We start from the raw sequence: 72,089 nt of genomic DNA, 5'->3' as shown, positions 1-72,089 counted from the left end.
TGAAGAGGGAATGCTGCCACCAGACTCCCTTCAGACTCCACCTACAATTCTTCCCTGGGCCTCCAGCCTGCTGGCTAACTGCAGATTTGGGACATGCCAGATTCAAAAATCACATGAGTCAATTCCTTAAAATAAATCACTTCCTCTATACATATATGTGTGCATACACAGTCAATTGGTTCTGTTTCTCTGGAGAACTCTGACTAATGTGCAATTAAATGGTGATCCTAAGGTCGCTTGTTGGCTTACAGTTTTGGGTAGGAAGAATACAATATTTGCATTACTTCCCCCAACTTCACCTTCATCTTCAACAGTAATCATACTCACTGCACACGAGGTTCTGTGCAACATCCTTTGCTTCCTTCCACCGCTTCATTCACATCTAATATACCATTCCCATTTTACAGACAAAAAGAGATTAAGTGACTTGCCCAAGGTAAAAATGCTGGTAAGTGGGAGATATAGGAATCCAATTCAGTTCTCCTTGATCCATCCCAAAGAGCTCAACCAGTAGGCAAGTGGCCTATTTCCTGGGAGGATGCTCTTTTCTTTCTCAAAGAGTTGGGGCAGCAGATGTGAAGTTGTAAGAAGAAGCGAGACCACATCCATACTCTACACCACGTGTCCCCTTCTCCCCAGCACTGCTTCTCTGTCAGAACTCATTTACCAATTTAAACATCTGTTTGTGGGTATTGCTCATCTAGAGTGAGTCACTGAATCAAAAGGCTATGGTCTCTGCTCCTGTAGAGTAGGATCTGAGCTCCAATTCCCAGTATGCTGACCTAGCTCACTGTCTTGAGTTGATAGACTCATACCCTCTCCAGCCTTTCTCGGTCAGGATTTTGCTTTCTGCTGGGACTCTGCTGCCACATGGATGGCAAGTTGCTGAGGACAGCTCCCTCTGAGGTTTAAGCAGAGACCCAAAGGACTTGACCTGGGTGAATGCCAGCACCGGTGTCTTTTCTCCTTAGGATAGCAAAAGCAATTGTTGCCAAATGTCTGTCATTGATATTCCGTCTCCATGGTATATGTCATATCTGCAGATCAGTCTTAATATTATTTATTGAGTGCAGTTATAATGGGCTCCTTGTTTTATTAAAATAAATCACTTGAAAAGAAAGTTTTATATAATAAATTATTATATATGAAAATCATTTTACTTGCCATAAAGAGAATAACTTGTAAAAATTACGTTTTAACAACTTATTCAATTTTTCTAGACACGCTTGTTTATCAAAGGCTTTGAGCCTCTGGTTAACTCTCATTTTATTTAGGAAGAGAAGGAGAGTATAATAATAAAGCACTGTTAGCGACCTAGTAACTCTGAATTATTAAGATCAGACTAAAGCATATGTCATTTGAAAAGGCTCCAGAATAAATGAAGCACTTTAGTTCAGCAAACTTTTACTGAACACCTACTTTATGCCAGCTCCTGTGCTGGGTACACTCGACAAATTGAGTTCCATCAGATATGGTTAAATAAGACGATTTGGCATTTAATTCAATTATGCTTCAGTGCAAAGGAAAACATATTTCTAGATGCCCCCCCCCTTTTTTTTTGAGTTGGAGTCTCGCTCTGTCACCCAGACTGGAGTGCGGTGGCCGCTCCTGGCCACCGCAGCCTCGACCTGCTGGGCTCCGGCGATCCTTCAGCCTCAGCCTTCCAAGTAGCTGGAACTACAGGCGCGCGCTACCACGCCCGGCTATTTTTTTGTTTTATTGTAGAGATGAGGTCTCACCAAGTTGCCCAGGCGGGTCTCGAACTCACGGGCTCAGGCAATCCACTCACCTCAGCCTCCCAAGGTGCGGGATTACAGGCTGAGCCACCGAGCCCGGCTGATGCCTCTATTTTTAAGTGCCAATATAAGTACAGAATTTTCTTTCCTAGTTTGTTTATGCCCATCTTAAAAATACACCTTCAATTAATAGAACTAAAACACACCATCTTAAATAGTATTATACCCAAATTCATTTAAAAGAAAAAAAAAAACTATTAGCACCAGCTCATACTTTCCCCCTCAGGTTTGTGGGAGAACTGGAAGTGTATTAACTTTTTGGTTTATACTTTATTTAATGCAGAGTTTGTATATCAATTAAAACCACTTCTTTACCACCTAAAAACATCTCAATGTCATGTCATTTCAAATCAAAATCAGTTGTAAATGACTGTGGCATGTGTTCCATATTCTGGAAACACAGATGAAAAAAAACAAAACAGACTTTGAAGTTCAGTGCTGAGTTTGATTCCTGCTTTGCCACTTACCAGCTGTGTGGCTTTAGGCAAATTACTTAACTTCTCTGAATCTTTAGTTCTGCATCTATAAAGTGAGTATAACAACATTAACCTTGTGGACCTGTTGGGGAATAGAAAAGGATAAGGTATGCCAAGGGCCTAACTTAGTGCTTGGTACACAGTAGGCACACAATGTATGTTACTACTCTTTCATGGGAAGGTATGCGAGTCATTGCTGACACTGGATATGCCACTGGGGATAACAACTTGAAAACCACAGGGACCAGGCAGCTCACAGGAAGGAAGGAAGCACATTGGGTTGTATTCTAATAAAATGATGATCCCGCAAAGGTTCCATCTTAAAGAGGCAACTGCTGGCTAAGCCTTAGCTGACATGAACAGCAAGCGACATTTTTTGCTCTCTCCCTCTAAGGGTCTAAGGGTTTTCCAAAAACGAACTCATTTAATTCTCATAACCCTAGTGGGAAGGTCCTATTATCATTCCCAGGTTATAAATGAGCAAATAGAGTCACAGCAAAATTAAGTAGTTTGTCTAACCCCACATAGCTAGGAGACCAGCTAAGCGGGGCAAAGCCAGAATTCAACCCCAGACATTCTTTTTCACAAGCCAGACTTCTCACTTTATTCACTAAGGGCAGGGAGTGGTTCTCAAGCTTTAGGGTGCATAAGAATCACCTGAAGGGTTGTTAAAATACAAATTGTCTTTTTGATAGAACAACTTCTGCTCCTTTGGGTGTATATCCAGCAGTAGGTTTGCTGGGTCAAATGGTAAATCTATTTTTAGTTCTTTGAGAAATCTCCAAACTGTTTTCCACAGGGTAACTGTGGAACTGTGAACTTGTTGAATACTATGCAGTCGTTAAAAAAAAAAAAAAACTGGAAGCTATTATTTAAGCAAATTAACACAGAAACAGAAAACCAAATATAGCATGTTCTCACTTGTAAGTGGGAATTAAATGCTGGGTATATACAGACATAAGAATGGGAACAACAGACACTGGGACACTTCTAAAGGAGGCAGGGACGGAGCAGGGGCAAGGACTGAAAAAAACCATCTAGTGGGAACCATGCTTACATTTGAGTGACAGACTCAATAGAAGCCCATCCACACCATCCTGCAATATACCCATGTAACAAACCTGCACATGTAACCCTTGAATCTAAATATATTTTTTTAGTAGGGGTCTTATTCTGTTGTCCAGACTGGAGGGCATGGCACAATCATTGCTCACTGCAGCTTTGACCTCCTAGGTGGAAGGCATCCACCCTCCTCAGCCTACTGAGTTGCTAGTACTACAGGTACCCGCCACAATATCCAGTTAATTTTTTATTTTTTAAAATTTGTTGTAGAGATGAGGTCTCGCTATGTTGCCCAGGCTGGTCTCAAACTCTTGGGCTCAAGTAATTCTCCTGTCTCAGCCTCCTATAGTGCTGGGATTACAGGTGTGAGCCACCATGCGTAACCTAAAATAAAATTTTAAAAATAAAGACGACAAATAAAATAAAATAATGAAACTTGTCAAAGTCAATTCAGTAGGTAAGGAGAGGAGGTAGGACCAAGAATTTGCATCTCTAAAACGTTCCATGTGACTCAAGAACTACCATTCTAGGCTATTTATTGTTCCTTTCCCAAGGCTGGTCCAGGGTTTCAGACCTTCTGTTTGAACTACAAGAGAAACCAGAATGTGGTCTTTTGTATGAGGGCTCGCTATATCTAAAGGCTGGCCACTAATTCAATATTTTAAAAAATAATATGCAAGCCACAAAGACAAACAGTAAAGAAGTTAGCAAGCCAAACTTGGCCCCTGGGCTGTTGGTTTGCAATTTCTGCTTTGTGTGTTGAAAGTATTTTTAACATATGCATGCAACAAATGTTTATTGAGCACGTGCTATGTGCCATGGGGCATACATTCTGGGAGCTGGTATACAGAATGAGAACAAGACAGATGAGAACATCTCCCTTCTTGGAGGTTACATTTGGGGTAAGGGAGTAGGTGAGCAGTGAGAAGACAAAAAAATCTCTAAACAAATCAAAAAGATCTTTCCAGCTACAGCAAGCTCTCCAAAGAACAAACAGGGTGATAGGTTGAGTAATTTCCTTGGTTATTTACAACTCTAGGAGGAGGGAGGAAAATGTAATGGGCCTCTACCACAAAGCAGATGAAAAATACAGCTAAATTATGTGCTGCATCTGAAGTCCCCCATTCACAGATGTTGGAGCCACACCACCGCCTAATTTACCCACTGATACCCACAGTCCATGACATCACCCCACCCTCCTATGGATTCTTTACTTCATCCCCAAATGTGGAAGGTCAACCCGCCAACATTTTGCAGTCTGCCTCTGCAGGTGAAATTTAGCTTTAATTGTCTAATTACTACTCTGGCAACGGCTGCCACAGTTTCATTTTAGAACTCGGCACAGGTGCGCTCTGTGGCTGATGTACTATTTTCAAGGACGAAAGGAAGGAATTAGAGAACCTGATGTCTTCTGCTTCAAGAGTTAAGATGAAGCTATTTTTTCCCCCCAATCAACTAATGTTATCTCATTTCAATTTTCCAGAGTGTCTTCTCATCATAAATTAAATTGGGTTGCCAAATCCCAGAGCAACAAAAATGGAAAGGTAGTTGGGAGGAGGAGAATAAAAAGTTTTGGAGCTTATTAAAGAAAAATGTTTCTGTGTCCTTGAAGTGCAGTCATTATATAAAGGAGCTGTGTGATGATAATAGTGAAAATGATAAGGATGATGATGATAATAACAATAAAAGTGATAATGATGATTCTGCTGCTGCTGACCATGTCTGTCACTTACCAAATTTTCCCTAATTAAAGTTACAGGATTCAAATCTAAGGTAGGTAAGAAACCCTAGGACTATTTTACATATTAAAAAACAGATTTTTTAATATGTCTATGCAAATTTCTTAAAATAGTTATGCATTCTTGATTCCAGCAGCTAATTCAATTTCAACAAAACACCTCCCTTTTTAAAAATACTTGGAAGACAGACATGCTGACTTTACGTGTGCTTTAATGATTTTCAAGTCAGCACCAAGGAGATGAGCTGTAGCCAGTGGTATGTGCTTTTACAAACTTGACGTGTAATGGAATGAAAACGCCAAGGTGGAGAGAGTTCAAAAGAGAATGCCAGTAAGTAAATTCCAGAGCCCTTGACTACATCATGGTCCATCTCAGAAATCAGCACAGGTCAAACCTTGCCCCTGGAAATGAAGCATGCAAAGGTACTCGGTATAACAGAAGCAATCCATCAACACTGCAAGGTGCACACCTGGCCATTCGCAATGTGGCTTTGTATGCTCAGATTGTTACAAAGGGAGCAAAATGCAGCTTGGGAATAATTTAGGGTTGAGTATTAGTTGCACTGGTCAAGAAACTAAGAGTCCTAGTTTCCTTATGTGTGAGATGGAGGTGATGATGAGAATTGTAGCTGTCCTATCTCTTCAGGCTACCAGGAGGGTAAAGTGTCATCCACAATGAAAACTGGAAAGTGGCAGTCAAACCAAAGAAAGGTGTTACTATCACTGTCTTCTCCCCAACTGGACTTGTGTAAAATGAAGACGTCATCTTATGTTTTTGTACTTCTCACCATTTTATTAACATATTATAATATCAAACAGAGTAGAGGCTTTATGGGAGTTGTCAGTCTGTAAAAATTTGTGTCCCTCTACAAAAGAGTTCACTTAAGGTTTTCTTCAGTCAACTAAGTCAATACATTTTAAATACGATCTGATTGCCCATGAAATAGAAAAAATGATTTTAATTCAAGACTAGAAATAGCACTAGTTTTGTTGAAATCTTTGCATTTATTTTGTAACCTAATCTTCACTATAGTCCTTTCAACGTACATATAAGTAGCCCCCTTTTTGGATAAGGAAACCGAGTCTCAGAAAATTTAAATAATTTATCCAATTTTGTACAATTAATAAGGAGCAGAGGCAAGATTTGACTCCAGGTTTGTCCAATTCCAAAGCTTCACCATTTCCTTGCAAGTTATGCAAACCTTAGTTGGTTGGTAGTGGTTGATCCACATGGCTGTGGACCTAAGTGTTCATTTAAGTACCTTAAAAAAGAAAACCAGGGTCTTGCTCTGTTGTTCACACTGGAGTACAGTGACGTGATTGTGGCTCACTGCCACCTTAAACTCCCAGGCTCAAGTGATCTTTCCAAGAAGCTGGGAATACCACACCCTGGCTTTTTTTCCTCTAGAGATGGGGGTATTACTATGTTGCTCAGGCTGATCTCGAACTCCTGGCCTCAAATGATCCTCCTGCCTTGGCCTCCCAAAGTGCTAGGATCATAGGCATTAGTCACCATGTCTGGCCTTAAGTAACTTTTCAATTTACTTATATATATTATGAAAAACTCAATATTTTCTATACATATACATATAAAAATATTCCTCTTGCCAGGTGTGGTGGCTCATATCTGTAATCCCAGCACTTCGGGAAGCCAAGGTGAGAAGATTGCTAGAGCCTGGGAATTAGAGACCAGGTTGGTTAACACACCAAAAGCTTGTCTCTTAAAATTTTTTTCTTAAAAAAATATTGCTCTTACCAAAAAGATGTGATAATTCTTTTGGGCCAGTACTCAAAATATAATTCTCAATCATATAAGAACACCAGAGACCCTTTCCATTTAGTCTTCAAATTCTAGAACTTGTAGAAAGGTAGAATAAGCCAGGACCATGATTCCCCAACTTTAGTTTGCCTTTATGAGCATATACCTAATGAACTTGTTAAAAATGAGATCCCAGACTTCCTACCACCCCATTATGATTCAACCTGCCAGGAATCTAAATCATAAACAACCACCTGGTTATTCAGATGAAGGGGGGGGCTCAGATCATATTCTGAATTAAACAGGACCAGGAGAACAGGTAGGGAATTAGGAACCAAGAGGCTAGCTATATGGCACATTTGTCATGAAACCTTAAGCAACTCTACCAAACTCTTCAAATTTTTGTGTATGGAAAGTAACTCCCTTGGGTATCCCTGGCCTTTGCTTTATGGGGAGTTGACTGTGCTTCATTTTGCTTCAGAACTTCTTGATGGGCAAGGTGACAATATTTTTTGGTGTATGGTCACTGTGCTAGCTATCATCCCCTGGGATAGCTGTGTGCTTTCATTTTTAAACTGTAGAACAAACATCAGATGAAAGACTGAGGCTAGCTGGGCTCGGTGGCTCAGCCTGTAATCCTGCGCTTTGGGAGGCTGAGGTGAGTGGATTGCCTGAGCCCGCGGGTTCAAGACCCGCCCGGGCAACTTGGCGAGACCTCATCTCTACTATAAATAAAAAAATCAGCCGGGCATGATAGCACATGCCTGTAATTCCGGCTACGCAGCAGAAGGCTGAGGCGGAAGGATCGCCGGAGCCCAGCAGGTCGAGAAAAAAAAAAGAAAGAAAGAAAGAAAGACTGAGGCTAAATACTGCAAGAAGGCCTAGGCCCATTTCAGCATTTACAGGGCTCTACTATGATTAGAGACATTCTCAGAGGGCAGAACTACCAGAAATGACTGCATATTTACCTAATGTTCTTCTATGGTGTTTAAATGACTAAAGAGCCACCCTCCTTGAAAAATATATGTAGATTATGTAGATACATTGGCAGTAGAGGAAAGATCTTGCTAGAAGATTCTTCCCCTTGAGGCTATAGTTTCCAACCTTATCTGTGGTTTTTGCTGTCGCCCAGGTTAGAGTACAGTGGAAAGGTCATGGCTACCACAGCCCCAACCTTCTAGGCTCAAGTTATCCTTCCACCTCAGCTTCCCAAGTAACTGGGACTATAGGTGCTTGCCACTACACTTGGCTCATTTTTTAAAATTTATTGTAGAGACAAGGTCTCGCTATGTTGCCCAGGCTGGTCTTGAACTTCTGGGCTCAGGCAATCCTCCAAAGTGCTGGGATTACAGATGTGAGCCATTGTGCCTGGCTATCTGTGTATTTAGAACTGACTATGGACTTTAAAAAATACATATGCATTTTGGGTCCCAAGCCTAATGATTTGTATTTAATGGGTCTGAAGTGGGACATCTAGAATCAGGATTTTTAAAAAATTCTCCAGGTAAATCTATTATGCAAGAAGAACTGTGAATATTGCCTTCAAGGACCTTCAAGTGCCAATCATCATGCTGGCATTAGGGTAGCACAGACCCCTTCCTCCTTCTGTCAAAGGATCTTTCTGTTAGCTGGAGCACAACTCAAGTATAACTAGGATGTATAGGCTAGTGGTCTCCAGAGTGGATTAAGTGACAATATTGGAGTTTATCTTTAAATTAGCTTTTACCCAAAATTTAAGGGATTAAACTTTTTCTATATATATTTTTTATTTCAAAGATGTAGAGTACGGTTCAGGGTTAGGTAAACAAGGGGACATCAGACAGGTAAAGTTTGAGCTTCCCTTTGGTCCCCATTCTGCCTGGTTTGGGATCAGGTACCTTAAGGTATTAAACTTTACAGATTTAATGTATGGCTTGGCACAGGGGTTCTCACTTGATTTTTCTGTCAGATGGTCATATGGAATGACTCAAGAGAAGGGTGTTACACAATATGAGACAGGTGACAATAAAGAGGAACATTGAGAATTAGAGTTTTGTGCACTATGACATATTGTTCAGTTTGCCAGGTTAAGCGGGTTTATACATTTGTGTATATATAGTATCATTTGAACTAATTTTTACAAATGATCTAAACAGAGTACTACAAAAAAATCTATAGACAGGGTCTAATTGTAATTTTGCATGCAAAAGAAAATGAAAGAATGGTTGAGTTGATTCATCCATTACTTCTGATATAAGCTCTTTGAATGCCACATTGTAAGGTAAAGTCAATACCAATAAATAGTCATCATAAATTGGTAAAAAAAAAAAATCAAAATCATCAAGATGGCTCTTAAAGTACGAATTTTACATACTATTATTAAGTCTGAATCTTGACTTTGTATATGTGATGCTTTGGAATAGAGAGAGTCTTCACTGTGCACAGTTCTTTTATGTACAAATTTTACTTAGTTTAGTGAAATAACACCAGTCCCCTATTATGATTCAAATTTCAGTTTCCATGGTATATTAACTGTAATTTGCATTAAGCACAAATATCACTGCTTCAGTACACAAATTGCTATGTAAATAACAGATGTGTACTATGATCAGTGACCAATCACATCACTTCTTTCACAGTCTGTAGGTGATTGGTCACTGAGCATCTATTACTGAATTCAGTTCATTCGCAGACAGCAAAGCGTGTAGCTGTGTTGTTTTCTTATTTCTCAGAGATACACCTTTGTGACATTTTATAAAAGCAAGTGAATGGCTACCAAAATAGAAAGTACAGGAAAAAAAAGTTATCATGCTGAGAGTGAAATTCAAATAAAATATAAATAGAATTATAGAGAAAATAGCTGACAGCAGAGTCAAGAAAATCCTGATATGCAGTCAGAAGAATGTAATAGGTAAATTTATTGACATAAATAGAAAAGTGATTGTGACACAAAGGATGAAGGTGTCCCAGAGGAAGTGACACCAGCAAATAAATTTACATTAAAAGAATTCTCGGAGAGATATTTCATTATATTGAAACTACAAAGTATAAAATGATGGAAACTGAATTCAACTTAGAAAGAAGTATGACAATTTGCCAAGTTATAGAAAACATGCCTGTTCTGTATTTTAGATATATGATGAAAAGAGGAAGACAAGCACTGTTCAAACTACTCTTAATATATTTTTTTTACAAAAATAACATAATTCTCAACATTTCTCATTTTAAATTCCAGTGTACTAAATAAATATTAGTTTTAATATTTTTCTTATTTCCCAATACATGTATAACCAACAGTAAAAGAGTTTTTAATGTTTTGAAACAAATTTTTAAAGGTCACACTACAATTATAATTTTTCCCACTGCTGATTAAGATTTTTTTTTTGCAAAATTTTGGCTTGCATGGTTATTTTTATGGTCCCACACTGCCGTGCAAAACAAGTACTACTTGTTTTAGCCAGTAATAGGAGTATATGTGTATCATTTATTGATAAGTAAATATGTATGAATTGGTAGTCTATGTTCAAACATTTTCTGCTAAGAGAGGGTATGATTAAAAGAATTTGGAGACCTCTGACTCAGGCAATGCTTATCAGAGAATGCAGGATGGCAAAAGAAAAATGATCTCAATCACAAAGAACTAGATAATCCAAGTCTCATGGTATCATTTTCTCATCTTCTGCTTGTTGCAAGCCTTTCCTTCTGGCCTCTAGCCTGCCCCTAGGTGTCAAAGAACATCTTGTACCCCTCTTACCTGGGCATGCCCCCAGGACCTCTACCACCTTACTGGGCAGAGGGTGGTCCTCAGAACAGCATCATGTAGGAGCTTGTTAGAGATGCAGGAACTCAGGCCCCACTTCATACCTACAGAATCAGAATCTGCTTTTTAGTAAGATCCCCCAAGTATTCTTGGAATTATAAAAATTTGAAAAGCACTACTCTAGAATTCTTACTGTCTGGGCCTAAGAGGAAGTTCAAGGGCCCGGCAGACACAGAGATTTCCTGGGTCATATAACCAAGGACTATCTACTGAAGTCCATATTTTGTATAAGAATTTATTACTTCTCTGGGTGACTGATATCGCTCTTGAAAACAATAGCAACAACAGCAGTGACAGCAAACAGCATTCAAGCATTCATGCTATCCAGACAGTGTGATAAACTTCTGATACCATCTCACTTATGACTCACATAATGTGTAAAATGGGAGTAATAATGCTATTGCCAACATACACAGAGTAGCAAAATTGTGCAGAAGCTAGGTGACAGTGAAGGTAGATGAAAATGTAGACTTGCCTGTATGCAGGAGCTCAGAGGTATCCGTGCATGTGGTTGTGTACATACGCAGGCTTTAATCTTAGCAAGAAAAGTTGGTAGCTTATCTTATACCTCCCATTTATCTTAGGCCTCTAGAACCTTAGAGTCCTTCCTTAGACCCTTCCTGGTTCCTCTGGACCACCTACCCGAGTTACCACCTATAGCCAACAAATTTGGAATCACTATAAATGTGAGGCATAGGTCAAAATACCAACTAATATTTTTGCAGAAACTGACAAACGTATATGGGTATTCAAGAGATGCAGAGCAGCCATAACAATCTTGAAATAGAATAGCAAAACTGGAGGACCTGTGTTTCTCTATTTCAAAACTTACCACAAAGCTACAATAATCCGGACAGTGTAGTACTGACATAAGGGTAGACATATAAATCAATGGAATAGAACTGAAAGCCTGAGACTATCTGTTGTCAATTGATTTTTGGAAAAGGTGCCAAGACAAATTGATGGGGGAAGTAATAGTGTTTTCAACAAATGATTTTGAGACAACTAAATATCCACATACAAAATAAACAGGATGAACGCCTTCCTCACACTATACACAAAAAATAATTCAAAATGGAGCTTAGACCTAAATGACAGCTAAAACTACACAATTCCTAGAAGTAAACAAAGAAGTAAATCTTTATAACCTTGGGATAGGCAATGGTTCCTTAGATATGACCATAGATCATAAGTGACAAAAGAGAAATATAGATAACTTAGGCCTCACGATAATTAAAAATTTCTGTGCTTCAAAGTATACCATCAAGAAAGTGAACAGACGATTCATAGAATGGGAGAAAATATTTGCAAAATATTTATCTGATAGGGGGCTTGTACCTAAAATATACAAAAAAAACCCATGAAATTTAACAATAAAAAGATAAATACTACAATTAAAGATTGGACCAAGAATCTAATAGACATTTCTCTAAATAAGAAGGGAAACAATAGCCAATAAGCACATGAAAAGATGCTCAACATCATTAGTCATCAGGGAAATGCAAATCAAAACCAAAATGAGATACCACATCACACCCATTAGGATGGTTATAATCAAAAGACAGAAAATAGCAAGTATTGTTGAAAATATGCAGACCTGGTAACCCTCACACACTGCACGAGGGAATGTAAAATGGTACCTTCACTTTGGGACAGTTTGACAATTTCTCAAAATGTTATAAATGGAGTTACTATATGACCCAGCACTTCCATTCCTAGGTATATATCCAAGAGAAAAGAAAACATATGTTCACACAAAAACCTATACATGAATGTTTATAGCAGCATTATTCATAACAGCTAAAAAGTGGAAACAACCCAGATGCCTACCAATATTTGGATAAACAAAACGTGATATACTTATCCAATGGAAGATTATTCAGCAATAAAAAAGAATGAAGCCTGGGTTCGGTGATTCAGTCTGTAATCCCAGCACTTTGGGAGGCCTTGGCGAGTGGATTGCCTGCGCCTGTGGGTTCAAGACCAGCCCGAGCAAATTGGTGAGACCTCCTCTCTACACAAATTTAAAAAAAGAAGTTAGCCGGGTGTGTGCCTGTAGTTCCAGCTACTTGGAAGGCTGAGGCGGCAGGATCACGGGAGCCCAGCAGGTTGACCCTGGGGTAGTTGTGAGTGTGCCGCTGCACTTCAGCCAGGGCAACTGAGTGAAAATCCAACTCAAAATAAAAAAAAAAATTAAGTACTTATACATGCTCCAACATAGATGAACATTGAAAACATGTTAAATGAAAGAAACTAATCACAAATGACCAAATATTTTATGGTTCCATTTATACAAAATGTCCAGAGTAGGCAATTCCATAGAGACAGAAAGTAGATTAGGGACTGCTTGGGGCTCAGGGAGGGAGAAATGGAGAGAAAATGAGAAGTGAATGCTAATGAGTGCAGGTTTTTGGTTTTTTTCTATGAGTGATGAAAATATTCTAGTGGTAATAGTCAAACAATTCTATGAATACAATAAAAAACATTGACTGGTATATGCTATACAGGTGAGTTATAAGGTATGTGGGTTATATCTTAATAAAGCTATTGTAAAAAATTGGGAGCCTGGGGCCATTCCCATTATTTACCCATCCTGAGGACAGTCCTCATGATGCAGGTTAGTGGCTAGAGCCTAGGGCTCCCCTTAAGCCTGGCCCAATCTTGCTTCAGTGTCTGTCTGCTGTTAAAAGAGAAACATTTTTATTCTTGAGGAATAATGAACATGATGATGATAGCCAGGCAGTGAGGTCCCTCCAGTCCCTGGGTTATAATTAACACAGCCACTAGTTCACAAGCAAGTCCTCCCTGGCATTTTCCAATATTCTCCATGGAAGGAAGAGTCAAGCTTCTAGTTTGGGCTCCCTCTCTTAGCGGGTAGGGAAGCCAGCAAGGGAGTTGAGTTTGTATCTTGGTCTCTAAATAAGAATAATCCAGTCAAGGGAAGACGGCTGGGGGAGGAGTGACTGTTAATGCGGTACAAGTGTGACACTGAATTTCTCTCTTTTTCTTCAACTAATTAGATTTTCATTTTAATTAGGCTGACTCCATCTGCCATCCCTTCTTAAATCCATATACTAACAGAACATGAGACTGCCTCCCAATCCAAACTTTCTGTCTGGATGGGTTTAAACAGCAAAGAATTTAGAGGAGTTAGACTGTAAAAAGGGCTTGCTTACCTAATTAATAATTTAATTAGCTGAGATATTATGGGCAATTTACATTTCAATTATGACATCCCCCCTGCATGAGCTAACCAAGGAGAAAAACACTTTAGCAAAATGCTAGAAATGACGTTTCCATATACCCCCGAGATTCCAAGGACATCAACTCACCAGGAAAAGCCAGACAGAAATCTACATGCATGACTCAAAGTACTCAATTCCCACTGGTAGTTACTCATGTGCTTCGGAGGAAAGAAGACTCTCAAATATCGAGTTTAGCATAAATACGTCTGTTCCCTCTGTACTTTCCAAACTTTAAATGCCACAAGTTCTTTCCAAACTTCTAGCTAAAAGGAAAAACAAGGTTAATTGTTCTGACCCCCGCAAAAGACCAGTGCAGACTAGCAAATATGTACACACACAACAAACGCACAAGCGTACCTTGCTCTAATTGTTTCGAGGGGTGCAGATTTCCCAAGAAGAATCTGGCAAGCTTGCCTGCTGTGTTCTGTAGCCATTTCCAACTGTAGACTTCCCTCTCATACTTTAGTTGGTACGTAATTTAGACCTGTGTAGATTTAAACTCCAGGGCCATCATTTGTTATCATGTGCTTTTTTTTTCTTTTTCTTCCTGTTTTTCAGGACAGTTCCAAACCTCCATGGCTCTTATGAATTAAATAAAGATGTAGTAAAGACCTTAAAATGAGGCCTAAAGAAAAAAAAATCCTTCCTCCTCCAACTCCAGTTGGAGTTCCGAATGACTTCCTAATCCTGCTGTTTCTGGGCCAACCACCCCCACCCTTCTCTATTCCCTTCCTTAGAACCAACTGCATCTCAGCCTGTTCACTCTTGGCTCAGCCATAAGGGAGCCCTCCTGCATGCTTGGGACCACCCACAGACTGCTGACTGTGTTTGGACAGGAGGACCCAACTGCAAAGAGGGAACATCTTGCTTATTTCCAAAAGGGGCGTGAGTCACCTTGGTTCAAGCAGTCAGTCGGTTCTCAGCAGCAACACCCTCGCCCTTCCCCCAACAGCCTTACATGGTCAGAGTTTGGGTGGCAAATAGAATAGGGGTGTCCAAGCAGCAGTTGATAGGCCAAAGTTTGGCTGGCCTGAACATAATTACCTGCAGAAGTTTATAAAATATCCAGATTTCCAGGGCCCTCCCCTAGAGGTTTTGATGCAGTAGGTCCTGGAGTAGTAACTGGGAATCTGCATTGTTTTAAGTCCTCGGTGGCATAGTTGAAAGCCACTGGTCTAAAACCAAGATACTAAAGGTAATGTTTTCAAAAAACTGAGATGAGGTGGAATTGTGGGGAAAGACGTGTTTCTTAACACCAACATCATAGGAGACTTTCTGGGTGCCTTTGAAAGAGGACCCACATCCTTAGGTACATGGAGTTGTCAGAAGAATAGGGATTTTTTTTTTAAAAAAGTAAAAACTTTGGAAGTGAATAGACTTGGCTTCCAGTTTCTCAGAAATTGACAAATCCAACTTCCAGTTCCTCCTCTGTTACCTAGGAGCTGGGAAATTTTGGAAAAGTCTGAGCCTCAGTTTCCTTAGATAATAGATGAGAATGGCAAGGCTGAGGACGGTGATGATAAGGGTGATCACTAATAATTATGTTGTATGCACTTTGCTCTGGCCACTGGTTTAACAGCATAGACATCTGTTGGCTAGGATATTGAGCATGAAATCAGATATTTCATAGAACATGCTCAGCATTCTCCCTTACACATTGTTAAAGAGAATCTATTGTTATGGTGTTATGCCCTTAGTTGGCCAGAAAGATAACTGCCTTTACTGTCTCTTTAAGCAGGACCAAAAGTTTCCACATGCCTCCAGCCAGCAGCTTCCTGGCCACCCTTGATGTCACGCTGTCCCTGTGGCATACAGGTGCTGCCATAAAAGGCCCTGGCTAAAATCAAGTTATTCTCATGGAACAAAATACTTTCCTGTTAGACTTCAGATATAATACTTCAGATATAACTTATTTTTCAGACCAATTACTGAGCAGGATCCTAAAGAGTTTGGGATAAAAAAAGCAGACGAGGGAAAGCAGGAGTCAAGAGTGTAAACTGGGGTAAAATTTGCATATCCTTTCAAGTTACGGATCTTTATCTTAGGATCACAGACACCTCAGAAACACTATTATAATCCGTGCGCTCTCTCCTCAGAAATCCTACTTGAGCATGCACACACATAAAATATTCTGCATGTAACTTCAGAGGATTCATTCCACTGAAGGAAGGCCATCAATGGATGTACTTGGAAAGTTGTGACCTGTGAAAGAAAAATCCATCCTTTAGATCAAGGGTTAGCAAGTTCTTTCTGTAAAGGGCCAGATAGTAAATATTTTCAGCTCTATAGGTCATATACGCTGTTACGAACACTCAGCCCTGCCATTGTAACACAAAAACTGCCACAGATAGTAACTAAACAGATCCCATGGCTGTGTTCCAATAAAGCTTTTTTTTTTTACAAAAGCAGGCAGTGAGCTGGATTTCTGCCCTTCGCTTTAGAGTTTTGGTATGCCCCAGTGAGTCAATACCCATTCAGGAAACATATAGAACCCCAGGCTTCCATAAATACAGTCTGACAGGTGAGAATGCCTTCTGCCCTGCAAGTCCCCCCAAATGTTGGCTGAGCACCTTCACCACTTAGTATTCTGAATTTCTGGGACCCTGGCCACTCCAAGGAGGTCTTGCTTCGCTCTTTCCAACACTGGTTCCCAGATCCTTAGAGCATCATGTTCAGACCCTTAGAGCATCATGCTCCCTAAGCTGTTCTCATTAAAACTCCCTTCTGTATAAATGAACTTCACTATCTAAGCAGTAACATTTTTATCCTGGAAAATGCAGCTGCATATACATTCACAGGATTCAAATGGAAGTGATTAACCTGGTGGTACTGGTTCATCCCAAGTAGGTCTTAAAGGGAATAAAGAGAGAGAATAACATGGCCTAAAAACCCAGAGCAGGCCTGGGTTGTCCCAAGTAATTACATAAATTACTTAAGTGGGGTTGCCATGGGTTAGAAAATTGCCTTATTACTTTTGACAAATTTCATCAGAAAAACGCCGCATCTTTACATGCGACATGATTAAAACATAACCCGCAGACGGCAGGAAGAGAACAGTCACTCCATTTTCCCCTGTGGTCATGTTTTTTTAAAGAATCTTTTAAATAATAGACACGGCTGTAATCAGATGCTACTCAAAGATAGGTATGACAGTATTAACGATAGAGAAAAGCCTGTTTCTCATCCCTCCTCTACTAGAAGTATGCCATCCAACATGCAGGATATACATCTGGACTGATAATTAAGCATGTTTAATGTTCACGGTAGCTTTTCTACAGAGCACGTTGCCACAGACTGCCTTTTGTGTCCTAAGCTAGGACTTACTCTTGGATGAGTGTGCGAGTGCGGTGTGGGTACAGTCACACCAGACAGAAAGACAAAAATCACTTGATTCAAAAACCGCTTGTAATTTTTCAGCCCAATTCCCAATTCTCTTTCTTCATTTCCCAAGGCATCTCTTCTTAATGTAAAATATCTTCCTGTTGACATGAGAGGGAGAGTGAGAGGGGAAACTGGTTTTTATCCAGAGAAAACTGCTAAAGAACAGTGTCTTGAAGTAAAAGAGTCTGGGCCCCAAAACCACACACAACAGGATGAGCACCTTTAGTGTCCCATTTGGTCTATGATTCAGACATCTGAGTTCCTCATACAGTCATCCTCTCAGCTACATCATAAAATTTTAAAACCCTGCCATGATCTAGCAATTGTAAATTGAATTCACTCCATTTAAAAACATTCCAAGGAGCTCCGGTGTGAACAGGGGCTATTTCCAAAGCACCCACAGCCATGCAGTATATCACACAATGCATCCCACATGAGATGATTTTAATTTAGGTCGCCAACTACCTCACCACCTGAAAGGATGTTTTTGTCTGTCCTGCAAGCATTCACATTTACTTGCTGACCTCACCTAAAGAATGCTAGACAAAGAAAGCTTTTTACCAGATAAATATTTGATTTTGATAAGGAAAGTTCTCTTTTCTAATAGAAACAATCCAAAATGCCACTATTACATTTATTTTCACTGGAGAGCAGTCTAAGAAATGTCCTTGAAACACCCTGAAGCGCTGGTGCTACAGGCTTAGGTATTTAACACAAGGGGCAGGAGTTCTGCCCTGAACTGGGAAGCCATGTTTGGTTTTGTTCTTAGAGCTCTGTCTGAGCTTCCTAATTAGGAAGATGCCTGGAGAACATCAAGAGGTCAAATATTTATTCTCGGAGAAGAGACCAGGCTGCCTAACATGCTCTCCTGATGTGTAGGTGAGTCACTTCCAAAGGCAGCCAGGATCCCAAGTTGCTGAGTTTACAAATGGCTGCCAATCTCAGGAGTCATGAGGTGCTACTTAAAGATAGGTATGACATTATTAACCGTAGAGAAGAGTCTGTTTCTCATCCCTCCTTTGCTAGAAGTGTGTATCTTGGCTCACCAGCCCACCTGGGGACTCAGCACCACACAAAGGCAGGACTGCCGCTCCTGGGGAGGTTAGCTTCAGTCACTGCCAATTCAGAAAGCCAGTTCAGAAACATTTCTCTTGCAAAGATCTGATGCACAAGACCAGTTGGTCAGGAAAGGTTATTAGCTTGAAGAATGCTGGAAGTCAAGAAGATAGATAGCTGGCACCTACCATGCTAAATTCCCGTTTCCTTGGTTCCAGAATTTCATTCCATCACCCACAATCTGCTTCTTTTCTATTCTCTTTCTTTCCCTCTTCCTCCCCACCTCACCCCTGCACCTTTACATCAACTCTTCAAGTTTCTTTGGATAAAGTGACATGGTCTTTCCTTCTTGGTCTTTAATCTGCCACTAATTGCAATCACTGCTTTCCAGTTACATAAAGAGTGCCTGTGTGGCTTTATAACATATGCTGACAAATCGTTTGGCACACACTTCCTTTTGTTGCAACAAGCTGCACTGTGGAGGACTGTAGCATTGGCAACCAAATATGTACACTCTTAATGAAGCAATGGAGATAAGAAATCCATCTCAACACTGACTGTGTGCTCTAGGGAGCCAGAGTTATATTAACAAGGAAAATAGTGATCTATTATATAGGATGGATGTTTGTTGGAATGGTTTCCAGATGGATCCTGGAGACTCAGGAGGAGAGTTTACCAAAGAATTATGTGAGGTTCAAATGGAAGGTGCTGTTAAGTCACAATTCATTTTGGAGGAATATGCCCCAGCCTTATCAATATAATTAAGATTTTATAGAGTGTTTTGGAAAGCAAGACGGTGTACCAGGCTAAATGACCATAAAGGATTAAAATCACTCTCAATTGTGAAGACACAATGCCTCATTCATTAATTCAACAAAAATTACTGGGAACCCACCGTGTGCCAGGCACTGTTCTAGGCCCTTGGGAGAGATCAGCGAATAAAACAAAGATTCCTCATCTTACATTTAGACGTGGGAGGGGATACATTTAGCAGGAGCAAACAAAAAATAGACAAATAAGTAAATGATATAGTTCGTTGGAAGGTGGTAGGTGCTTTACAGGAAAGAAAAACAGTATACTAGAGGGATTGAGAATGCCAGGGGAGGAATGTTAAAATTCTACATAGATTGTCAAGGTAGACCAGGGAAAGACTTGAAGGAAGTGAAGGCATTCCAGGCAAAAGGAATAGCTGGTGCAGAGATCCTGAGGCTGGGCAGACCTAGAATTTTAAGGAACTACAAACAGGCCAATGTGGTTAGAGCAGAGAGAGCCTGAGAGAGTACAGTGGTAGATGAGAAATGAGAGACTCCGGGCATGGGAAAAAGGGTTGTTGATCATGTGGTGACTGAGGGAGATTCAGGAGCCACCGGGGGTTTTTGATTAGAGAACTGATATGTTTTCCGGAACCCCGCTGAAGGCTGGGATGGAAGGGATGCTGTTGCAGGAATCCAGGCAAGAGTTGACAGTGCCTAGACTAGAGATGGTAGCAGTGGAAGTGGTGGGAATGGCCAGAGTGTGCATATATTTTGAAGGTAGAGCCAACAGCACTTCCTGGTGGAATAAGTGTGAGGTTGAAGAGCAGGAGAAGAGTCAGAGATGGCCTCAAAGTATCTGACCTCAGAAAAATGAGATGAACAGAATTACCATCCATTGCTACAGTTGGAACAGGAGTTGGGGAGAAGACCAATGCTCCAATTTTGGACACGTTAAGCTTGAGATGTCTACTAGCCATCCAAGAGGAGACATCGAGACAGCCACTGACGATGCACATCTAGTTCAGGGAAATATGAATCTGAGTTTAGGGCACGTGGAATATTTACTGCTACAAGAAGGGTGAGCTCACCACCCTAATAGGCAATTTATGCACAAAGTCCTCTGAATCCAGAAAAGGATCGCCCCGCACTTCACTGTCCAGTTCTGAATCAGGATGCCCCAAAAACAAATGCAACAACAGATAGGACAGAAGGGGATAACCAGCAAAACCTGGCATGCTCAAATCACAGCCTTGGTCAGCTGAGAATTCAGTAAGATAGAGTTATATGAAAACTTGTGTGAGTCCTTCAGAGAGAGAAGAAATGGTGACTCCCGATTATCTTGAAAATTATATGGTACTTCTAAAGAAAGAAGATAATGGGGAAAAACAGCATGAAGTCTAGAGCTCCCATGTGCAGTCAAAACAGAAAAAATAACCAGTTACTGGAATTAAATTCTCAATTGAATTCGTATTTCCTGTGCCTACTAAGCGTTTGGGTCTCCCCTGGAGAAGGCTCTCATCTCTCCTCCCTGCTCCCCGGAGTTACAGAAGCCATGGAAATACCTGCCTCTTTAATGCAAGAAGCACTTTATTTATACCTCTCATAAAACTCTTCTCTTCACATTTTTATATATTGATTGATTGATACTTTGTCTTCTTGCAGAGAGAATTTAAGCCAGCTTATAAGGATCCATAAAATACAAGATGGCATACATTAAAAATAGGAACAAAAGGAAAAGAAAAATGAGGACGGGAACATGAAATGGATCCAAGAACGAGGCTGAATTGCATACTAAGAAGACGTATGGGCCACAAATTTGGTTCTAAGTTTGTAGCAGCCAATGTGGAAAAGGAAAAATTATACAATGACACAACTCACTGTGTCCAAAAAGTAAAATCAGTCCAAGGACTCTGGGAAAATTAAAGCACTCACATGTAGCCTAAATAATATCACTCTATCCCTTCTCCTCTTTGGGTTCTCAGCTTATGTCCTGTTTACGGAAGCTATTCAGCAACTGTCTGTGGATAAGTGAATGGATAATAAAAAAATAAGCTCAGTCATCCATTCAGTTATCATTCATTCATTCTCTCTCATCCCATAAGTGTTCCTTGGGCATAAGCTATGTGTTAAGCACTGAACCAGGTGTTGGAGATAAGTTGATGAATAAAACAAAGATGGATGCTTCCGTGATGGTTCTGACATAGTGAGAGAGTGAGACAAAATGGAAGTAAACCACAAATAAAATAATTACAAAGTGCATCATGCTATGAAGGAACAAGATGCCAATCCGAAATTATATATGGACTTTGGATGGGTGTGGTCAGGTAAGGCCTCTCTAAAGAGATGATAATGCTTGAGCCCTGAAGTAAGGAGTTGGCCATGTGAAGAATTGGGAATTTGGGGAAGCCCTTTGCAAAGGCCCTGAGGCAGAAAAGAACCCACCCTGACGGACCTACAGCCCAATATGGTCAGAGATCACTGTGGCTCAAACACAGCAGGCAGGACAGAAAGTGGCATGAGGTGACACACCTGTAGGATCAGATCAGGCAGGGCCATGTAAAGCATGGGAAGAAGTTGGTTTTATCCTAAACACAATACAGAATTTTAAGGTGGAGAGTATTACACAATGTATATGTGATGATCACTCTGGCTGCACCTTGGATAACAGACAGGAATGGGAAAAGCAGGAAGATCAGTGAGGAGGCTGTTTGTTGTCCAGGCAAGACAGATGGTAGCATGGACTAGATGGGTGAAAATAGAAAAAAAGGAGGGGGGTGGGTAGGTTACAGATAAACTGAAGAGGATTTGAAATCATCCGGATTTGGCAAGTAGATTGGATAATTAGGAAATAGATAAAGGGAGGAGTTAAGAACAGCCCAAGGTATCTAGGACTGAGGTAGCGATAATGACAATGACGATAGTGGCAACATCAGTGAATGGAAACTGAGGCCACATCTATACTGGGCTCTGTGCTAAGCAGTAGGTTTGAATGATGCCATCGTGTCAACAGCTCTGTGTGGTTGGTACTGCTATTATCATCACTTTACAGACGAGAAGAGACACGGAGCTGAACCACAAAAGACCGCAAAGCTCCAAAGTGCATACTTTTAAGTATTAGGTCTGGAATGAAAAGTGTGTGTGTGTGTGTGTGTGTGTGTATGTCTGTGTGTGTGTGTGTGTGTGTGTGAGAGAGAGAGAGAGAGAGAGAGAGAGAGAGAGAGAGAGAGAGAGAGAGGCAGAGAGACAAGAGAGATACAGTTACCTGGCACTTCCCAAACTTCCTGAATTGGAAATCCAGAGTTAGGGCCCAAGCACTTGTCTCTTCAAGAAGTTACAGGGGTAATTCCGAACAGTGGTAATTCAGGTGTCCTCTGGCTGTTAAGGAACCATGGTGCTCTGCTTGGTCAAGTCTTCGGTAAAACAAAGTTATGTTCAAATACACTTAATTACTGACAAAGTACGAATAATTAGTTCTTGTTTTTGTTTTTGCTTTTGTTAAGGTTTTAGGTGCTAAAATTCAGCCAACTGTTTCTCAGACTCTTCTTTTAGCATGTGGTGAGAGGGATGAGGAGAGGGAGGGAGTAGAACCACCGAGGAAGAATAAAACACACACATTGAATTGTTTCAGAAGAAGCTCAGGAAGGAATGGAGCTTGCAGATTATTCAAGGGCAAAAGTGCAAGTTTAGAATGCTTCCCGAATTTAGAAATCTTTCCAGACTGTTTCAGATCAACAGCTTTCTAGGTCTTACCAGTCTCTAAGAGAGGCGATTCTATCACCTGCCCTGGCAGTGAACTCTCACTGCTGGATACCTTTGTCTGAAAGTTCCTTCTTATATCTAACTTAAATCCCAGGGGCTGTTATTTAAACTAACTTACTCCTCAACTATTAATGGATATTCAAAGGAGTTGGGCATGATCTTCTTTGAAGCAATCCTTCACACTGAATAATATAAGAGACTTTTCTGTAGTTGTTAGAAGAAAAAGGAAGAAATATATAAACTCAGCAAAAAAAAGAAAAAAGAGAAAAATTACTCTCAATTTCATTCCCAAGAGTTGTATTCATAAAAATATAAACTGTTTTATCATATACATATGTCAGCATCTGGAGTGAAACTAAGGACTATAATTATGATTAGAATTATTGAATCTTGAAACCAGAAGAAAATGAACAGTAAAATATATACATTTATATATACCATCCACCATAGTTTAATTAGGTTTTCCCATTTCATCCTCTCAGTCATCCTTATGGGAAGGGATTAGCATGTCCTTCTTAACACAGATGAGGAAGCCGAAGCTGAGAGGAGGGGGACTTTGGTGTGATAGTTGTCAACCAAGGCAATTTGCACCCTAGGAGACATTTGGAAATGTCTGGAGATATTTTTGGTTGCTACACTAGGAAAGGGGGTGGTGCTATGGATCCCTAGCAATTAGAAGCCAGGCATGCTGCTAAACATCCTCCAATGTACAGGAGAGGCCCCCAGACAAAAAATGATCTAGCCCCAAATGCCAAACATGCCTAGTTTGAGAATGTCTTAGACCATTCTCCACTGGAAGACTTTATTCTTAACTGATTGAGAAATGGAAGCACAGAGATTTAGGTATAGAAAGATATTTATTTTTCTCAATTTAATAACTCATCTAATTATTATCTTGAGCTACCTGGAGAGAATGTACCTTCCTACTAAAGGATACATCTGATTCATATTGTTTGGCATTTTGCAGATCTAGTGAAATTTTTTTTAAAAAACAGTAAGCATTCAAGGAATAAGCATGATTCACTTCCTTCCAAGACCAGAGTAAAACCTTGCTTTGAATGTGCTCAACTATTACTGTCTGGTTTTTTTTTACAGGATCAGGCTAGATTCAACCATGGAAATGTCTAAAGAATTGCTACCTAGAAAATTCTTCATTTAGTGGTTAAGATCCAGGGGTGCAGAACCAGATGGACTGGGTTTGAATCCCAACTCCAGTGTTTATTAAATGCAAAACTTTGGGCTAGTCACGTAAATTCTTTGTGCCTAAATCTCTTAATCTACCAAATGGGAATAAAGTTCGAACTTCATTGGGTTAGTGTAAGGCTTAAATGGGTAAAATGCTTAGTACAATGCCTGATTCTATTTAAGTATTTGCTACTGTTGTTGATATTGCTATTATTCATCTTGATGAGACAGAATGGCAGGAACTTCTGTATTTGAGAAAGATTTACTTGTAAATAGAGATTTTTAAAAAAAAACTATAAGTTGTCCTCAAATTCAACTTTGCGCGTGACAATTTCTTAAACTTAGAAAGCACACAATGTTTAGATAGATGACAAATACAAGCAGGCCCTTTGCAACTGTTCTAAGGGCTAAAGGTATCAAAAGATGTCTTCAGAGATAGACAATAAACTCCTGAGCACTTACTGTGTGCCACACACTATGCTAAACCTCACATCACAACATCTCATGCATCGTCCCAATGCCATGAAGTAGGTACTTTTTAATACCTTCCTCTTGCCAATGAGGAAATGAAAGCTTATCTGGGGTAAGAACCCGGCCCAAGGGCACTCAGCCAGTTTATGGCAGCACCAGGACTAGAAAGCTGGTACACTTGACTCCAATCTGAGTGCTTAACCACTGAGTTATATCGCCTTCATCTTTTATCCTGGGAACAAAAACCCAGTATGAGCTGAGGATGCTATGTGGTGAATTGGTTTCCCTCTAATGGAGTTGAAAACATTTACTGTTCTATAATTTTTTTGGGGGGGGGCTGTTGCATTTTCTATCTAGGCTGTCCACTAAGTTCTATAGCTTGAGGAAGCCTAAAAAAAGCACACACATCCAAGGACACCTGCTGAGATGCCTTCTGGAAAGCATTTGGTCTGTCCAGGCCCTGAAGAACAAAGGAGGAATTGTATAAGCCACATTCACTTTGGAGGCTCCAAAACAACATGCTCATACAAAGGGTGGCTCCTGACAGGCTGAGAAGGCTGCCTGCATGGGAGTGATAAGTCCAGGGCTGAGTGAGACAGCTCTCATAACCAACACCTCTTCTCCCCAAGACCAGGCATGCCTGCCGGGGAGAAAGTCTGCTCTCTTAGGCCAGCTCATACCACCCCGCTTTCAGTTCTCCATGCAACACCCCCATGGGTGGGTATCTGATGTTCAAAAGCCAAAGGCTGTAGAGACTTGGCAGTCCTGATTATGAGTCCTCAATGAATGTACTTAAAAAGCAGAACCAGCCAGGAGCAGTTTTACCACTGGAAACTGGTATGTCTGTTGCTCACTGCTGAGCTCAGAGGTCCTACAGCATCTGAGAGTTCTATGGGATTCTAGGGAAGTCACAAATCCTAAGTACAATCTCCAAAACACACAGGTGAGGCCAGGATCAGGTGCCAAGATTGAAAAAGAATGGAAAGAACAGTTTGTCTCTCAGTTTCCACATGGCATATAAAACAATGGGATGTGGTTTGCATGAGACATTCTCTGGCATGGAATCTTTTCTTTCTTTTCAGCACAACATAGAACGAGGGCCCAAGAGGCCCAAGACATTGTTAAATTGGGTTATTTCTGCTCCCTCTATCTTTGTATTATGTTCTTATTCTTTTATTACTCTAAAATAACTTCTCTAACTATATGTCAATGCGTAAAACTCAAAAAAAAAAAAAAAAAAGAAAGAAAGAAAGAAAAGAAACAAAGGCATGGAGTTAAATAACATAAAAATCATCCACAGTACCACTATCCAGAATCACCTCTCTTAACTTTTAGTTTATATACATTCATAGTATTTCTTTTTCCAGAAATAAGTTAAAACAGAAAATGGTTTCAAATGCACCTACCATTATATAGGCTAGTTTTCCTTCACTTAGCAACATACCACAGATTCATATTCTCCTCAGTACACTGTCATACAGATAGTTTCTTTAGCTCCTTAAAATAATCTTATGACAGGTACAGATTAGGAAATTGAGGCTAAGTAGTAAAGTAACGTGGCTAAGGGAATAAACGAGTTTGGTGGCAGAGCTAAAACCAGACTCATATTCTTGTATTACAGTCTACCTTTAATTTACCAAGAACAAGGATCAGTACACTTTTCCTGTAAAGGTCCAGGGAGAAAATATTTTAGACTTTGTAGGTCATACAATGTCTGTAACAATCGCAACTACAGTAATGCACTGCATGATGACGATTTGGTCAACAACTGTCCACATGTACAATGGGGGTGGTCCCATAAGATTATACTAATATATTTTTCCTGTACCTTTTCTATGTTTTGATATGTTTGGCTATACAAATAATTACCATTCTGTTACAACTGGAGTAGGAAAATATTTGTAAAAGAAGATGCTACAACAACTTATTTTATCCTCATCACAGTGCCGTGAGATGTAAATTATTTTCTTCATTTTATAGATGTAGAGACTGAAACCCAAAGAGTTAAGAAACTTGCAGAGATCACATAGCTAATAAGTAAAGAACTGAAATGTGACTCCAGATAGTCTAACTTTAGGATTTACACTCAAATCGCTAGACTCTGCAAACACTAGATGGAAGTATAACCTGAAAGTCATCTACAAATAGGTATTTATAACTACCACCATGTTGACCAAAATAATGAAACCATGATTCCAATAAGTTAAACGTCAAAGGTTATCTATGCTATGCCTACAAGATATTGAGGAATGTGCCATAAACATAGGTTCCTTCCTAGAAGTAAAAATATTTAACTAACGCAAATAAAAAAGATTTGAAAAAACATCATTTTACAAAACAAAATCAATGAGATAGAACTCAAATATTTTTGGAGTTATTTTGTTTTAAAAATATACTGTCCTAACTGCCAGCACAACAAAAGAGCTTCAGCATGACCAGAGGGACACGTAAAGGAATTTGGAATGACATTGGGGAAGTACCACATGAAGCAGATATTGGACACAAGGAAAAGAAAGAGCCAAGAGAGAGTCATTCATGGAATCCCCCCAGACTTCGGTCCATGGCTTATGCCTCTGTCTCTCACAACAAAGAATGCCTGATGACTCACTGTTACAACCAACATCCCAAACCCTACAGCTAGCCAATAACCCTGTTTGGTCAGGAATAGGCCATCTTTGTATTCTTTGCTAAAGACAGCCTCATCAGATACATGTATCTACCCATATATTGAACATTCACATATGCTAGGCAACTAGCTAACTGCTTTACAAAGATGTCCACAATTCCATGAGTTAGGTATTATTACCCCATTTTACAGATGGAGAAGTTGTGGCTTATAGAGGTTACTTAATTTGCTTAAGGTCACACAGCTAATAAGTTGCAGAGCCAAAACTCAAATCTAGATTTCTTTTTGATTGAACATTCACGTCTGCTGTGTGCTTTACAAAGATGCTCACAATTCCATGAGGTAGGGATTATTACCCCATTTTACAGATGGAGAAACTGTGGTTAAAGAGGTTACTCAATTTGCTCAAGGTCATGCAGCTAGTAAGTTGCAGAGCCAAAACTCAAATCCCAATTTCTCTACCTCCAAATTCTATTTCTTATAGTGCCTTAAGAAACAAGCCACATGTGCCCAAAGGCTCGCAGGACATATCAACAGAAACTTCTGGTCAAATGAGTTATAGATCCAGACCAAACCTTTAGTCAGAAAGGACTGGCATTGTCCTTGTGTGTGTGTGTGTGTGTGTGTGTGTAAGTTCCTACATTACCAGACATCACATAGATCAAAGTAACAGTGGCTTAAAGAAGAGAAACTTTATTTCTCCCTTGTGTACCAGTCTGAGTATATGCAGACGAGGGCTGATGTGGAGACTGCATGGTTTCAGGACCCAGTCTTCTTCTTCTCTGATGCACCAGAAACTGCAAAGTGTTACTCTCATCTACAGGTCAACACTCCCACAGCCATGTTCTAGCTGCTGACAAAAAAAAAAAAAATTGGAGGAGGGGAAGTCAGGGGAGGTCTTGCTTTTCCTTCTGAGTATGTGGGCCAGTAACTTCAAGCATCCATCCTTCAGAACTGAGGAACAGGGACTACCTACCTGCAAGGGAGGCTGGGAAATGTAGTCTTTATCCTGTGCCCTCCTTAATTTCAGCAAAAAAGAAGACACGAAGCAGGAATATTGTGAGAGGACAGGGAGTGTCCGCCACAGTGCAGGAAAGAATGGAGTCCGTAAGACCTTATCATGCAAACAAGCAGAGAATCCGTTCTGCTGCTTTCTCCTGCTGAGTGTCCTTTACTTCCAGCAGCCCAGAGCAGTACACAAGGAGGAGTGAAATGATAGGAGAGATAGAGAACACAGTAAGGACTGCAAAGTAGAAGGTGTGAAAGACAGAAAAGAAGAAACAGGATGAAGTCCCACTGTTTATCCTCCCACTTCCAAGTAACAACACCCAGCACCAATCTCCTGCACAGTAGTGTGTGGAGAGTTAATGGGACAATGACTTGGAAGGAAACAAGCCCATTTCAGGGAGGATCTCCCTTAAAGCAGCCAGAGACTAGAGCTGAGCCGGGCTCAGTGCCCTCACAGGCTCTGTACAGGATTTCACCCCCAAGCAACCTCACTGGCACAGTTCGCAGGCCTTATTTCCAAACACCATCACTAGAAAATTACTCACAAGTGATTCCTTCTCTCCAAACACAGGCAATTACTCTTGCTCTTGCTTTCACTAGCAGGAAAAAGTCACCTATTTTCAAGCTTTGCTCTTTCAGATGTTATAGTTTTTCAAGAAATAGTAGGAAGTGGTCAGGTCAGGATTGAGAGGAATTTTAAGGAGGTTTCTTTGAGAATACCATAAAGAAAAAAAAACAATAAAATAACTATAAGATGTATTATTTCAATGTGCCTGGTATTAAGTTTAAGTGATATAATAATATATAAGCATGTAAATTAATCCTGTGTATATATGTGTATGTGCATGTATATGTATACACATATATATCTTAATCCTTCAACAACTCTACTTTTAAAGCAAACAACAACAATAACAACAACAAAAACCCTGAGGTCCACACAGAGAGGTTGTACTGGCATCCTGAAAATGCACAGCTAGTACAGGTAAGGTCCCAGCTCAAGTTTCTCAGGCTCCGAAAACATTAAACAATCCCAGCACCTACATACATTGCTCTCACTTCACCTCATCATTGCCATAGTAGCTGTGGTACCTTGAGCAGTGGCAGTTATTTAAATACAGGAGGGCCACATTCTGTGTCAGAGGTATTTCTAAGAAGTTACACTAACTTCAGTCTTTATAATAAAATAACAATTTAAATGATCTCATCATTTGAGGGAGTATTCTGGTAAAGTCTTTGTAAATATGAGAATCCTTTTGTACAAGGTGCACCTGTTTATGTTTTGTATATTTTTTAAATTTTCAGAACGGTTATTCAGTCATTTTTAAAGGGAGAATGGGGGAAGGAGGAAGATGTTTACATCTGTAGCACTTTCAATGCTATTGTCACTGTGGTTGCATTATAATCTTTCAGGAACTGACTGTCCCATTTTTGAATTATCCAAAATGATTGCATTGTTCTTTCAACCCAAGAACTAATGTTGATAAGGGAGGCAGGTCAGATGAGGGAGGCAACAAACTGTACCGCAAATGCCCACCTGAAACGGGCAACAGTTTCTGAGCTCCCACCAGCCTTGCAATGCTGTGGGCCCAATGTGAAACTGCCCATTTGAAAACATTAGCAATCGATTTTATTCTTTAAGAGCATCTATATGGGCCAAACAAAACACATATGCTAGTAGTATACTGTTGCCTGTGGCTGCCATTTTGTTATTGTTTGAGTTAACTAAAGCTTGGGGTACTTTGTGAATTTCATTGATTCTGTGAGTAAAACAGAGTAGACAAAGAAAATGTGGATGGCAATTAAGAGCACAGATTTTAACTAGGTTCTACTCTTGGCTCTAACACCCGTGGTTGATGTTCCATGACCTTATAGCCTCTCTCAAACTCCATAAGACAGGGATAATGGTGTATCTACTTCAGAGGGGAGGTGTTGAGGATGAAATGTGACGAGGCATGGCATTTCATATGCGATAGTCAATTATATAAATATGCTTATTTTGACCTCCAACTATTTGTAGAGCTAACAAAACCGATCGCAACATCTAAAGAAAGAGCCACGTGAGGTGACTCTCATTGTTCAGACACCAAACCATAGTGCATGAAGTCTTCCTTACACCAGGAGAAGCATGCTAACTCAAGGGATACTAGCAGAATAAGGCTTTGTCCCACCTCTTGGAAGGTTTTAAAGATCTCTGGATAACTCATATTGGCCCACATAAATCACTGGAAGTTAAGAAACCTCGAGGATCACTTTCTAAACCCCTACCATTATGGATGCAGAAACTGAGGCCAAAGCAGCCGAGGGTCACCTAAGGTTACAGCAAGGCCCATAGCCAGATGAACATTCATAAGGAACAAGCTCTTTTCACGGACAGTGATTTCCCCTCTGTACTACTAGATTCTAGCCAGTTAACATCTACAATCTACAATGAGAGCTAAAATCATGGACCCACCTAACCCTCAGTTTCAAAACCACACTTGGACCAAAACAACCACCCAAAACCAGGGTGTAACACTGAGAGTTCTATGGAAAAATACTTTCTTCTTTGTTGGGTCTGTCCATCTCCTTCCTTCCCTCTCACTCCCCTTCTCTCTCTCCTCCTCTCCTCTCCAGTTCTCTCTCTCTTTCTCCCTCTCTCTCTCTTCTCTCTCTCCCTCTCTCTGTCTCTCTCACTCTATCTCCTTCCCTTCCATCTTTTCTCCCTTCCTTAGTCCTTCCCTTGTTTTAAAAATAAGTACCCCCCCCCCACAAAAAATATAAAAGGCATGTGCATAGCAAGTGTTAGCAAATTTGGTATGTATATATATTCTTACCATGTTTGGAACAATGCATTCCTGGAAATAGATGGGCTAGCTAAACCAGTTCTGTTGGATCATTATAGTATAGGATTTGTGGAGATAAAGTCCTGCATCAGCATACTGGCAACCCTCCCCTTGATAGTCCAAGTCCTTTGAAGCCATGTCATCCCTCCAACTGCATTTTTTGTACTGCCTACTCACTTTTCTACACAGTGATTGGTTACTCCTTCCAGCTGTGGTAATGTTCATAATGTCAAATGACTTTTATCACATCCTATCATCTGTTGACTTTGATGCTGCTTCATTGGCCACTTCCTTAAGAGCCTTTTCCTGTAAATTTTGCATTTTTAGGTTTATTGATTTCCTTGCCATTTTCATGGCACCTCTAGCAATAGCTCTTTTCTAATATCATGGAGCCATAGTGTTATGAGACTGTGAAATGATGACAAAAGGACAATGATGGTGAAAACAAAAAGATGTATAATATATTCATACTGCAGAAACCCACAGGAAGGTTGTTGTGAATGCTCAGGCAATTTTGATACAGTTTCCAGTCCTATACCACACCCAAATGGCTCTAGCCGGTGGCCAGAGATAAGAACTTCAAGATACCTTTACCACCTGGCAGACTGGACTCTTGGCTTTCCCACAGCTTCCTTTAAATTGATGCATCATTCAGGCATTTGTACATGAACTTAAGGGGACCCATACTCTATTTCCCAATATGTATAGTTAGTTGTCACATTCTCTTCTCTTCCCTTGCCTGGGCTCCCTGACCTCCATGTGTGTGTACTCCCTGTACGCCCCCAGGGTCTGTAAATACTAAAAACTCTTAAACTTTCACATTGTGATGGTGTCACTGAAGCTATGCAGCAATCAGATCCCTGACAGTGAGGCCACCTAAAGGAACTCATGCAGGTAGATCATCTGTTGGTACCCTTTTTTTTTTGCCTCTAGTGGTTACTGGGGACAACCAATAGCAAAGTTGATAGAGAAACTCAGAGTTTCATTCAAAACAAGGGCACATTAATCCTTGCTAGCTGAAACACATTCTACTGAGCAGTCATGAGAAAACAACTCTCAGCATTGTAATCAATTTACGAACATATAAAAACATAGTTCTAAGACAAATACAGCTATAATAAATCTGTACTCACATATACTGGGCATTTAATCAATATTAATTGTTAGGAAACATGCTGAAAAGAGCAGAATGAAACAAGTTAAGTATGCATAGAAACTTTCTTTTAAGGAGGGTACTTGGAATTTTACTCCGCAGATACAACTATCATTAACAGTTTTATATATTTCCTTCCTGTGCTTTTCTACATTTTTTAAATAATAGGAAACAAACAAAATACACAATTTTCAATATATCATAAAATTCCTCATATCATAAAAATCTTTAATAAACATCACTTTTAATTGCTACATTATTTCAATATGTGACTCTTTTGGTTCCCTACTACTAGATCGTTTCATAACTTTACTGTTAGATATTTATGTTGTTTCTAATTTGTAATTATGAAAAATAACATTGTTATAAATGCCTGAGTGCTACAGTTAAAAAAAAGGTTTTTTTTGGATTATTTCCTTAGTGAAAAATTCCTGGAAATGACGGTAATGAGTCAAAGGGCATGAACATTTTTCAGGCTTTTGTTACTATCTTGCCAGACATTTTGAACCAGCATCCATGTATGCAGCTTCCATTTCTTGCACCTCATCAGCATTGAGCCTTATTGCTGGCAACTCAAAAACAAATGGCCCTTACCCCCAAAACAACCTGTGCTAATTTAATAGGTAAAATGGCATCTCAATCTTGTTTTACTTTGTACTACATTCGTTGCTCGTGAACTGAACTTTCAAAATCCCTATTGACCATGTGGAGTCAGCTTCTCTGCACTTTCTGTTCATGTCCTTTGCCCCTCTGGAAGGCACTTTGAAAGCAAACGCCATTTATGAAAAAGAAAATAGGTTCCATCTACACCCTTTAATTTTTTGTGCTTAACATCATTTTTTTGCTGCTGACTTCGTACTAACAAAGTGAATGTTAGTGCCAGATAATCCATTCCCACCTCTAGAAGAGAGACTTGCCTCTTCCTCCCCAGGTTCAAGTACAATGATTGCTGGACAGTTCATCCTATGCCCTGCTGTCCTGCTCATCCCTTGATCCACAGATGCCAGTGGGAAAAGAAAGCAGAAAGAGATTGGAAGGCGATGGAAATGCAATTCCCACAGGAGGTGCCACTAAGAACCACCTCCTACAACAGCGTTCAATTAGAAAGGAAATTAGAAATCTGTCAAAACCGATCTCAGCATCCATCACTTCCCATAATCTGCTTCCCAAGATGCCTGGGAACTGGTGCTGCCAGACGCTGGCCCGCACCATGCTGATATGCCCACTGAGCAAGGCACCTCAGGAAGCCACTCGTGAAACAGAATGGAACTCTGCCCTCAGGAGTTCAGTGGCCTAAGGTAATGGCCTCCTGTCAGTTGCGCAAGTCAGCGATATACCTCTCAAAAAATTCTTTTTGTGTTTCCTTTTTTTTAAAAGGATATTTATAAAATTGTTCATGAACTATTATTGTAAGTGGGTAAAAATATGCACATGCGTGAAGAAAAACTGGAAAAAAATATATTTGGCATGGGACCATGTAGCATGACATCTGAATAAAGGCAGTAAAGGCAATTTATGTATTAAATTTCTGTCAAGTTCATTAAGCAAACAGCATGGTAATAATTGTTGCAAGCAAAAACCATCAATGAAGGCTAACAGGGGTGGGGCAAATACATAATGAGAAATCGAATATCTGCATTCGTGTCTCCCCACAAGACATGTATTAATTACAAAGGGAAAAAGAATAACTTTACAGAGAGGAGCCTGGTAAATTGTGACTTAAACAAGTTGTGTATCACCAATAACAAGGCATGCCATATCATGTACCCCCAATAAACCACACTGAGAAGGGTACAGCACGGCTTCTGTGGTCTTCTTGTCAAAAAGACCACCACAATTTAATCATGCAAACATACCAGAAAAACTCAAACTGAAGGAAAAACTCATTGATTAGTTCTCTCCAAATGTGGCAAAGCCATGGAAGACAATGGCAGGAACTGTCACAGACTGGAGGAAGGGACTAGAGGAGACAGGACAACTAAATGCAATGTGGGATCCTGGATAGGATCCAAGACCAGAAAAGAACTACATTTGTTGGAAAGCTGCTGAATTTTGAATGAGGTCTGTAGTTTAGTTAATAGGATGGCGTTAATGTTAATTTCCTAGTTTTGATATTTTACACTGATTTTGTAAGATATTAACACTAGGGGAAGCAGTACATGGGCATACGGGAATTCTTGGTACTATTTTTTCAACTTTCAGAAAATTATTTCAAAATAAAAGTCTTCAAAGATTAGTAGGGTTTAGCTATTTAAAAATAAATGTGAATAAAAGCTTTAATATTTTCTCCCTTCCTCCATTAGAATATCACGTGTGTGTGTGCTTTTGAGATGAAAGAATGAGGTCAAGGACGACTGAGGAAGATTATTAGGATCCTAATGGATAGAGAGGTGAGCTGAGCCTTGAATGTGGACAGTTTAATCGTGAAGCCTGCACTGGCAGGCATATAAAGAAATATAACACTTTGACAACTGAGGAGGACTACTGGGCAAGTCATTATGGAATGGTGGAAACAATCCTGGATTTTGAATCAAAGACATGGATGCAAATGCTCAAGTGTTGGCCCTAACACAATATAGCTTTGTCATCTTGAGTCAGTTGTTCAGTATCTGTAGAAATGGAGATAAACAAACTTGATTGCACATGATTATTGTCAGGGTAAAGGGAACAGATCTGTCTAAAAGTGTTAGGTAAATGTTAGAGCTTTGCTATGTAAAGGTTGTTAAAAATTACCAAGAGTAACAATAATATTTACCTTGCCAAAATAATGCCGTAGTTTCACTCCTGAGCCACAGCATCCTAGCATCTAATGGTACTCATCCCATATGGAAGCAAATCTGTCTTGCCTTCTGCCTGACCTTGGAGCCTGGGGCCACTAGTCTTCATGTGTGGTCAGTATTAAGCGCCATCTGTCCTGAGTTAACACAGCTCTGTCTAGTTTAAGCAACAGACACAGGCTGTATTGGCTAATGCCTAAATAAATGCAATATGAAGTAAAGCTTTCCCACCGTTTCTTTGGGTGACCAGTGCTCACCTCCCAGGTATCTACCTACCTAAACTGGATAAAATGCCTTTTGAACACTTTTACAAGCAATTAGATGCTTTCAAGTTCTCTTTTTTGCTTATAACTCCTTAGCAAAGAAAATACTTCACAAACAGTAAGGATGGGCTTCATTGCAAATCTTTTTTTCCTGCTGTACATATATTCCTCGTGGTCACTCTACCCCTCCCCTCCATCAAAAACCCTAACAATTGCAACGATCCTTCTTTCTAAGGTGGGTCATTTTTCTCATTGCTTATCAATGTGATAATATGAGACATAAAGAAAGTTATATTATGGGCATCTGTTCTTTAAGTCTCTTCAAGATCCATTCATACTTCTGGTAACAGCATCTAGGTTTTCCTCTGGGGCCTGCCCTTCCCTCCCTCTCAGTCTACAGAGCTTTGAGTAGGCCAGGTAGGTCCTATCCCAGTGCAAATAGACAAGGATTAGCTAATCGGCACAGCCCATCCTCCTATGGCCAGAGAGTTCAAGGATGGGCATGATCCCCGCCTCAATACAAGGAAATCTCAAGTGACTTGCATGGAATGACTAGAAATGGAATTCTCTCTTTTCTTGGGGTACTATTAATAGTCTGTAATCCTGGGGCTGCTGAGTGCCCTACTGCTACCACAAAAGGAGGGCCTGTTTGAATAAGAGGATACGACCACGGAGAGGGGGAGAAGAAGGAGACAGGGAGAGAGGAAGGAGGGAGGGTGGAGACAGAGAGAGAAAGAGAGAGAGAGAGACAAAAAGAGACAGAAAACCCCATGAGTGGGGGTCACTCCAGTTGAAATCATTACACCCACACTGTGACCCAAAGTGATCTGTGAAACCAGGAAGACAAACATTAAACACTACCCTCTGTGAACACAAAAGGTACTAGAGCATACATCTGTAGTTTTTCAGGGGCAGGGATTTCTATCCAGAATGATCCACACCATCTCACACATCTCCCCTGTGGACATGGGAGGTAAGTATCATTTGCAAGCCAACTAGCAGGTTTAAGGAACCATCTGCAACAAGGGAACAGATGAGCTAGCTCATAACCCACACAGCCCTCAAATACCCTGTCCAACCACCTTTATCTTCTTTCCCCCAAATCTCTGACATTCCAGGCACACAGGACATCATTCTCTTCCCTCATTCACAGTGTGCTGCTCCTGCTGCCACACTAACACACTGATTCTCAACTCTAAGTCCCAGCCCCAACACCTCCATGGGGAGGTTTCCCAGGACTTCTCCAGGTGGAGTTGGTAGCCCTTACTGTAAAATCCCACAGCATCCTGTAAGGTTGTACTGAAGCATTAGGTACAGGTGGTATGTGACAAGTCAAATATTGATGGACAAATGTTCCCACCCTTCCTCTCCCTATGAATGCAAGTCCTGGCTTTGTCCCCCCCGCCATGTCTTCATTTCCACTTTACACTCTCCCGGCATCCCATCTCTGAACCCTCTCAGCACCCGGTCTCTGAGGTCTGACCCCTGCCTTCTCCAGGGGTCTTTGTTTAGGCCTTTGAGAAGCTGAATGGAGAAAAGTGGGGGTGGATGAGGAAAAACTGGATATATGTGGGGGCTAGGGCTGAGGGAAGAGTGTTTTCTGAGAAATTTCAAAAGGAGTTTGGAATAGAAAGACAGGAACCAACAATGTGTGAGGGACATGGATAGGTGGGGAAAAGACGATTTTTAAAGAACTGTTTCCAAGTATCCCTTTATGATGTTCTAGAAGAGAAAGAAAGGATGGATGTTATTTTTAAATGACCTTCAGTTGTTAAATGTGCTTCTTTGATGACAACATCTCTCTTAAACACACTGGTCTCTGGATACACACATATACTTCCACACCACACACATGCAGGACCCAGCTTGAGGTCTACTTTCCTCATTGCAATGTAATTTTACTAAGATCCGGAAGCATTTCTTAGACTATTAAAACATGGCTCTTAGTGCTCAGCACACAAAACCTCTGTGCAAGTTCTTTTTATGGCCACTATTGCATCTGTTCCTTGCCAAAATACTCTGAGGAAAAGGATTTTATAGGTGAGGGAATAAGGATTCAGAAAGAATAAGAACTTGAAAAAGGCCAAAGAGCAGAGAACTACATACAATTCTACATCATCTTTCTGGTAAACCATTCTGTGATCTTCTACAAATATTCCTGGAACCTGAAAGATACTAAACACCATGTGAAACCTGGCTGGGGATTTATCTGAGACTTTCTCAGATAATGTAACTGGGTAATTCTTTATAGACTAATCAGCTAGGTGGTTAAAAGTCTGTTTTCTCTCTGTTCCCAGCATTTTGGAAGGTCAAAGTGGGAGGGTTGCTTGAGTTCAGGAGCTCAAGAACAGACTGGGCAACATAGTAAGACATTTGTCTCTATAAAAATTTTAAAAATTAACCAGGTATCATGGTGCATGTCTGTAGTCCCAGTTATTTGGAAGGCTGAAGCCAGAGGATTGCTTGAACCCAGAAGTTTGAGGCTGTAGTGAGCTATGATCATGCTACTGTACTTCAACCTGAGTGACAGAATGAGACCCTGTCAATAAATACACACATACATACATACATACTTGGGACCAATTTTGACATTGAGGAAATGTTTTCTTCTTTTGTTCTTTCTGGATGCAAGACTGCAAGCACATCATCAAGGATATGGAACAACAGACCCCCAAAGCCCAACACAAATACTACCACAGAGTAGGCATCAATAGAGACTGAATCCTTCAATCTGGACCTAAGTCCCAGTCTGTCCTATGTAAAAAATCTCCACTCTTTCTAAAGTTTTGTCCAGAAATGTCTGCCTAGATTTTCTTCCTGCCTTCCCTGAAACAGGGAATGGCCACTCCAAATGTCATGACAAAAACTGAAAAAGGAGAAAGGAACCATTAGCTTCTTCAGTGCAGATCTGCAAGACGGACACAGAAAGAGTCCTGGACACTAGGTGGGATGACAACCAGAGCTCATCTGGAGACTGGGCTCTCATATCCATGTGGTTTGTGGCTAACCCTTAATACAACACCGGGCCTAGCTGACCACCACTGAGTTGTCTACTTTCAAAACACACTCTCAGACCAAAGGCCAAGGAGGGTGGCTGAGTTTCTGAGAGTCACAGTCACGTAGGAACTGCCTTCCCATGTGATCCAGGTTGGGTCCTTCAACACACAAGAAGTAGTCAGTGGGCTGGCCTGCGTTTTGCTGACTTTCCTTCATAAGCCAGGCTACATGGCCTGCATACCCTCCCACAGTGCACTGGAGCTGAAACTTTAACTTGGCAGGGCCCTCAAAGTTTCTGTCTAACTCACCTCAATATATGCCACAAAGACCAAGCCCAGACAGCAGCTGTCCACATGCAAATGGCTGCCCATGACATATCTGTGAGCAATGATAGGATTCCAAAGTCCACAGAATATGAGGACTTTAAAAATGAAAGCAACCAAAACATTTCAATTTACTTTATGTATCAGTCGAGGCTCTCCAGAGAAACAGAAACACACACACACACACACACACACACACACACACACACACACACACACACACACACAGAAAGAGAGAGAGAGGGAGGGAGAGAGAGAGAGAGAGAGAGAGAAAGAGAGAGATTTATTTTAAGGAACTGGCTCATGTGATTCTGGGGGCTGGTGAGTCTGAAATCTGTAGGGCAGACCAGCAACTTGGAAACTCAGGCAAGGATTCTATGTTGCAGTCTGGAGGCAAAATTCCTTCTTTCATGAGGGATCTGTCTTTTCTCTTAAGGCCTCAACTGCTTGGATGAGGTATATCCACATTATAGAGGGTAATATGCTTTGCTTAAAGTCAACTAATTATAAAAGTAAATCATGTCTAAAAAATACCTTCACAGTAATATCTAGACTAGTTTTTGACAACCAAAACTATGGGGTACCATAATCTAGCCAAGTTGACACATTAAATTAACCTCAATACCTTAATTCAACACATATAATTCAATGGCTTTTAATCTTCTTTGGGCTATGGCAACCCCTTTTAAAAAATGTTATTGAGATATAATTCATATATCACAAGATTCACCTATTTTAAGTGTACAAATTGGTGATTTTTAATATGTTTACCGAGTTGTATAGCCATCACCATAATCCAGTTTTAGAAACCTTTCATCATGCCAATTAGGTTGCTCACATATGCAGATTCTTTTGAAAAATCTGATCTTTCTGGCTGTAACAAACAGTTCCAACCCTACAAGTTATTTACACCCAGCATCCAAATCTTTCCATTGTAAAGAATCTGAATAATATCTTGCATATGCACACAATTTTGGGTGGAATTGCAGAGGTCACGTACTCCTGTCAGCTTAGCTCCAGATCTCTGTTGAGGCCCCAAATCGAACATTCTCTGGTCTAGTCCTTCCATTCTATCTCTTTGCCCACTGCATGTGTCTAGACCCCATTATCTCCCACATGGAAAACTACACCCTCCTCCAATATGTCTCTGTCTTCAACCTCTTCTACCACCCAACCATCCTCCACCTCCTGGCCAGAAGGGCCACAGTGCAAATTATTCCTCACTCAGAACCTGTCTAAGGTCCCACATCACCTGTGGTATCAAGTCCAGAGGTAGCGCCTATCTCTCTCAGTATTATACTCCAAGTCTTATCTGATACAACTCCTGGCTATTCTATAGCTCTATCTCTAGCCACTCTCTGCCTCGGAGATCTCATTTATAAGCTTAAATTGCCTCCTATACATGTGGTTAACTCCATAGGAGTACCTGGGGTTCAGGTGGAGTTAGGTAGGTGCAACTTCTCTTTGTCCTATATATTAAACATATTTCTGTTGTTGAACTTACTAAGTCACCAAGCTGCAATCTCTCTCTGCTCTACTGATTGTTCCTTGGAAGCAGCCAGTCAACTAGCATTTACTAATCCAGGAAGCAGAAAGCCACATTAAATGTTAATCACAATAACAGTGTTCTTCCAAGGCCTGATTGTCTGTGGCCATGTCAATATCCTAAGATGTCCTTTGTGGTAAGTGGATAGGAACTGGCCTATAGAAATAATAAGACAAGTTCAAAAAGACACACATGTAAAGACATAGACTGCAGTCACTTCAAATAGTGAACAAGGGTACCACAGGACGGCTATTCCTTTCGGAGGGAGGGAACAGTGAGTGAATGTCCAGTAAGAGAGATTTGCTGAAATAAATTACCATAAATGACGTATAGAATATTATGCTGTAATTAAAGCATCAGCATAAATGTACATTGATCTAGGAAGTTATTTACTATTTAATTTTAAAATGGCAAGTTATAATTCCATGTTTTATATAGAAACATATGCATTAGATATTTTATATAAATGGATATACATATATGCACATATACAAATATACACACCCAGAGTTTAGAAACCAAAAATTTAACAGTGGTTAGAATTATGAGTGGGTAAGTAGTAGAATTATGAGTGATCTACAAGTATATTTTTAATTTATTTCCCCCATCCCTATTTTCTAGTTATTTACAATGAACATGTGACACTGGTGAGGGACAAGAGAATGCCACGGTTAAGAGAAAGGGCTGTGAGCAGGTCCGGACCCAGCTACTTCCTAGTAATGTGACCTGGGCAAAATAATCTCTTTCAGCATCGGTCTTTCCATTTGAAAAAAGGGAAGCATGCCTCGAAATCATGCCTCTCTTATAGCACTGTTGTAAGTTTATGTGAGTCAGTCCCCATAAAGTGCTTAATCCAGAGGCTGACAGCCCTCCAACAAGTTGGTAACTTTTAGACAGAAGCAGATTTAAGGAAATAAGTATCAGTAAACAAACATGCACACCGTATTATTTCCAAAGACATTGCCAGAACATTATGTTCCCTGGTTGCTCTCCCACATCTAAAATGTAAGACAGCCCTGGGGGTGGGGGCACAGGGGTGAATGGTGTAGGAAAAGTGGTAGCCAATTGCCAAAACATCTCAGTGTTTCCAAACAGTACTAGGATCTGCTCTGGAGTTTTCTGGAATATTGCAGGTAAGTCTGTACTCTGCCAAGCACGTGATCCAGAAGCCATCACTGTCCTCACTCCCTTCCAAGAGAACTTTCTCATTAATGGGCCCCAGCAGCTGGCCATCCAGCAGACCCTAGACTCTTGTGTAGCTTTGAACTACATGAAGCTCATTCCTGTCTGCTGGGGAGGGAACCAGAGAGGGTACCAGGAAGGGGGAGGAAGACAGGAGCAAGCAGAGAAATGAGCATCCACTGCGAGTTTAAAAAGGAGAGAAATTAACTGAACAAATTGATGCTGTCACCTCTGCTCTGTGCCAGCAATGGAAAGGGGACAGAACCTGATGTAAGGGCCATCAGAAGATCTAGTTGTCATGACAAAATACAGGATGCCATATTCACTTTAACTGAGGGACTCATTTGTTTTGATCATTCAGTCTAAATTTGGTCTCCTCCAACGATCATCTCTTTTATGGAAAACATAGTTTTGCTGTATTCTCCCTCTGTAGAACATATTCAAATAAGCAATTAATAATATGTATATTTATTAGTTTACTTCTTTATCTTTATTGCCATTGGTTCAGGAAACTAGAAGCAAAACAGCACAAATCTGATGAAAAGTACATCCCAAAAGAATGTTCTTCCCCATTAAATGACTGTCATTCGAGGCACTAAAAAATTTTCATTATAACCATTTCAATGGTTCCCTTGGCATATCTACTAACTAACTGAAAAGATGACACCACAGTCCATCCACTTGTCTGCATTTTGCCAAAAGTTGAAATATGGCTTCATATATGTTGGTATGAAAACTAGATTCTCTGACAGCCTTTAAGCCAGTTCTAATCACTTGCATTAACCGTCACTGTCACTGTCCCTAACTTTCTCCTGATGGTGTCAAGTTGTATCAGGGGAATAGCTGGGGAAGAGGTAACACTAAAAGTTCAGGACACAAGGCTTTTACCTTTTTTTTTTTAAGTTTTAGACTCAAGGAGCACACATGCAGGTTTGTTACGTGATGGTATATTGCGTGATGGAGTTTGGGCTTCTTTTGAGCACATGATTCAAATGGTAGTTTTTCAACCTTTACCCCCTTTTTTCTTTCCTTCCTTCACTGCCTCCCTCCCCCTTTTGGAGTCCCTAGTATCTGTTGTTTCTATCCTTATTCCCATGTGTACCAGTGTTTAGCTCCCACTTATAAATGAGCACATGCGGTATTCAGTTTTCAGTTTCTATGTCAAGTTGCTTAGAATGATGGACTCCAGCTGCATCCATATTGCTGTAAAGGACATGATTTTGTTCTTTTTAGGGCTGCATAGTATTCCATGGTATTTATATACCACATTTTCTTTATCCACCACTGATGGGCACTTAGGTTAGGTCCATGTTTTTACTATTGGTAGAATGCTTTATGCTCCTTTGGATATATATTCAGTAGTGGGACTGATGGAATGGTAAATCTAGTTTTAATTCTTTAAGAAATCTCCCAACTGCTTTCGAGAAGGGCTGAACTAGCTCACATTCCTACCAGCAATTGTATGAGCAGTCCCTTTTCTCCACAGTCACCAAAGTCTGCTGGGTTTTGACTTATTAATATTAGGCATTATGATTTGTGTGAGGTGGAATCTCACTGTGGTTTTTATTTGCATTTCTTTGATGGTTAGTGATGTTGAGCATTTTTTTTTAGTATGTTCAGAACACAAGACATTTAAAGTATTTAGGAAACCTTTTCAGCTTAAGACTTAATCTAAAGTTTTATGTCTCATCCTACTGCTTATGAAACTCTGTATTTAAAGTCCAAGTTACAAATTGAAATTCAACAGATACTTAAGGAGTGCCTGCTATGTGCTAGGCACTGAGCTAGATGGTGACCTGACAACCTGAACAAGACCAATGAGGACTCTGCCTTCATGAAGCTTCTATTCTAGTGGGGGAGATGGCAAACACACACACACACACACACACACACACACACACACACAGGTGGGGCAGACATTAAAGGGAGACCTGAAGGTTCATGAAGAGCTGCCATGTGAAGGGCTGGAAGAATGGTTGGTGGGAAGGAGTGTCAACAAGTGGAAAGGCTCTGAGGCTGGCCTAGCCTGGTGTTCCAGAAACAAAGAAGAGGCCAATGTATCAATTAAATGTGATTAGACAGACCAGATAATGGAGGACGTAACCAAAGGAGCACTTCTCCAGAGCCTAGCTTAAGTCCTGCAGAAATGGTAACTTGGCTTCACCCAACCAAAATCCAGGCAAAACCCAAACCATCTTGGATCAACAAGGCAGAAAGACAAAAGCCATTAGTTCCAATTTTCTAGCAGCTCTGCACAAGGTTTCACTTGCCACCCACACACTCTTTTATTAAGCTATAATAAGCCTCAGATGAAAACTGTTGCCATAGGTGAAGCTTACTTTAACATATGGTTGATCCAACCAAAGAAAAACACGCTACAAATCCATTTTTTAAAGCCTAATTTACTCATAGAATGTTTAAAAAAAAAAAAAAAAAACATTTATCATGTTTCTGGTCTGCTGCTGATGCATTCCAAATGCTGGGGTATGGAGATGTGCACATGTCCAAGGGTCACATGGTAAACAGATAACAGAGGCACTATGTCCCCATGGAATTTGGCTTTCAGGGTTTCATTTGATGCAACTTGTCAAAACACAAAGAGGTAACCTGTGGTTTTGTAAACTTGGTTAAGAGCAATGTGTTTCTAAATTGAAAGCTGGCTGGGATGTTTTAGTAGGAAAATGCAACTACTCAAAACTGAAGAAAGCTTTTCTTTCCTCTCTCTCAGGAGGGGGGTATTCTTCTAGCAAAACTCTCTGCTTGGGAAGGCAACAACTGAGTGATCAAATTGGGGTGGACTGGAGGATGGGGAGGGTCAGAGCTTCCTTTTGGCTGTGATTGAAACTGGTTAGCAGCTAACACTTATTGAACATTTAATTTCCATCAGGCAGTATTCGAAATGCTTTTCACACATCAACCATCAAAAGTTCTAGTCCTCACAAAAGCTTTATGAAGTAGATCTTGTTACTACCCATATCCATTTGGCTAGATTAGTAAACTGAGGCACTGATGGGCACACTCGTGTAGCTCCTGAGAGGCTGATGCTCTTTGATCATGTGGATGTGTGGACCTAGCAGACACTCAAGGCTACTCCATTCTAGTCCAAAGATGAAGTGTTTTTTCTTGACCAGGCTAGTGCAAGGACATCTCTAAGCCACTGTTTCCCTAATATTGGCTGTCTGCATTCAACTGTGAGGATATCTTCTCTATCTGTAGTCCACTACCAAACCCTGCAGCAATTTTGACCATTTCTATACACATCACCTTTATTATTTTGATTTAATATTGTTCAAGCTTATTAAGTTTTTATTTTAATACATTTATTTTAAAAGGAGATTTTATATTCCCATAGGAAAACCAATATACCTTGTTATAAATGGAAACTAATCATTTTTTAAAAATACATAAAATGTCTAGAACAGGAAAATCTATAAAGATAGAAAGTAGACTAGTGGTTGCCTACAGCTGGAGAGAGAGGGATTTGGGGGTTGATGGTTAAGGGTTACAAGGTTTCCTCCTAAGGTTAAAAAAAATACTTGAAAATTTTCACAAGAGACGCACTTCTGTGAATATACTAGAAGCCATTGAATATACACTTTTTTTTTAAACTTCCAAATGCCTGTAAATTTACCAAGAACAGCATCAAACCCCAGCATCGCAGTGAAGACATCACGTGTGGGTAAGTCAAAGACAGCATAAATTATACACTTTACATGAATAAATTGTGTGGGATGCAAATTATATCTCAAAAAAGCTGTTTTTAAAAAGTCAATATAGTGCCCTCATTTTAAAATAAAAGAGAAATAAAAGTAAAGTGACTTGTAATTTTTTTTAAAGTCAAAATTCTACTTAGACCCTGTAGTATCCCTGCCACAGGAACCTCCTGAGAAGTTACATTTTCTGTTTAAAAAAGAAAATGCAAAAATGAATTCTATGCACACTAGAAGGGCTACAATTAAAAAAAAGACAGACAATAACAAGTGTTGACAAGGATGTGAAGAAATTCTAATTCTCATACATTGTGGGAAATGGTACAGCCCCTTTGGAAAACAGTTTGGAAAAAAGCTGGCAGTTCCTCAAAATGTTAAATATAGAGTTATCATATGATCCATCAATTCTTTCTTGGTATACCCAAGAGATAAAACATGTCAGGCATGGTGGCTCACATCTATAGTCCCAGCACTTTGAGAGGCTGAAGTGGGAAGACTGTTTGATCCCAGGAGGTCAAGACCAGCCTAGGCAACATAACAAGATCTTGTCTTTACAAAAAAATTTAAAAATTAGCTGGGCATGGTGGTTTGTACCTGCAGCCCCAGGTACTCAGAAGGTGAGGTGGAAGGATCACCTGAATCCAAAGGTTGAAGCTGCAGTGAGCTGTAATCATGCCACTGCACTCCAGCCTAGGAAACAGAGTGAGATCCTAACTCAAAAATAAAGAAAGAAAGAAAAAGAGAAGAAAAAGGAAACATTTGTCCATACAAAAACTTATACACAAATGTTCATAGCAGCATTACCTATAGTAGCCAAAAAGTGAGAACTTAAATGTCCATCAAGTGATGACTGAATAAACATAATGTGTATATCTATGCAAGAGAGTATCATTCCTCCATAAAAAGGAATGGAGTACTGATACATGCCACAACATGGATGAATTTTAAAATATTATGCGAAAGTAAAAGAAGTCAGACACACAAAATAACATATTATATGATTTGATTTGTAAGACATCACCAGAATAGGCAAACTTGTAAGAGACAGAAAGTAGATCAGGGCAGGGCTGGGGATTGAGGGGGAAATTAAAAGTAAGTGCTAGCCGGGCTCAGTGGCTCAGCCTGTAATCCCGTGCCTTGGGAGGCTGAGGTGAGTGGATTGCCTGAACCCGCAGGTTCGAGACCCGCCTGGGCAACTTGGTGAGACCTCATCTCTACAATAAATCAAAAATCAGCCGGGCGTGGTAGCGCGTGCCTGTAGTTCCAGCTACTTGGAAGGCTGAGGTGGAAGGATCGCCGGAGCCCAGCAGGTTGAGGCTGCGGTGGCCGGGAGCGACCATTGCACTCCAGTCTGGGCGACAGAGTGAGACTCCAACTCAAAAAAATAAAAATATAAATAAAATAAAATAAAAGTAAGTGCTAATGTTTATAAGATTTCGCTTTGGGGTGATGAAATTATTCTAAAATTGATTTTAGTGACCATTGCACAACTCTGTGAATATATTAAAAAAAAACACCGAATTACACAATTTAAACTGGTGAATTGTATGACATGTGAATTATATCTCAACAAAGTGGTTAAAATTTTTTAAAATTTAAAACATACAGTTGCAAAAAATAACCCAGTAAATTAACACTGTGACTTAACAGTAATTGCTATAGTTTGAACATGTACCCTCAAAAGCATGCATTGGAGGAGAGGGCTGGGGCAGGATTGGCAGTAGTGGGAAACTGCCAGGGGAGGGAGGGGCATCTCATCAACAAGGGTACCTGCATAATGAACATTTGTATACCTAACCCTGAATTATATCCCACATATTTAAAATTAAATTTTTTTTAAAAAGCATGCATTGGAAACTTTCTACCCAGTGCAACAGTGTGGGGATGTGGGAACTTAGGAGAGGGGATTAGGTCATGAGGATGGAGTGAATGGGTTAATAATGATATCTCGAGAGTGGGTTCATTATAAAAGAGGAAGTTTGCTCACACCCCTCTCTCTCATACTCTCTTGCCCTTCTGCCCTCTGTCATGGAATGGTGCATCAAGAAGGTCCTTGCCAGATGCTGGACTTTCCAGCTTCCAAAAATGTGAGCCAATAAATTTTTGTTCATTATAAATTACCGGTTTCAGGTATTCAGTTCCAGCATAAAACGTACGAAGACACTAATGTCTTGTCAATGAACCATCTAAAACATCTTGCACACACCATTGCCAAGGATTGCATAGTTGGGCAAACATTATATTAGGCCTGCCAGGGTTGGAGCTTTGAATGCAAAGTTCAAACGAAGTACAGACTCAAGATGCAATACAACCAGTTTCTTAGGAAAATGGTTTTCTAAGGTTTTCTCAAAAGTCTAGGACATAATTTATCTCTTTAAGCCTCAGTTTCCTCATCTGTAAGAGTAAACTCGCCGGGCTCAGTGGCTCAGCCTGTAATCCCGCGCCTTTGGGAGGCTGAGGTGAGTGGATTGCCTGAGCCCGCGGGTTTGAGACCCGCCTGGGCAGCAAGACCTCATCTCTACAATAAATCAAAAAATCAGCCGGGCGTGGTAGCGCATGCCTGTAATTCCAGCTACTCGGAAGGCTGAGGCGGAAGGATCGCGGGAGCCCAGCAGGTCGAGGCTGTGGTGGCTGGGAGCGGCCACTGCACTCCAGTCTGGGCGACAGAGTGAGACTCCAACTCAAAAAAAAAAAAAAAAGAGTAAACTCTAATTCTCAAGGTTCTTTTTGGGGTTTTTTGTTGTTGTTGTTTTTGTTTGTTTGTTTGTTTGTTTGTTTGTGTTGAGGTCTCACTCTGTCATCCAGGCTGTATTACTGTGGCACAATCACTGCTCACTGCAGCCTTAACCTCCTCGGTTAAAGTGATCCTTTCACCTCAGTCTCCTGAGTAGCTGGGACTACAGGCATGCACCACCACACCTGGTTAGTGTGTGTGTGTGTGTGTGTGTATGTGTGTGTGTGCATGTGTGTGTGTGTGTGTGTGTGTGTGTGTATGTGTGTGTGTAAAGACGAAGTTTTGCTATGTTGTCCAGGCTGGTCTCGAACTCCTAGGCTCAGGTTCCCAAGATTCTGGGATTACAGGTATAAGTCACTACACTCAACCTCAAGTTTATTTTCTATTATACAACATCTCAGTTGTTAATTTCTTCCACCAATATTTATGATAGAAGTCTGTATTGTGAGCCAGGCATTAGTCTAAATCAAAAATATACAAAGGTGAATAATTCAGAGGCGGTTCCTGTCCTTACAATGTTTATATTCTAGAGAGAAAACCTTCTCTGCTAGATCTAATGTATTATTAAACTTATAATATGATGAAAGAGTGTCAAGTGTTATAAAAAATTAATCAGGTTAATGGGACAGATAGAAGATGAGAGATGAGGGAGGGAGGGCTGCTATTTAATAGAAGATGGCTGGGGAAGCCCTCTCTGAGGAGGTTGAGTTTGAGAAGAACCCTAAATAGAACAAAGGAACAAGTCATAGCTAAGATCTGGGTGGGAGGAGCTAAGAGTGGAGGATCTGGTGTACTCAAGGATCAGGTCAGACAAGGGCAGAAGATGCAATGGGGAAAGAGATGAGATGTGAGACTTGAAAAGTGGGCATTTGAGGACTGAGGGCCTTGGTCATAAGGTCGTGGGTCTTACTGTGAGCGTGAAAGGAAGCCATTTGGAAGGTTCTGAGCAGGAAGGGACATATAATTTTAGAAGATCACTCTGCCTACTGTGTGAATGGATTATAAGAAGTCAGACTAGAATAAAAGAGTCCAGGGAGAAGGTTTCTAGTAAGACAGGTAAAAGAGAGAGGAGTTTGACCTATGGTGATAGCAAAGAAGATGTCCAGGGAGGCAAAATAGAGTTGAGTTTTGAAGGCAGAGCTGGTCCCAGCTTGCTGAGAGTTTGATGGAGTGTATGAGGAAAAAAAAACCCAAAGAAATAGATGTCAGATATAACTTCTTAGAGTGGGATCTAGCACTGATAAAGTACTAAAAAACATATTACCACCATCCTATCACTATCACCATTACGAATATAATTATAACCACCATTGAAATTACAATATACAATTCATAAATATAACTTCTACTATCCCCACCATCACCTTCTTATAACTACCACCATCATTACCACCACCATACCCACTACCATCAATATCAGGGGAGACAACATAGTACTGAAGTCCTAGCCATATCAATTAGACAAGAAAAAGACATAAAAGACACCCAAATAGGAAAGGAAGAAATGAAACTATTTCTCTTTTTGCTGATGATATAATCCCATGTATAGAAAATCCAAAAGATTTCACCAAAAAAAAAAAAAAAAAAAAATGTTAGAACTAAACAGAATTCAATAAAGTTGCAGGATAAAAAAACAACTTAGAAAAATCAGTAGCGTTTATAATAACATAAAAAACCCTTAGGAGTAAATTTAACCAAGGAAGTGAAAGATATGTCTACTGAAAGCTACAAAATATTGATGAAAGAAATAGAAGATGACACAAACAATTGGGAATATATCTCATGTTCATGGATTGGAATTATTAATATTGTTAAATGTCCAAACTATCCAAAGCGATCTACAGATTCAATGCAATCTCTACCAAAATTACAAAATAATTCTTAACAGAAACAGAAAAAACAATCCTAAAATTTGAATGGAACCACAAAGCCACCTTGTACAAAAAAAAAAAACAAAACTGGAGGCTTTTTCAAATATATTACAGTACATTACAAAGCTATAGTAGTAAAAACAGCATGGTACTGGCATAAGAAGACACATCAACCAATGAAATAAGATAAAGAGCCCAGAAATAAACCTAGACATTTATAGTCTGTTGATTTTCAGTGAAGTTTCCAAGAGCACACAATGGGAAAGGATAGACTTTTCAATGAATGGTGATGGGAAAACTGGATATCCACAAGAAGAAGAATAAAAATATACCATTATCTCACGCCATAGACAAGAATAAACTCAAAATAGATCAAAGATCTAAATGTAAGACTTGAAAACTGTAAAACTACTGGAGGAAAACATAGAGAAAAAGCTCTATGACATTGATTGATCTGAACGGTGATTTCATAGAATGACCTCAAAAGCACAGACAACAAAAGCAAAAATAGATAAATGAAATTGCATCAGAAAGCTTCTGCACAGCAAAAGAAATAATTAACAGAGTGAAGAGACAACCACAGATTGGGAGAAAATATCTGCCAAATCATACATCAGATAAGGGGCTAATATCCAATATATAAATACAAGAAACTCAAACTACTCCATAACAGGAAAACAAACCTATCAAAAAATGGGCAAAGGATCTGAAAAGACTAGTCTCAAAAGAAGACATACAAATGACCAACAGTTATATGAAAAAATGCTCAAAATCTCTATTCATCAGAGAGCTGCAAATTAAAACAACAATAAGATATCACTTCACACCTATTAGACTAGCTATTATAAAAAAGATGAAAGATATCAAGTGTTGGCAAGTAGGTGGAAAAAAAGGAACCATTGCACACTGCTGATGGTATTGTAAATTAGTGTAGCCATTTTGAAAAACAGTATGGAGGTTCCTCCAAAAAGCTAAAAATAGAATTACCATATGATCCAGCAATCTCACCTCTGGGTATATATTCAAAGGAACTGACATTGGAATGTCAAAGAGATTATCTGCACTCCTATGTACACTGCAGCATTATTCACAATAGCCAAGATATGGAAGCAAAGTGCCCATGAATGAACAAATGAATTTTAAATGTAGTGTATATATACACACACAAAGAAATACTATTTAATCTTAAAACAGCAGGAAAAATAGTCATTTACAACAACATGGATGAATCCAGAGGACATTATGCTAAATGAAAAAAGCTAAGCACAAAGAGGCAAATGCTGTATGATCTCACTTATATATGAAATCAAAAATTGAACTTATAGAAGTAGAAAGTAAAATGTTGGTTACCAGAAACTGGAGACTCCAGGGGAGTTGTCACGGAAAGGAAAGACAGTGGTCAAAGGATACAAAGGTTTCAGTCAGACAGCAGGAATAAGCTCTGGTATTTTATTGCACAACATGGTGACTGTAGTTAATAATATGTAACACAATTTATTTCAAAATAGCTAAAAGGGAGAATTTTATATGTGCTCACCACAAAGAAATGATAAATATTTGAGGCAATAAATATGCTAATTAGCCTGATTTGATCATTTCAAAGGTATCCATGTTTTGAAGTATCTCATGGTGCCCCATAAACATATACATATATTATTTGTCAACTAAGATAAAATAAAATTTAAAAACAGGGGAGAAGGAGCAGAGGACAACCACATAAGGAGCAGGTAGGGGAAAGGAAGCCTGCAACCAAAATCATGGGATGCTACGGAAGCTACAGAACCTAACTCATTTCTACCATCACTCTTTCCTGTAACCCATCCCCTCATATATTTACATAAGCTTCTGCTCATGTTTATGGTCTCTTCAAGGACCCCAGTCCTCACAGACCTTTGCCTGGTCATGTCCTGATAGAGAACCTCTGTGAAGCATGACCCTCGCTCCTTCAAACCCAAATAACTCCCGATATGTGTGTATGGAGCATTCAAGTCTCAAATGAGCATTTCAGTGTCTACAAAATGTAAGCAATATGCCCAACACCAGCACTAACCTACAGCTGGTACATTCTATAATTGGAATCTCCCTCCAAATAAATTAATTGCATTTGCAAATTTCTAACCCCATAAGGAACCTTATGCCGAAAATACATCCAGGACTCTTGTTCCTTAATGCCATGCAGCTTTCTTTCAGCTGACTGTTGAGAGACTACCTCTCTAGAGTGAAGGACACAAGTCTATCAGCATGATGGTCAGTAAATGAATGGTCAGCAAGTTCAAGAAGAAAGAAGCGTGCACAAGAAGGCTCCATATTCTTTGAGTTGAGCCTTTATGGTGAGATACAACTATCTACCATCCTAGCAAACCGCAAACATATATCAGACAGCCTGTCAGTTTTTGGAAACCCATGGTTTAGTATTTCTTCTCCAAGCACTGCAATGTTACATAATATTATGGACCTCAGAATCCCAGTATAAATTCCTAGAACAAGAGCATCCTAGAACTAGAATGGACCTTAAAATACAATCGAGTCCACCCTTCTATCCCCAAACAAAAAAGAATGTGTCTACCCAGTGGTAGCATAGAACGAGAGCATCTTCCTTTGAACTTTATTTATATAATACTAATTTGTTCCTGCAAAATGCTCATGTCTTGTTTTCAAAGTGTAAGACAAGCGGCAGATGCTATTTCTCCAAGTCTCTGGTCAGGGCCATTTGCTTCCTTTCCTGTGTTGGCTGGTCAGGGCACTGTAATAATTTTGAGAAAGAGAGCAAATCCCTTCATCCAGGATCAAATCCATGCCAATATTTTGGGGACCTGTCTGAGCATGGGGTGGAAAGAGAAATGATGACTTTTATCCAGTGAACAAAACTCCTTATAATTAGGTTGGTGGTTTCTATGGTAACGAGGAGCTGACTCTTTTATTTGAAATAAAAAATAGCAACACTCCAGCTGTCCTTGCCGTCCGGACGCTCCAAAGCAAATGAGAGATTTGATTTCACATTTGCTATGACTGCTGAGGACTTTAAACCACGTATTTTACTTGTTGTCGAGTTTTGGCAAGACACTAAGTCCCATTCCTCTGAGAAAACAGGTGCGAAAAACAAAAGCAAAAAACAATCAAAACAAAAATAATTTGCCCTCCCTGCAACCGATATGCTGTTTGGTTGTTTGTTTGGTTTTTAAATCCTAATTATAAATTTTTTAAAAATCAAGCCATTTCCTTGAAGAAAACTATTGGTGGTTCATCTTGAAGAACCACTGGAGATCTCCAAAATATATTTCCATATTTATAATAATAGCATCCACTATTATTGGGGGTTTTACGAGGTACTAAGAACTCTGCCAAGGACTTTTCCTGCATTATTTCATAAAGTGCTCACAACAACCATATGATAGGTCCTTTCATCATGTCCATTTTAGTGATGAGATTTAAAAGGTTCAGAAACTCGCTCATTGCCAATAGGAGCTAAAAGTCCATCTCAGTTCTAACTGATGGCAAAGCCTACACACTGTAGTGATTAGACCACATTATTCTCCATTATTGTCATTTTATAGCCTAGACTAGAAAACATCATTTACTGGTAGAGACCATCTTAAACATGCCCCCTAGAAGACAGTCAGACTTAGAAAACCCAGGCCAGGCATGGTGACTTACACCTGTAATCTCAGCACTTTGGGAGGCCAAAGAAGGAGGCTTGCTTGAGTCCAGGAGTTTGAGACCAGCCTAGGCCAAACAGTGAAATCTCTTCTCTATTAAAAATTTTTTAAAAATTAGCCAGGCCTGGCAGCATTCCCTGTAGTCGCAGCTACTTGGGAGGATGAGGTGAGAGGATCACTTGAGCCCAGGAGGTTGAGACTGCGGTGAACTGTGATTGTGCCACTGCACCCCAGCCTGGGTGACAGTAAGATCCTCAACTCATTTAAAAAACCAAAACCTGAGAGAATCCCTTGTGCTCTTTCTGGGAAGAGCCATTTTCTTTCTTTCTTTTCTCCATTCCATATGGTGGCAGGGTGCCAAGGGATATAGGAAATCACAATCTCGTCTCAGGAGGATCAGCCTTTAATCCACATAGAATAGTCAGGAAAGCCAAAGGGGGTGTTGACAATTACTTCACTGGAGTGTGAAGCAGCATAATGGTGGTTGGCACTGTGTGGGGAAGGAGGAAATGAAGAGAGGTATCTGACCAAGATCAAGACCAGTAAGGCCCATCATAGAAGGTGACACTTGAGTCAAGTCTTAAAGGAAAAGTAGATGTTACCCAGGTTACAGAGAGATAAAGAGAGCCTTTGGGACAGATAAAAATGACAGTAGAGAATTTGATGTAAGAAATGGAATGGTGCTTTCAGGAAGTCTTGGCTGCAGGGCATGGCTGAGGTGTGGCCAGAGAGCTCAGCAAGGCCATGACCTGGAGTGGCTTGCATGTCTCAGTGGGCTGAGGGCAGTTAATGAGAGAGAAAAAGAGAGGGAATGAGAAGTACTGTTGGAAAATATTTCTCCTCCCCTTCATGGTCCTCTAGAAATTGGAGTGTGTTTGAAATTACTTTTGGTTGTGCATAGCTCTGAAGACTGAACCGCATGGACCATGGGATTATAAGCATTAACTCTGATTATCTGTTTATGTGACTGCCTCTACCAAGAAACAACAAATTCCTTTAATACAGGGATTTTATCTTATTCACCTAAATCCCAAGTCTAATAAGGAACCTAGCATATAGGAAAACTTTCACAGGTGCTAAATGAATGAACATATATGGTCAACACTTGTTTTTTAGAAACACAAATATAAATATTAATTACTACATAACAACTCTAACTATTAGCCAGCTGCAGTGCAGAGCACTTCACCTACATCATCTCATTTAATCATCACATCTGCTCTCTGTGGGAGGTACTATGCTAGCCTCATTTTATAAATGAAGAAAGTGGGACCTGGGGGGTCTGAAAACTCACGCAAATCTATAGAGCTGGTCAATGGCAGAATCAGATTTGAAACTGCATTTCTGTCATCTCAAAGCTCATGATCTTAGGAGACTGTGGTGTAAAAACCAATTTGACTGATTATTGCAAGGGCAGACCTCTCATTAACAGTCCCGGTACACAGTAGGTATGCAATGAAATTATATTGATTGAAAGAATTATTAAAAAGCTGCTGTGTACAATGTCCTGGGCTATGTTCAAAAGTCCATATGGTGAGTTCTCTGCTTGTAAAGAACCCCCCAACCAACTAATGATGGGAAACTCTTGGTACAATGGCTTTGGAGGTAGGGGAGGGCTGTGCTTCTGTAGCAAGTTTCAGTCTCATGTAGAAACAGAAAAATGAGTCCTTTGTAGGCTTTTAAAATGATCCCTTGATATATTCTGACAACTCAGCAGCTTTTCTTCCTTTTAGTAATAAATTGACCTTGAATTAGTTGTGGGGTGCCATCTCCTTCCCCTCTCTCAACTTAAGCAGTTTTGGTGAGGCTGCTTTCATACTCTGATCTAGGAGGATCTGTGACCTAGATACAGTAAATCAGAGCATTTAATCTGCTTGGCCACCGTTCAGGAGGAAGTACAGAATCTCAAGAATTTTTCCTGGAGAAAAATTTTTCCTGGAGAAAAATCTGGAGAGCCTGGGTCTTTGGACCCCTAGAGGTACTGAGAAGAGGTTTAACAATAGCCAGCCATCTGACAGACAGGGTGGAAACAGCCGGAGAATGCAGTCGACGGAGAGAGCTGTACCCTTGTGATGGAGAGAACTGTGTCCTAATAATGCTACTTGAGTCTTTTGAAGCAGCCTTGCCTGGGTTTTTTGATAACCTCAACTAACCTTTCTATTTCAACACCTTTGAGACTTGTCTTCTGCCACTTGCAACCCAGAGTCTGGACACATACAGTTCCGCTGTAAGGGAGAGATGAAGAACAAGTACACGTGGTGGACCAAGAGAGGTTGAAGAAAATATGAAAGAAGGGAAATATATTCAGTTACTGCTGAAGGTCCTTTTTATTTGCGGCCTTGAGGCACATTCTATAATATGGCATTGAAGCCCCATTCAATGCCTCCAGATACATAATAACTGCTTAAGTGCACTAGAGAGCCAGTCTCCTCGTGACCAGAAGAGGTTAATGTAGCTCCCAAGGAAGACAAACAGAAAATAAATTCATTCCTTCAATAAATATTTATGGAGCACCTTGTATGTGCCAAGTTCTAAGACTGAACATTTGCTAAAAAATTTTTATCTCCTCTAGTCAAAGGGGACTTCAGATATCTTTCAAGTTAAATAAACTTCACTGATCCATAAGATAATTAAGAGGAAAAAGGAACAAAGACACCCTTCCCCCATCTCCTGCCTTCCATGCACTTAAAGGGATAAGCTAAGAGTGACCAATATCTATTTGGAAGTAAATTAGACCCTACAGTGTGTGGAAAGGAAGGAGAAAGGGAAACTAATTGGATTACTGAGGAATGCTTTCTGGAAAGAACAAGATATCCCCAAACCAGAGTGAAGCGAGAGTCTGAATACCCATGTCAAAATGGAGAGGAGAGGTGGAGGGGGGTGGTGATGAAATAGTACGGTTTAATAAGCTCAGTCCAGAGAAGCTAAAACAGATAGTCCAGGGAGCAGCCTTGAGAAATCTGCTTCTCCATCAGGATCACCAGGTGACTCTCCTGTGAACTATAGTTTGAGAGCTGCAATGGTCTGAGTGCTGGTTCTCACATCCCCAATTCAAATGTTGAAATTTAATCCCAAATGTGATAGTACTAATAGCCCTCTAGAGAAGTGATTAAATTATGAGGGCTCTACCCTCATGCATGAGATTAGCAACTTTATAAAAGACATTGAAGGGAGCACTTCCACCATGTGAAGGTACAGCAAGAAGATGCTATGCACGAGGCAGAGAACAAGTTCTCCCAAGACCCTGAATCTGCTGGCATCTTATCTTGGCCTTCCCAACCTCCAGAACTACAAGAAAAATTTTCTGTTGTTAATAAATTACTCAGGGGTGTTTTTGTTATAGCATCCCAAAAGAAACAAGGCAAGCGCCAAGATGCCAGAACCCAGGGCGCAGAGAACCATTCTGTATTCTGACTTTGAGGAAGAGGTAACAACGACCTGTACTTGGCAAACATAGGCAGTTCTATCAATATACAGAGCCTAAGTGAGCACCTACACAATATCTAGAGTTCGAAGAAATCATTTAAAAGCAGTTGATTTAAAAAACAGATGGGGCTGTTTATAAACCTATTGGCATGTAAGTGAATGCTACTGTCTGAAGTATTCAAATGTCCGCAGAGGTGGCAGAAACATCGATCTACCTGTTGGCTTTGAGTCTTAAGCTCCAAAAATTTTCTTTCTTTCTTTTTTTTTTGACAAATTGTACTTGTTCCTGCAAAAGTTACACACAAAATAAAACACACCAATCTCTTGCCTCACAAATGGAACACCTGAACAGCAATATTTTATAGCAGTGCTGTCCAACAGAATATAATACAAGCTAAGTAGGTAATTTTAAATTTCTACTAACTACATTGAAAGTAAAAACTAGCAAAATTAACTTTGACAGTATATTTTAAACTAGTAGATCCAAACATCACTGCAATATGAACTAGTAAGAAAAATTGTTAATGACATAGTTGACATTCTCTTTATCATGCTAAGTCTTCTAACTTCAGTATGACTTGGCATGTAGAGCATACCTCAATTTGAATAAACTACATTTCAAGAGCTACTCTGTTAGACAATGCAGGTCTATAGAACAAGGTGATAAAATTTAAAATCAAGACCTAAATTTCCTAACAAGAATTCCAAGATGAATATATTTGAGGAAAAAGCAAGTGAAGGCAGAAAAGCTATGTTGCAATATGACCTAAGAATTAGCCAGTGCTCACACAGATATTTTCTATATTACATTTTTTTAAAAAGAGCTATAAAATCCATCATTGCAAGTGGGAAGAAACTGGACTAACACCCATCTACCCTTTTGCAATGGATTAACAGAAACAAGGACTTCCATATGCTTTCCTCGTTTCTTATATTTCAGGTTCAACTTGAACTTGATACATTATCTCCTGGGCAAAAATCAAGACAACACATTTCCTCCATGGAAAACTTCAAGATGCTGAACAGATGAAACAGAACATCAACCTCCATGGAACAGGGTTTTAAAAAAAATCACTCCTTCAAAGACAGCCTAGATTAGAAGAGATTCGGAGCCAGACACCAGGGTAGAATCCTGTGTCTGCCTTTCCTGCCTGGCTGTTTTTTTTTAAGGCAAATAATTTCTTAGTGCCTCCATTTCTCATTTCTAGAACAAGAATAATCACTGTATCTGCTTCAGGCAGATTTCATGAGTTAGCACTTACAAATGTTTCCCACAGTGCCTGGCACAGAAGCTCAATATGGGATAAATGGCATTATCAACACTGTAATAATTTTATTAAAAACACTCTTGGAGAACTTATTACCAGGCCTAGGACCAGGGGAAAGCAAGTGATACTTTCACCTTGGGTGTAAAATTTAAGAAAAAATTTGGAACACCAAAAAGATGTAGGGATTGAGAAAAACAATATTTTCATGCACTATTTTTCAAGATCAAAATTAATGCCAAAAGGTAGACAATGAACAAAACATCAAAAATTTTAAATACATCAGGGTTAGCATGACTGATTTTTTTTTCTTTTGTTTCAAGCTCCAGTGTGGTGCTACACTGTTAACGTCCTGTCTTTAAATATTAATTTAATAAATTAAATAAATTGATTTAATTTATTTAAACTTTTAATATTTTCTTCCTATACCAGGAGCGTGGGCAGTGGTCTCCAGCCCCAGGTCCCTGCATTCATGGGAAACTGGGCAACTTTTGGTCACCCAACCACTCGTGTCACCCTGAAGCGTGACAAAGGAGACCAGAGCCCCAGGACAAGAGCCTATGGAATTGAGTGGAACCCAGCTGGAAGGGAAACAATGAGTGTTGTGTATTTCATATGATAAGAACAGTCCTGAAGGCACACCCATCCATCAACCCCCAGGAAGAGTGTGAGGCACCAGACAAAGATTGGAGTGAACAGCTAACCCCTCCTCGTCATTTTGAATTTCATTTTCTCCCCTTCTTCCCATGAGGCCTCCTCACACAATAGACTACTCTGAAGGGACCTGCCTCCCCTTTGCATTTCCTTAGTTAACAACAGCAGAGATCAGATGCTGCAGAAACTGAATCTCCTCCAGACAAAGATGATTTAAATGGCAAATAAATACAGTATGTGGGAGTAATCAAAATCAGTGAGATGCAAGCCTCACTTCAGGCTCAGATTATTTTAAAGCATGAGCAGAATTGTCAATGAACTGTAAAAGAAAGAAGGGTGGATAAAGCAAAACCCAAAATTCACCACCAGCCTGGCACTGTTGCGATGGAAAGATATTTTACATTTTTTCTAACCAGAGCTGAATCGTTGACCGTCAGCGAGGCGGCGGCCTTGCCTCCATGGCCTTCTATGCAGTCTTAAGTTTCAGCAGCATAACTGTGCTACACGAATGCTTTTGAGGTCAAGCGTTGTCAAAGAGCTGCTCAAAACATAACCTCGATGAGGAAAAAATGTATTCTTCTTTCCACAGGTCTGTTGCTTTTACAGCTCATTTCAGAAGACTCAACTGCATTTTCCCTTGGTGTCAGGGAAATGTCTGCCTTCTACTGACTCCATATCTGATATAACTAAAGAAAAACCCATGCAACACCCAAGGATGATTTTCTGTGATACGACTGCTTTACTCTGTTGGATGCCTCATTTGGTGCATGGGATTCTGGGAGGTGTGATCTTTTCTTCTTTGTCAGTACAAACTGCTCTCAGTCTAATTGCCTTCTCTCTAGTTGTTTCTTGGTTGGGCTCAAGCATCACCAGGAGCACTAAATCAGAATAGATCATACTTTTGGAGGACCCCACCTCAGAATCCAGGGTTCTTATCTAAGTAAGTTTACCCCCTTCTATTAGACACTTTCAGTTGAGTCAGTACCAACATATACCTGTCAGGATTTGATCATCTCAATCATCTTTTTAAAAATGTTATTTCCGTCGGGCTCGGTGGCTCAGCCTGTAATTCTGCGCCTTTGGGAGGCTGAGGTGAGTGGATTGCCTGAGCCCGCGGGTTCGAGACCCGCATGGGCAGCGAGATCTCATCTCTAAAATAAATCAAAAAATCAGCCGGGCGTGGTAGCGCATGCCTGCAATTCCGGCTACTTGGAAGGCTGAGGCGGAAGGATTGCCAGAGCCCAGCAGGTCGAGGCTGTGGTGGCCAGGAGCGGCCACTGCACTCCAGTCTGGGCGACAGAGTGAGACTCCAACTCAAAAAAAGAAAGAAAATATGTTATTTCCAACTTCCCAAGCATAAACAAAAACAACTGATTTCAAAAGTTTAGATTATTAAACTCTTAGGTAACAAAATTCAAATTTCCTCTTCTATGAAGCCATGAATAAAGAATGACAACAGATATTTAGAACATTTTACTTTACAAAATGCCTTCATACCATGTTAACATCCACAATAAACTATGGTTTTAATCTCATTTAACTATTATTATTTAACAATAACACCTTTCTATAACATACTATAACAGCTACGCACATTCTAACATATTGAGGGAAACCTTTGGCAGAGAGAAGTAACATTTTACCCTGAGTCATGGAGCATCAGTAGTAAAACTACATAAAGCATCTGGAATATTTTCCTTCTAGTCTCACATTCTACACTTTAATTCATGCCTCTCAAAGTGTTAATAGACAGTCCCTACCTCCCAAAAAAAGAGAGAGAAAAAAAGAGAAAAAGTGATTCTATGGTTGAGAAAGCTTGGAAAATGTACACTAGATCCCCTTCTAGAAAATATGTAACACATATTAATATATCAAAAGCCGTGAGTCCTGCAATACAAAATAAAAGAAACTGATACATGTTGCCCTTTCTTTCACTTTGTGTAAATGGTATTTCCCAAACAGTGTAAGTCTACCTTATGGTATTCTCCACTTTCACATCCATGACATCTCTATCACATCTCGATTAGAATTTTCCCATGGAGATGGTCTCAAATAGGCACCTAAGGATAATTTACCCAAAAAGAAAAGTATATATAACAATTCCCCCTTTCCAATCTAATGTTTACTTCTTTTAACTCTGAGTTTCTAACTCTCTAAGCCTCTGTGTCCTCTATAGGAAAATAAGGATAATAAATTTCATCACCCTCAAGTTATGAGGGTTAAATGGAACAAATCAATGAAATCACTTAGTATGTTACAGGGCAGGCAGTCAGAACTCAATACGTGCCATTTCTACCACTGTCACTACAACTACTACTATGATCTTTATGCACTTCCACCGTGGTTCATCCTAACAACAAAAAAGCATATGCCAGGCTCTTTTCACTTTGTACTTAGAGTTGTCCTCAGAAATTCATCAGGCATAGGATTGGTCCCTCTTTCTCTGTCTTTTTACCTTCCCTAACCTCTTACTCTGCCCTTGCCTTTCCATCCTGAGTCATACCTCCTTTCCCATCCAACACCATTTCTTGTGTACATATCCTCGAACACCCCCTACTTTCGACTTTCCCTCTGGTCCTCAGAAAGCTTCAATAGGGACTTTGGGGATAGAAACCAAGAAATGGCTCATAACAACAACAGACCAGGAGAAGAAGAGACGCAGAAAGGGTCTCTCCTAGTTTCAGAAGAGGTACAAACTGAGCTATATCACATATCAAAAGGAGTTCTCTCTATTTTGTTCAGTGACACATTCCTTTTACTGAGGCTTTGATTTGTAACTAAATAATTATCTGTTTAAAAATTATTCCTGGGCAGAATTTAAACAATATAAGTCAATAAAGATCTGACTGAACGAAAATTATCAAATCCTACAGGCACACATTTCTTTTCCGCAAGGCAGTTGACAGATGAGACTCTTACTCCTAAAGTCATTGACAAAGCTGACTTAATGACTTACAACTCAACAAATGTTTGCTAAACAGTCCATTTTGTAGTTCCATCATCGCAGGCACATTTTTCTTTCAAATGTTAATCCACATTTAGGGGTTATGATTGGGATAAATACCCCTTTTCAAGTTCTCTTTGGGCTGTTGATGACTATCAAATAGATTCAAAGGCACTCATTTCCACCATGCTGCACTAAAAAAGCCATCTTAAAATAAATCAGTGAACAGAAATCAAATACATTTATGGATTTGCAGCATCCTTTGCACATATATACAAGGTACTGGGTGAAAACATTCCCACCAAGCTGGAGGTAAGGACAGATACCAAAGCAATTAAAATATTAGACACACAAAAGTCAAACAGACATTTGATGCTGCCAAGATTCTCTAGACCAAAGTTATGTTGCCAAAAAAATCTTGAAAGGTAGCAATTTGTAAAACAAGAATGCCAATCAACTTCAATAATTTCTGTGTATGCATGTATGTGACCACAAAATGCTACATTGGACAAATGTTAGGGGTTTGTCTTGAAGCCACAGAAACAAAAACACTAAACAGCAGGACTGGGAGTAGATTCCCAGAGAGCCAGCTGCATGTAAGTGATCTGTCCCAAGGAGGCTAGAACCACCTTTAAAAAGATACCATGTGAGCTTGTATAAAAAGAGAAAGCAGAACTGGTGCCTGATGGGAAAGAAACCACTTTGTTTTGGCTTAAAATTTGTTACATTTTCATTAAATGTGTTTATGTTTGTCCTGGGGTATATGGACACATTCTTTTCAAATGCAGTTCCATCTAGCCTATGTGCCACCAACAGTGCTTTAATGAGGACACCTCGCTGACACAGGGAAATGGCAAGCCAACTGGTGGGAGAGGAGACTTGGAACAAGGCTTAGAATTTAACGACCTGGGCAGTCCTCTTATGCCTGAAAAAGAAAGGTCACAAGGACTAACCTGCAGGGCTGAATTTTGATGATAATCACGAATAGCCATGTCTGTGGTTAAAATATTGAAATACTTGCTGGCAAATAGCCACTTTGCCAGCACCATCCCCAAGGCATCCCCACCAGCACCAAAGGGTTAACTCATGGCTCAAGAAGCGGCCTCCAAGACCCATTTCCAGTGCTATGACCAGTACTGGTTGTCAATTCTGGGCATCTGTGCCATAATATTTATTAAATATCTTGACCATCAAAATGTTCTGAATATTCACCTGATTATGAAATGACTACAAGTCTCCTTTTCATTTCCCATCTTACTCCAAGGATCAAGAAGAGGATAGACCCATCAGCCAGAATCTTACAGAGGTAAATGTTGCTTTACAAGATCCCAGACAAATGAGATAAAAGTCTGTTCCTTCTAGGGTGGAATTAGGTAAATGGGGGTTCCCTGGCCAGGCTTCTACTTCCCAGTACTCTGAAGCTGAAGTGCTTATACACCCTGGTAGGCCTGCAGATGTGAGCTCCTGAGGGACAGAAACTACATCTTATTCTCCACCATGCCCCTAGCACCTCAGTTGGTCCCTGTCACAGTGCAAATGCTATGCTAGATGAAGTAGTTCAGGGCTGTTCCTTGTCAGTCTTGAAAGGCAAGGGTTTGATTGAGTGGCAAGCTAAATATTCAAGAATTGTTCTTTTTAAGTTGGGCTTGTACTTTACATTTTACTCCACAATGTATTTATAAAACGTTCGCTATTCCTGTTTGGCTAATCACATGGTGGTTCTCCACCGAGGACGTTAATGCATATATTCCCACTATCACCTTCCCACCAGGAACATCTGAAAATTTGGGTGGCCATTTTTTGGTGAGTGAAGGACAAGGATATCATATGTGTGATTCAGTCCTATATTACTGAGAATTGATCCAACTCAACATGCCCATAGCTTCCATGTTGAGAAACACAGATCCTCTAATAAACATAATTTTTGTCTAGAAAATTAACATTTTGTAATTCCGGCTACTCGGAAGGCTGAGGCGGAAGGATCGCCGGAGCCCAGCAGGTCGAGGCTGCGGTGGCCGGGAGCGGCCGCTGCACTCCAGTCTGGGTGATAGAGTGAGACTCCAACTCAAAAAAAAAAAGAAAAAAGAAAATTAACATTTTAATGGAAAATGCCTCCAGTCCCCACATTCTCTTTTAACTATTTCTGGACATTTGGGCCATTTGGTCACAGTCCAGGTGTTGCCAGACTCTATATTTTTCACAGAGATTTATAAGTCACCTCCTAATCATTCATCTTGCAAATCCATGCCTGTGAGACTGGCAGCCAGGAGTAATAATTAAAATATTAGTCACAAGCACCAAGCAATCACAACAAAGTTCTGTGTAAATTAATAGCTAGATATCCCTTTTGCACACTGGGTCTCAGCTCTGGGTGTGGTCAATAGTCGGTAACAGGCAAGACATGAAATGTGGAGCTACTTGACAATGGTAGGCGGGGGATTAGGGAACACAGATGCTCACAGGAGATATCCATAAGGCTTTCAGATGGCTTATTATGGTAACCAACTTACTGTCCTACAGGAATATCACCCGGCTGAGCAGTGAAGTTGCTGAGCCACACACTAACGCTGAGGTACTTGGAACTTTTGGGTCTAAACTGACTTATCAAAAGGGCCTCAGGTAGGGTGAGAAGGGTCCCCTTTACTTGGATGTCAGAAGAAATAAAAATCCAATGATGATGGTCACCATTATGCATTAAGAACACTTAAACCTAACCCTTGTCATCTATTACCTTAAATAGCCTTCCCCCAAACCTTCCAAAGTAGGAATTATTTTCCCATTTCACGGATGAGAAAATCAAGACCCATATATCAGCAAAATATCTTTCCTGATGCCACAATATAAATAAGCAGCAATGTCTGAAATTGGAGCTCAGACATGTTCAAATCCATAGTCCATGATCTTTTATGAATGGTGAAAAGAAACGGCAGAAACAGAGAAAGAACTAAGGGATGACAGCTGAGGGGGTATCCTGTAATGCCTTCTATCTATTTGGAATATAGGAGTAAAATTTAAAAGAGTGCAAGAAATAAAATAAGACTAAGACTTTCTCCTCTATACTCACACCCAAGTGAAATCCACTTTTTTCCCCCCAAGGCCCAAGGAAGGTTTACTTTCTTCACCACCTCTTCCAGATCCACAAACCCAGACAGATCTGTAACTTCTTGGAATTCCTTGAAGACACAAAGACTGTGTCTCATAAGCTAGATTTTTGTCAAAAGCTCACCCACTCTTCAAATGCCACCCACTTCTTAGAGCCCTTCCTTAGATCTCTTCTCTGCCCACTCTGCGGTTTTATGGCCTTCTCAGCCCTTCCCAGCTGCAGCCATACCCTCAGGGTGGTTGTGTCCTTGCCTTCACTCCCACTGGGACTATGTCTTTCTCGTGGTGGTGTTTCCCCTTAAATGTTTGCATGTGGATTCTCTTTTGGAGAGTTTATGTCTATAAGTATAATTTATATTATTAAACAACCTATCGGTATCATCAACAACATCACTACCACCACCACTAACTTATATTAGCTGTATATAGCGCACCAGTCACCATACTATGTCCTTTCAGTCTAATTGGATAATACTTATCCCAACCCCATGAAGCAGGAACTATTATTATTGTCTTTTACACATGTGAAAACAGGCTTCAAAAGATTACATAGCTTGTCTGATATCACATATGTCTCTTTCTCTTTTTTCAGTCTTCAGGGTGCATATGTCCATGGAGGGCAAGCAAGTAACTTGTGAATACTTAATGGTACATCTTTCATTTATTCGTTTTTTCATTCGTTAATTCATTCACTCACTCTTAAGTTCCAACTACATGCCAGACAGCTCATAAACAAAAAAAGAGTAAGTCCTACTTGCTGCCCTGGAAGGAATGATAGTTAAGTGGGAGATGCTTCCTTCCCCTCAAGCAAGCATTCAGTGAAAAGGGCAATGGTATTAGAGGCTCAGATTCCTAAATGCCTCAGGAAAAAGTCAACTTGAAAAAGGTAGATCCAGGTGATTATGAGTGTCTGCTCTGTCAAAGTCCCTGGCAATGGAGTCTTTCTGTAAAATACTCAGGACAAGGGTGACTTGCCCTTCAGTACCAGCCCTGTGTTCTCAGCAACAGAGCATGCAGGAATTCCACATCATCCCCAACTAACCACAGTCACCTCCAAGAGCAAGCTTCATAGTGATCTGAAGGCCTGGGCTCTTACCATTCTGAGCAGTGATATGCAGAATCCTGCAGAGAAACAAAATCCCTTTCCTTAATTTTACAGATGATTGTTTATGGCACTTACAAGCAGCTTCAAATGAGTACACAGGTTTTATTTCCCTACAGACTTAAACGACGTCCCTGCCATGAGCTGAAAATCTGGTTGGCATTTCTGAAGACATGTCAACTTGTAGCAACATTCCCTTTTAAAAGCATACACATATTTGGAAAATAAAAATTTTTAAAGACCAAAAAAAAAAATCTAACATTTTCTCCATGGAAAAATCAATCACCAGAAAATAGAGCTTCGTCCAAGCCTGGTTGTCTTGGTTATCTGTGGCAACAATCACGCCAAATAGAAGACCTCCATGGCATTTATTTCCCACGTGTCTACAGGATTCAGCCCACCTAGGTTGGGCTCCCTCATGCATCTGGGGGTTGGCTGGTTCACTTTGCTCTACTGTGTCTCTCATACTTTTCCTGGACTGTAAGGCTAACTAGGCGTATCTTTCTCATGATGATGGCAGAGTGGAAGAGTGAGAACGGAAACATGTCTACATTTTGTCAAGCCTCTGTTTTACATCAGGTTTGCCGGCTCCCCTCTGGCCAAATCAGTCTCATGGCTAAGCTCAAAGTCAGTGAGGGAGCAATACAAACAGCACGGACAAGAGGAACAGGGAAGAATAGGGCTACTGATGTCATCAAACCCCACACTGGTCTTGGTCACATCGAGAGACAGTCATCATATTTTCTGAACCCTACATCAGGCTTGACTAGGATTTTTATTCCTTTCTGAGTGAGAAACACATCCTGGGAAGAGTGGTCTAGGTGGCAAAAGACGGACATGTCTGAAATGTTTTCATGGTGTTTTCCGGGTAATACATGAGTCACTTGCATATCTGCAGGTTCCAGATCCATGTTTCAATAACCAAGAATCAAAAATATTTGGAAAAAAATAAATTTAAAACAACAATAAAAATAAAATAGGTAAAAAGAACAATACAGTATAACAACTGTTGACATAGCATTTACATTGTATTAGACAGTACAAGTAATCTGGGGATTATTTAAAGTATGTGGGAGGATGTGAGTAAGTTATATGCAAATAGTATGCTGTTTTCTATCAGAGATGTGAGCATTCTCTGATTTTGGTATTCATAAGGGTCCTCAAAATGAGGGAAAACTGTATTTATAAACTGGGGCTGTACTGGAAACCCAGAGGGGTATCATCAACAAATGGTAATACCAAAGGCAATACCAAAGTCCTTCTAAACAAAGGCTGAATGTTCCTGCAAAGCTAGAACAGAGTTTATTTACTGCCTCTAACTGCTTAACAATAGAAATAGCAACAATAATTACACACATTTATTTAGCAGTTACTATGTCTAAAGCACCGTACTAAGTACTTTCTATGCCTAATTTTTAAAATAAAGCTATCCAAGATATATAATGATGATGCAAATTGTACCAGGAGAAAACTGAGGCCAGTGGTTGAACAACTGGGCCAAGAGCAAGGACTTGAATACAGGTATGTCTGGTTCTATGCTTCCTACCGCTACGCTATACCATTCCTCTCTTTATCTGCATAAGCCTCAATGGGTTTGTCATACTGCCCTCTTTATTTATAGATAACTTCAGAGTTTCTGAATCTTCTTCAGTCACTGACAGAAAGTCTATTCTGTCTAAAAACGCCTACATTTTACCCAATGCCTGACTAGTCTGATTTAGTGGTTTTTCCATTTGTACATTAACTAAGACAGTTTCTAGGGAGAAGCTGGGGCAAGACTCAAAACACAAGGTCTGATCGGCTACTGCCAACCTTTGAATATAGATCATGGAGGAAGAAAATCAATAAAGCTCCGAGGAGCAAAAGGAAGGGGAAAAAAACCCCTAAAAACTAGCACTTGGCATTAGACACTTTCAGTTCCTTTTCTGTAAAATGATTCATTGATTATATTCAAAATATCAAACTTAATATAAATTGATACATAAATATATGCCAAGATGTTAACATGCATTCTCTTTTATTCTCTACATAACATATAGGCATACCTTAAAGTGAGCTGTTGCCAAAAATTGCTCTGTGATATAAGTTGTACCACATATGGTATATTAAATTGTTCTGAAAATTTCCAAGTCATTTGTTGATTTTTAGATTTGTTGGTACAAGTTTGATGCAGTTATCACTAGTAAGTGATGCCCATCTCTGAACCATAGCTGGCATAGGAAAGCATGTTCAGTTCTTTCAAGGACTTTCCATCAATTGTCATTAGAACCTGAACCCTGGCACCCTGTGGCACCCAGGACAAGGCTAGATGTCACTGGTGCATCTTGGCCAGCAACTGAAGGTCAGCTCTTTCCACATAACCTGGATGCAGAGACCCAACCTTGGCCTCTAGTGACAATGCCACCATCACCATGCCCTGTCTTGCCTCCTTCTCTGAAGCTCCAACCAGTGCCAGGCACTCTGGAACAGTGGGAAGGTGCCACATTGGTCTCACCTCGGTCCACTCAGCTGTCCCCAGGAACTAATGGCTTCTTTGTTGACTGGTCTGCTACCCATGTCAATCAACAGTGACTAAATTTCATCCCTGAGAAATACTTGTTTTTGTACCCTCTACAGATCTCATATTATTTAAATGAACTAATACATGAGAAGAAGTCTTCCAAAACAAGCAGCAAATGACACTTAAAAAATGTTTTTAAATTACTGACCGTGCAGTTACTAAAGCAAGAAAATCTGAAACATTAGTCCTTTTTTCTTGTCTTCCCTTCTGTTCACTAATTCAGGAAAACAACCTACAAAGCACATAAAAGAAACCAAAAGGCCTGAGTTTGTCAGCACACTACTGTGCTAGGCAGAGTTCAAGTCATTAACAGGATGGGGGAATAACAGTCCTTCAGGGCTAACATGCATCACCTAATAAGAGCAGAACCCCCAGCATGGAAGTCTGTGTGGAAAGTGAGAATAGTTTCACTGGAGGTATACAGTCCCAAGATTTCCATCCCCTCTGATGCTGTCCCAGGACTGATGAAGATCTCCATAGTGCAACAGTCAGATCACACCAGGACATGGCCTCTGAAGTTCCTGTGAGGAATGAGACAGATGGTAGAGAGGAATGGCAAGGGCACTCAAGGTTCTCTAGAGAAACAGAACCAAGAAGAGATAGAGGCATAGAGAGATCGAGACTGAGATAGAAATAGAGATAGAGATAGAGATAGAGATTACAAGTCATCAACTCCCACAGTTATGAAAGCTGGTAAATATAAAACCCACAGGGTGGGCTGGTGGTACATGAGCCCCAGGGAAAGCTGATATTTCAGTTCAAAGACCATCAGGCAGGAATAATTAATAGTTCAGATGAAATTCAAAGGCAGTCAGCTGCAGAATTCTCTCTTACCAGGGAGAGGGTCAATCTCTTTGTTTTATTTGGGCTTTCAACTGATAGGATGAGGCCCACCCACATGATGGAGGGCAATCTACCTTACTCAAGTCCACTGATTTAAATGTTTATCTCATCCAAAAACACCTTCATAGAAACATCCAGAACAATTTATGACCAAGTACCTGGGTACCTCGTGATGCAGCCAAGTTGACACAAAAAATTAACCATCACAATCAGGCATAGCTGAACGGCCATTGAATCTGGATTAGCGTAGAAGTTTCCAAGTTCCATGGGTCAAGAGAAGTCCAGAAGACTTAAGAATTCTGAAGATTTTACATAAATGGATTTTTCTAGCACACAGAAATCTCCACTAAAAGGGGCAGGGGGTTGTGAGAAACAGAGACAAACCACAGGGGGAAAACATTAACAGATAATGAATCATCATCTCAGCTTAGCAGCTCCTGCTGCTTCCTCTCACAAAATAGCATCTTTGCCAGGCAAGGTTATCTGGGAGGGAGGATTCACTTGTAAAAAGAAATGCTGGAACCAGGACTTCTCACTGTGTGTAAGTGTGTGTGTGTGTGTGTGTGTGTGTGTGTGTGTGTGTTAAACCTTGCAAGTAGAATATTTAACTAAGGACACATGTTCCCCTTCTCTAATTCCTTAGCCGGTTCCTCCTCCTCCATAAATCCTCTGAACATTGCAGAGCCTCAGGCTTTGAGCAGGTCCTCTGTCCTAGCTACACTCTCTCCTTAAATGATCTCATTCACAGATTTAAATACCATCAATATGCAGATGATTTCTGAATTTATTTTTCCCAACCCAGACCTTCCCTACCAAAGAGCAATTTCATATGGTATAGCTTAATATAGCAACCAATAAAAAGCCTTTCACTCGTATCATAAGCTTTTTTCTCTCTCTCTAAAATGATTCCTCCGGTCACATGATTTGTAAACCCCCAAAACCATCAAATAATCACCCACCACCATGTTAGAACCTCTGTGGACCAGTTCAGATGAAACCAAGGTACACCCACTGGTTACTTCAGAGCCACTAAATGGGGCTTTCTTACTCCTGCTTCTGTAAAGTCGCACCCACCATCCAGGGCTAGGCTATGAATGTATGAAGGAATATAAAAAGATTAGAATCAGGTTCAGAATAAACCTTCTGAAAGTTGGTTCATACCTCAGGAAAAAAAAAACTTCCATCTAGCAAGACTGGCCACCAAAAGTTCAATTTGTTTCCTTTTGAAAAATTTGTTTAAGGGAAGGAACAAGTCAGGTTGCTTTGGTAAGTTTTATTGGAGAAAAACAAAATGAGATTAATCTCTTTGGTAGAATTCAGTACATTCACAATTCGCCTCTGCATCTCGTGGAAGAGCAGAAGCATGTGCTAAGTGGCCAAGCTTTCAGAAACACTAACGCAGTTCCCGTTTTAACATGCCTAGGGAACTGAAGCAGGTTAGTGCTAAAATTGAACAAGGCTCAGCATCTTAACATGTAAGGATGTTAATCTGAGCCAATGCTGGGTTTCTGACATGCCATAGGCTCAGCTCAAGGGATTTTAAACCAATGACAAAAGCATAGCCCTGGTTCCTTGTCAATAACATCAACACTTCCACCCCCAGACAATCCCACTGTCATGATAGCTCTGGCTTCAGTGCTTTTAATTTGATTTTTGTCTTGAACCTAGATAAAATAGACATCTTGGAAGCTATTTAATTTTAATGTCTTTTGTTTTACAGATTAGCAAGGTAAGGTCAACAGGAGTCCAGTGACTTGCTCACGGTCACACAGCAAGTTTCTCAATCTCCCCCACCGATAAATGATAACAACAAGCACATCTACCTTCTTCTGTGACTATTACATTAAATACTGTATAAGACAGACTCTTGTGCCTGACACAAGAAAGAAAAACAGATGTTTGACATTAAAAACCCTCTCTGGGCTTATCCTTTGAGCAGGGGACTGTTAAGATGGTCTGAAAAATTAGCAAGTCTGGCTGCATTGTGTTCAAATGTCCCTACCACTTACTTTGTCTGTTTGATAAAACTACAACAACAACAAAACTAATCTAAAGTTAACCCACTTCTGTCTTTGAACTTCACAAATGAGACCCACCAGTGGGGAAACAAGGGGAAAAGGGAACGCTCTCTTTCAAGAACACAATGGTCCTTCTCACAGACACAAAAGATGGCCTCTAGGATAGCAAGGCTCGCCTTTATGAAGCCAGTCTAATTAAAGAAACTTTTCTATTGGTTCTTCAATTAAATACACATCTCCACTAGGGAAGCCTTGATATATGAGAGACTGCCCTCTGCTGTGGATTTTCATTAGTGCAGTAAGTATTGTTCTTGTGGAGACCACAGGCCCAGGAATCTTGAAGTGCCTGTACAAGTGTCTTCCAGGACACTGGCTTGCTCTTCAAGCTCTGTCCTCAGCAAAATAGAAAAGAGTAACCTTATAGGGTTCTCAACTAAATGAAGCATTCTAAGGGAGCAGCTGAGATTGAGAGGATGTTGCTACACACTGATACACACATCCCTGCTAACTCTACCTTGAGGCCAATTAAGAGCTCACAAGCAGAATAAAGGCTAGTTAGCTTCTGAAGTACCCCTAAGTTTCAGGTAGATAGAAAATTATTACAAGATAGTAAAAGTGGTGGGTAAAAGGAATCAGTAATAGGCATATAAAAAGAAGTCTTCTTCTCTTTCCATAATTAAAAGTGTTTAGAAAACTCTCAAAGATAACTGGGATGGTCTGATGTTGCTCATGGTACCATGAATGGGAGAAGGATTTCAGACTTACATAAGGAAGAATGATCCAGGGTCACAGCTGCCCAGTGATTCCTTAAAGATGGAGAAAATAATCTCAAGATTCCAGCTTCAGAAGGGGAACTGGTCTACATCAGTGGTTCTTGGAGTTTGAGATTTCACAGATCAAAAAGTTCAGAATAATTTGGGGTAGCTATATAGGGTTTAAGGATATTTATAAAAACTAGTATATAATATTGCTATGATTTTTTAGAAGAAGGAATTGTTTAAAACAAATTTAAAAATCAAAGA

The sequence above is a fragment of the Carlito syrichta genome, unplaced genomic scaffold (genome assembly GCF_000164805.1).
Source record: "Carlito syrichta isolate Samal-C Ts95f unplaced genomic scaffold, Tarsius_syrichta-2.0.1 Scaffold270720, whole genome shotgun sequence".
NCBI classification, from domain to species: domain Eukaryota; kingdom Metazoa; phylum Chordata; class Mammalia; order Primates; family Tarsiidae; genus Carlito; species Carlito syrichta.
Note: the sequence above shows the minus strand (reverse complement) of the source record.